This window comes from Triticum urartu, chromosome 6, assembly GCF_003073215.2.
Source record: "Triticum urartu cultivar G1812 chromosome 6, Tu2.1, whole genome shotgun sequence".
In the NCBI taxonomy this organism is placed as follows: domain Eukaryota; kingdom Viridiplantae; phylum Streptophyta; class Magnoliopsida; order Poales; family Poaceae; genus Triticum; species Triticum urartu.
In genome coordinates, this window is record NC_053027.1 from 105312971 (window position 1) to 105385059 (window position 72089).

General features: G+C 45.9%; 1 protein-coding gene and 1 long non-coding RNA gene across 5 annotated transcripts; both read right to left on the reverse strand.

Moving 5' to 3' along the window:
- Window positions 1-19573: 19573 nt before the first annotated feature.
- LOC125517356 lies at window positions 19574-22522 on the reverse strand. Its single transcript, XR_007287563.1, has 2 exons — window positions 21737-22522; window positions 19574-21628 (listed from the first exon to the last, which is right to left on the reverse strand). It is a non-coding gene; the product is annotated as an uncharacterized LOC125517356 (long non-coding RNA).
- Window positions 22523-35640: 13118 nt separating this feature from the next.
- On the reverse strand, window positions 35641-55643 carry LOC125516037 (zinc finger CCCH domain-containing protein 45-like). 4 transcript variants are annotated; one of them, XR_007287217.1, is made up of 5 exons: window positions 55173-55643; window positions 52787-53178; window positions 51792-51949; window positions 37645-37731; window positions 35641-36002 (listed from the first exon to the last, which is right to left on the reverse strand). XR_007287217.1 is itself a non-coding variant. In XM_048681524.1 (2 exons), exons 1-2 carry the CDS (start codon window positions 55562-55564, stop codon window positions 52773-52775), a joined length of 798 nt encoding a protein of 265 aa, XP_048537481.1. In that variant the 5' UTR covers window positions 55565-55643. The 4 variants fall into 4 exon arrangements, 1 of the variants encoding a protein (XP_048537481.1); XR_007287218.1 differs by lacking the exon at window positions 37645-37731; XR_007287219.1 differs by lacking the exons at window positions 35641-36002; window positions 37645-37731 and adding an exon at window positions 49033-51287.
- Window positions 55644-72089: the final 16446 nt, after the last annotated feature.

Here is a 72089-nt window from a genome sequence, read left to right on the forward strand (position 1 = left end):
AGCGCATGTGTGTCGACTTCACAAACCTCAACAAGGCTTGCCCTCAAGATCCATTCCCACTACCGCGCATCGACCAGATTGTCGACTCCACCATCGAGTGTGATCTGCTACGTTTCCTGGATGCGTTCTCAGGCTACCACCAGATCAAGATGGCGGTGGAAGATGAGGAGAAAATAGGTTTCCTGACCCCATGCGAGGTATACTGCTACACTTGCATGCCATTCGGACTGCGCAGCGCAGGAGCGACCTTCCAGCGACTGATGCACATCGCCTTGGGGCTGCAGCTCGGAAGAAACACTAAGGTCTACGTCGACGACATTGTGGTGAAGTCTTGGGAGGCAAGAACTCTAATTCAGGACCTGGAGGAGACCTTCGCGAGCCTACGTCAAGTGGACATGTGGCTCAACCCGAAGAAGTGCGTGTTTGGTGTACCTTCGGGCAAGCTGATGGGCTTCCTCATGTCTCATAGGGGGATCGAGGCCAACCCGGAGAAGGTCAAGGCAATCGAAGACATGAGCCAACCGCAAAACCTCAAGGAGATGCAGAAGCTTGCAGGCTGTGTGACTTCGTTGGGGCGCTTCATCTCCAAGTTAGGGGTGCGCGCATTGTCGTCCTTCAAGCTGATGAAGAAGAAGGGTTCATTCGAGTGGACCCCCGAGGCCGACCTGGCATTTCAAGACCTCGAGAGATACTTGACCAGCCCGCCGGTGATGGTGGCGCCTTGTCCTCGCGAGCCCTTGGTACTCTACCTGTCTGCCACACCCCACTCCGCCAGCGCGGCGCTGGTGGCCCTCAGGGAGGAGCCCGAGGTCGAGGACCCGCCAAGTGGATTCGCCAAGCCGGATGAGGTAGCTCAGCACCAAGGCGATGCTCCTGAGACAGTGGCTGCCCTGACAAGTCATCAAGCCCCAGGAGCTGGAAACCCGCAGGAAACACCTCAGTCCCTGGGAGCAAAAAACTCCATCAGCTCTCCCACCCTTGTCGAGCACCCAGTGTATTTCGTCAGCACGGTCCTGCGAGATGCGAGGGCGCGATACCCCATGCCTCAGAAGCTCTTGCTCGTGCTCCTGGTGGCCTCGCGCAAGCTGCGCCACTACTTCCAAGGTCACCCCATCAAGGTCGTTTCAGCTTACCCATTGGAGAGAGTGCTCAGAAGCCCCAATTCTGTGGGAAGGGTCGCCGAATGGAACATCGAGCTGCAAGCATTCGACCTGGAGTTTAGCACAACCAGAGTCATCAAGGGGGCTGCACTCGCCGACTTTGTGGCGGAATGGACCGACACCCTGGAGCTCTAAGCAGGCAAGAACCGATCCCTCTCACCAGGAAGTGAAGTGCCAGATGGTTGGATCATGTACTTCGATGGCGTGTTTGCACGACAGGCCGCAGGGGCTGGATTCGTGCTCATCTCGCCCACTCAGGACAAACTTTACTACGCCATGCAGCTCTGCTTCCAGTGGGGAGAGAAGGTCTCCAATAACATCGCAAAGTACGAGGGTCTCATCGCCGGCCTCAAAGCGGCGGTGGCCCTGGGGGTGAAACGCCTCACCGTCAAGGGAGACTCGCAGCTCCTCGTCAACTTCTCCAACAAGGTGTACGAGCCAAAGGATGAGCACATGGAGGCATACCTCGTGGAGGTGTGCAAAATGGAGAAGGAGTTCCTGGGCCTGGAGCTACAGCATGTGCCTCGTGGCACCAACAAAGAGGCCGTTGACATTGCCAGAAGAGCATCCAAGCGGCTACCCCAAGAGCCTAGCGTCTTCGAGGAGGCAGCACCTCCGCCTGCGAAGCCGATGCCATCTTAGGAGGAACTCCCCCAGCCTCCAGCCTCGGGAGCCCCTGCCTGCGGCCCGACCTCGGGAGCGCGCCTCCTCTTAGCGATCGAGCATCGGGAGGGATGCTGGATTGAGGAGTTCAAGGCGTACTTGACGCAAGGCACATTGCCGGAGAAGGAGGGAGACACGGAGTGTGTGGCCCGACAGGCTACGGCGTACTGCATTCAGGACGGTGAGCTATACAGGAAGCGGCCAAATGATGTTTCTCTATGATGCATTTCCAGGGAACAGGGGAACGAGCTGCTGGCCGACATACATGGCGGAGACTGCGGGCACCACTCATCGTCGCGCACCCTGGTCGAAAAGGCTTTCTGCAGCGGGTTCTACTGGCCCACGACACTCAACGACGCGGCCGAGCTAGTAAAATCCTGTTAGGCCTGCCAGTTCCAGCCAAGCAGATCCACCAGCCTGCTCAGGACCTCCAGACTATCCCGCTCTCATGGCCGTTCACGGTCTGGGGGCTAGATATCCTGGGCCCATTCCCTCGAGCGCCTGGAGGCTACCGCTACCTCTACGTCTCCATTGACAAATTTACCAAGTGGGCGGAAGTGGAAGCTGTCCGCACCATCCCATCCGGGTCAGCAGTCAAGTTCATCAAGGGCCTCATAAGCCGATTTGGGGTCCCTAATCACATCATCACCGACAATGGCTCACAGTTCACTAGCAATCTCTTCAAAACGTATTGTGCTAACCTTGGAACGCAGATCTGCTACGCCTCCGTGGCGCACCCCAGGAGCAACGGCCAGGCCGAACGCGCCAACGCGGTGGTCCTGAGGGGTCTCAAGACAAGGACCTTCAAGAAGAAGCTCGAGGCCTGCGGCGGGGGCTTGCACGACGAGCTCCAGTCTATGTTGTGGTCCATCCGCACCACCGCCACCAGGCCGACAGGCAAGACCCCATTCTTCCTCGTCTATGGAGAAGAAGCGGTTCTCCCACACGAGGTCAGGCATCGCTCCACGCGGGTCCTAGCATTTGATGAAACGCAGCAGGACGCCATGCGGGGATGGATCTCATGCTGGGGGAGGAACGCCACCGAGAAGCCTCGCTCCGAGCTGCGGGGTATCAGCAGGCGCTGCAGTGGTACCACTGCTGCAGCGTCCGCTCCAGGACGCTCGAGGTGGGTGATCTTGTCCTGAGGCGGGTGCTCTCTATGGAAGGGCTGCACAAGCTCTCACCCATGTGGGAGGGCCCGTTTCGGGTTTCCCACGTCTCCAGGCCTGGCGCCGCGCGCCTGGAGACGCAGGACAGGATCCCCATCCAGAACACCTGGAACATCCAGCACCTCCGGAAGTTCTACCCATGAAGCAAGGCCCAGTGCATGTGAAGAATCTCCACTCGTGACACTCTCACGTAATAATGAGTGGGGTTGTACACGCCCCAGAGTCTCAGGGGTGCCGCCCTCGGGCCTCGGGGGCTCCCTCCCACGCCTAGTGGCAGCACTTAACTCCGCGTTGGTGAGAAGACAAGAAGACTAGACTAGGTGCCAGACGCTGCTTTTCATTTGCTTTCTGCAGTTGGTTGCCCCCCTCTTCTGGTGTTCCTTGCTGGCCTGGTTCCATTGTCCTTGTTGCCTCCTTTTCTGCCCTTGATTCCTTGTTTTTGACCCGTCCTCTCCCTTGCGTGCCTCACGAGGGGGCTGGACAGGCGCCCTCGTGAGCCTTTTCGTTTTCTTGTCTTTCGCAAGGCACCCTCGCTCGAGCTCACAAGCTAGCGCTCCCCTCTCAATCTGTGCCCCCCGGGTACCATGATGCGAAGCACTCGGTTACGGCCGGCTGTGCCTACAACCAAGGTCCGGAAGAATAAGGATTCCCTAACGAACTTTTGCAGCTCTCAGGCACCTTCCAAGCACAAGAGGCCTCGTCAGGCACTGGGGAACGCGCGTCTCGCGAGGCGGAACCTACTTCAGGCGCATCGAGCTAAGTCATTCTACGCGCATACATAAAACATGACACTGCAACACAACATAGGAATGATAAACATAGCACAGCCACTTAGAAATCATAATTGTTGCACACCCTAGCAGGGCCCCATACTTGTCTCTCTCTAATGCAGGAAGGAAAGGAAGAACGAAACAAAAGCGAAACGTGCTCCCGCGGCAGGTCACGAGGACGGGCCTGTGGCGCTCTCCTGAGCTCAGCCAGACCCCTCCTCACGCTTCACCAGAGCGCGGCGACGGGACGACCCGCTGCCACCTTCGAAGCGGGCGCGGCGGCTGGTCATAGCTGCCACTGCTGGAGCTGTTGTCGGAAGAGGAGCCGCCGTAGCTAGACGAGCCATGGCCAGCACCGAGGACGAATCCGCCCTCCCTCTCGTCACGACCATCGCCAAGGCCGAGCACCTCGTCGTCGTTGTCCTCGGGACAGCACTCGACGCGGCGACCATCTTCCCCAAATACCCTCACGAAGAGGGTCGTGTCGCCGTCGTACTTGAAGTGGAGGGTACACCGCCTGCCCAGTCCGCACGCGCGGGCGAACGTCTGCCAGCCGCGGGCCAGGAACGCGTTGCCTATGGAGGAGACCTCGACCGCAACCCAAGAAGCATTGCTGCAGCAGCCATCCGCCTCCAGCCAAAGACCGCCTGCAATAGTGGCAGGCAGCTCGCCGACAAAGAATCGCGGGAGCTGAAGCCAAGTGCCGGCCGGGTTCTCCGACCACACGACGAACTCTAGCATCACCTCCGCCGATGGAAGCGCGGCCGAGGGGGCCACGCAACCACGACACACCTCACCTCATCAACATGACTGCCATGACCTGGGCGGCTGCCGCCATGAGAAGAGGCGCCGCCGAGGCCGGCCGCAGCGGGGGTCGCAGTGTGCTTGCGGGGACGGCCGCGCCCACTCTTGGGCGGCGGTGAGCCAAGCCCCTCCTGGCGAGCCTTCCCCTTCTCTGCAACAGAGAGCCTCTTCGCGGGAGCCATGGGTGTCACTGCCGGCAGTGGAGCAAGGAAGAAGAAGAAGCGGGAGAAGCAAGGAAGAGACGGGTGACGGGGGCTCCGCCCCCCGCTTCCCATTTATAGCCAAGGGGAGGCTGACCGCCAGCCTCCACGATCTAAGGTAATGATGATCTTTTTCTGCATGCAGCAAGGACCCGTCAAGTCGGGCAGTTGCTGAGGTAGCATGGGGAAGTGGAGAAGCTGATACGTCTCCAACGTATCTATAATTTATGAAGTATTCATGCTATTATATTATCAACCTTGGATGTTTTATATGCATTTATACGCTATTTTATATGATTTTTTGGGACTAACCTATTAACCTAGTGCCCAGTGCTAGTTTCTGTTTTTCCTTGTTTTTGAGTTTTACAGAAAAGGAATATCAAACGGAGTCCAATTGACGTGCCAATTTTTGATGATTTTTTATGGACCAAAACAAGACCCCGGAGTAAAAGAGTTGGGCCAGGAGAGTCCCAGGGCGTCCACGAGGGTGGGGTTGCGCCCACCCACCCACCCCCCCCAAGGCGTGTGGTCCTGCCTCGTGGACGCCTCGGGCACCTCCTTGATGTGAGACTGACGCCAAAAATTCCTATAAATACAGAAACCTCGAAAAATTAACCTAGATCGGAAGTTCCACCGCCAAAAGCCTCCGTAGCCACTGAAAACCAATCTAGGCCCTCTCTGGCACCTTCTCGGAGGGGGCCATCATCACCGGAGGGCATGGAGGAGGATCCCGGAGGGGCCATCATCACCATGAAGTCCAAGGACCAGAGGGAGAACCTCTCCCCATCTACGGGGGAGGCCATGGAGGAGGAAGCACAAGGGGGAGAACCTCTCCTCCTCTCTCTCGGTGGCACCGGAGTGCCATCAGGAGGAGAATCATCGCAGCGGTGATCGTCTTCATCATCATCACCATCCTCATCTACTTTACGCGGTCCACTCTCCCGCACCCCGCTGTAATCCCTACTTGAACATGGTGCTTTATGCCACATATTATGATCCAATGATGTGTTGCCATCCTATGATGTTTTGAGTAGATATCCTTTGTCTTTGGGTTGATTGATGATCTAGATTGGTATGAGTTGTATGTTTTACTTTGGTGCTGTCCTATGGTGCCCTCCGTGTCACGCAAGCGTGAGGGGTTCCCGCTGTAGGGTGTTGCAATACGTTCATGATTCGCTTATAGTGGGTTGGTGAGTGACTGAAACACAAACCCGAGTAAGGAGGTTGTTGCCTATGGGATTAAAGAGGACTTGATGCTTTAATGCTATGGTTGGGTTTTACCTTAATGATCTTTAGTAGTTGCGGATGCTTGCTAGAGTTCCAATCATAAGTCCATATGATCCAAGTAGATAAAGTATGTTAGCTTCTGCCTCTCCCTCATATGAAACTGCAATAGTGATTACCGGTCTTGTTAACGATTGCCTAGGACAATTCCGCACACCGATCCACCATTATTCCACACTCGCTATTTATAATATTTAGTAATATATTCTAACTTCTTGATAACAGCACCTACTTTTATATTTTAGCTCTCCGATATCATACAAAGATATCCTCTTCATACCCACAACATAGTCTTATTTCTCGTTGCTAGTTGGAAGCAAGCATTTGGTGTACGTAGAGTCGTATCAGTGGAAGATAGGGCTTGAGAGAATATTGATCTTACCTTTAGCTCCTTGTGGGTTCGACACTCCATACTTATCACTTCCACCTTTGGAAATTGCTACGATGATTCCTTGCACTTGGGGATTATCGAGCTCTTTTCTGGCGCCGTTGCCGGGGAGCAATAGCGTGGGGTTGATATTCTCGTGTGTGCTTGTTTGCTTTCTTCACTAAGTAGATTTTGTTTTTCCTTTTTGTTTCTATTTAGTTGTGGGTGAAACATACAAAAAATTAAAAGAATGAAAATACCAAAAAAAATACTTGCCTCTCATGCCTAAAAAGTTTTTCAAAAAGAGAAGTGATTGGGAAGTTATGCATTGAAGACGTGAGGGTCGAACCTTGAGCACTCGTGTTCATGCTCACGGAAACAATGTAGAATTTTTCATGGAAGTTTATCTGTAAATAATTATCCCCTTATATAGATCCATCGTATTATAAAAATAATGTGCCAAGCTTTGGTTTTAGGATGATTAGATTGCTTGTTTACTATGTGCAGAACAAAAACACAAACTTTGGCTGTAGCGCGTGATTTTACATTTTTTTACTGGAAAGTCAAATGGGTCTGAAACTTTTTGAACATTACTTCTGTATAAATCTTTAAAATTTTCAAATTTATTTTATAATTTTTGGAGATACAGAAGTTTACTAAACCTTCATATTACTACAGACTGTCCTGTTTTAGACAGATTCTGTTTTTCGTGTGTTGTTTGCTTATTTTGATGAATCTATGGGTAGTATCGGGGGGTATGAACCATGGTGAAGTTGGAATACAGTAGATATAGTTCTAATATGAAATTGGAATGAGTTTGAAACAGTACCTAAAGGTAGTGATTTTCTTTATTATACTAACGGATCTCACAAAGTTTTTGTTACGTTTTTTGTGGATGAAGTGTTCGAAGAACGAGGAGTTACCGATGTGAGAAGAATAAAGAGAGGCAAGATCTCAAGCTTGGGGATGCCCAAGGCACCCCAAGTAAATATTATAAGGATACTCAAGCATCTAATCTTGGGGATGCCCCGGTTGGCATCCCATCTTTCTTCTTCAACAATTATCGTTATACCTTGGTTTTTGTTTCGTTCACATGATTTGTGTCCTTTGTTTTTTTTGTTCTTCCTTTATGAACCATGCTAGTATGAGATAGACCTTCATTTATTTATAAAATGCTTCATGTGCTTCACTTATATCTTTTAAGTATGATCTTATAGAATTGCTCTTTGTGCTTCGCTTAAATCTTTTGAGTATGGTTTTATAGAATGCTTTGTGTGCTTCAGTTATACATTTTGAGCTTGGACATTGGTTAGTTTATATTAATTGTAGAAATCTCCATGAACTTCACTTATATATTTTGGAGTATGAATAATACTATCATCTAAAGCGGGTTTGGAAGAGTGTCAACTCTAGGAACTAGTGATCCCGCTATTCCGAATGAGAAGAATTTTGTTATGTGGAGAGTAGAAAAATTTCTATCCTTGTAGATCATGAAAAGAATGCTTTATGTGATGGTTATATTGTTGAAATCATTCATTATGTACTGAAAATTATTATTAGGGAGGAATATATGCTTGTAGGAGTTGCAATAATATCAAGTTTCCTCTCTATGTGCTTAAAGTTGTGAAGTTATACTTGTTTTGCCTTCCTATGCTAGTTGATTCTTGTTCCTATAAATTGTGTGCTCACAAAATCCCTAGGCATAGGAAGTGGGTTAGGTTTGAATGTGCTAGTCATATTCTTCATGATGCTCTCTTTATGTTTCAATTCTTATCTTTTATGTGAGCATCATTGAAATCATCATGCCTAGCTAAAAGGCATTAAAGAAAAGCGCTTGTTGGGAGACAACCCAATATTTAACCTTACTGTTTTGTGTGTTCTCATGATTAAGCTACTGTATTAATCATGTATTATATCTTTTGTTTCAATAAAGTGCCAACTAAGACCTTTGGGAAGGCTTGGGTGAAAGTTAATGTGATCTTGCTGTAAAAAACAGAAACTTTGCGCTGACGAGATTTGCTGCCATTTTTTATTGAAGAGTACGATTAGGTTGATTCTTTTTTCAGAAGATTAATAGACAAATTCCTCACGTCCACTAATTTATTTCATAATTTTGTGAGTAGCATAAGTATGGTTAGTGTTCAGATCATTACAGACTGTTCTGTTTCTTACAGATTCTGTTTTCATTGCATAGTTTGCTTGTTTTCTAGTTTCTATGACTTATATTTCTCAATATAAATTGTAGAAATGATATGGTACAGTAGGCATTGTGTGAGAACAATTATGAAACTTGTTTTTGACAGTACCAAAGTGAATGGTTTACTCTTTATCATACTAACCTATCTCACGAAGTTCCGTTAAGTTTTGTGTGATTGAAGTTTTCAAGCTTTGGGTGAGATATCGATATGAGGAGAATAAGGAGTGGAAAGAACCTAAGCTTGGGGATGCCCGAGGCACCCCAAGGTAATATTCAAGGAAGACTCAAGCGCCTAAGCTTGGGGATGCCCCGGAAGGCATCCCCTCTTTCGTCTTCAAAACTATCGGTATACCTTAATCGGAGCTATATTTTTATTCGTCACATGATATGTGTTTTGCTTGGAGCGTATTTTCAATTCTACTTGATGTTTGAATAAAATCATTGGATCTGAATTATTAAATGAAAAAGAATCCTCCCATGTCTAGTTAATTATTTGACTACTCGGTGTCCTTCACTATTATCTTTTGGAGTAGTTTGTCATTTACTCACGTGCTTCACGTATATGCTATGAGTAAATGGTTGAATAATTGAATATCATAAATCTGAATTTATGTATTTTTCATATGCTTATACCACGGGGAGTAATGACTTCACATAGAATAAGTATAGGTAGTAAACTTATTGAAAGTTAGCAAACGTAGAATTGGTCACTTGAACAATTCATGAAAGAATATTGAAGGAAGAGAGATTTCACATATAAATATACTATCTTGGACATCTTTTGTACTTGTGAGCACACATTAAAATATGACATGCTAAAAGGTTGATGTCGGACAAGGAAGACAACGTAATGGGTTATGTTTTCTTATATCCGAAATAAAGTATATTGTCTTGGATCATCCAACATGTTGAGCTTGATTTCCACCCTCATGCTAGCCAAATTCTTTGCACCAAGTAGAGATACTACTTGTGCTTCCAAACATTCCTTAAACCAGTTTTTCCATGAGAGTCCACCATACCTACCTATGGATTGAGTAAGATCCTTCAAGTAAGTTGTCATCGGTGCATGCAATAAAAATTGCCCTCTAAATATGTATGATCTATTAATGTGGAGAAAATAAGCTTTATACGATCTTGTGATGAGGAAGAAATAAAAGCGACGGACTGCATAATAAAGGTCCATATCACAAGTGGCAATATAAAGTGACGTTCTTTTGCATTAAGATTTTGTCCATCCAACCATAAAAGCGCATGACAACCTCTACTTCCCTCTGCGAAGGGCCTATCTTCTACTTTTATCTTCTACCCTTATGCAAGAGTCATGGTGATCTTCACCTTTCCTTTTTACATTTCATCCTTTAGAAAGCACATTGTGTTGGAAAGATCCTGATATATATATATCCAATTGTATGTAAGTTATCATGAACTATTATTGTTGACATTACCCTTGAGGTAAAAGGTTGGGAGGCGAATCTATAAGCCCCTATCTTTCTCTGTGTCCGATTAAAACTTTGAACCCATAAATATCACGTGAGTGTTAGCAATTGTGAAATATTAAATGATAGTTGAGTATGTGGAGTTTGCTAAACCAAAGCTCTGGCATAGACCCTTCCTGAAAATAAGATGAACTGCAATTGTTTGATGACTAAGAATATAGTTTGTTAGTTTCAAGAAAGTTTATGATCTATACTTTAACCTGTGAATAGCTTGTTACTTGATCAGGAAAAAAATTATGAATATGAGCTACTGTTATGATATATAATGATGTTATAAAAAGTGATTGAAACTATCATTGATGAAACATATGCACTCGGCCAGTGAATTGTAATACGACTCACTATAGGGCGAATTCGAGCTCGGTACCCGGGGATCCTCTAGAGTCGACCTGCAGGCATGCAAGCTTGGGGATGCTGATACGTCTCCAACATATCTATAATTTATGAAGTATTCATGCTATTATATTATCAACCTTGGATGTTTTATATGCATTTATATGCTATTCTATATGATTTTTTGGGACTAACCTATTAACCTAGTGCCCAGTGCCAGTTTATGTTTTTTCCTTGTTTTTGAGTTTTACAGAAAAGGAATATCAAACGGAGTCCAATTGACGTGCGAATTTTTGACAATTTTTTATGGACCAAAAGAAGACCCCGGATTAAAAGAGTTAGGCCAGGAGAGTCCCGAGGCATCCACGAGGGTGGGGGGCGCCCCCCCTAGGCGTGTGGTCCTGCCTCGTGGACGCCTCGGGCACCTCCTTGACGTGAGACCGATGCCTAAAATTCCTATAAATAGAGAAACCTAGGAAAATTAACCTAGATCGGGAGTTCCGCCACCAGAAGCCTCCGTAGCCACCGAAAACCAATCTGGGCCCTCTCTGGCACCCTGCCGAAGGGGGCCATCATCACCGGAGGGCATGGAGGAGGATCTCGGAGGGGCCATCATCACCATGAAGGCCACGAACCATAGGGAGAACCTCTCCCCATCTAGGGGGGAGGCCATGGAGGTGGAAGCACAAGGGGGAGAACCTCTCCTCCTCTCTCTCGGTGGCACCGGAGTGCCATCGGGAGGGGAATCATCCCCGCGGTGATCGTCTTCATCAACATCACCATCATCATCACCATCCTCATCTCTTTTACGCGGTCCACTCTCCCGCACCCCATTGTAATCCCTACTTGAACATGGTGCTTTATGGCACATATTATGATCCAATGATGTGTTGCCATCCTATGATGTTTTGAGTAGACATCCTTTGTCTTTGGGTTGATTGATGATCTAGATTGGTATGAGTTGTATGTTTTACTTTGGTGCTGTCCTATGGTGCCCTCCGTGTCATGCAAGCATGAGGGGTTCCCGCTGTAGGGTGTTGCAATACGTTCATGATTCGCTTATAGTGGGTTGGTGAGTGACTGAAACACAAACCCGAGTAAGGGGGTTGTTGCGTATGGGATTAAAGAGGACTTGATGCTTTAATGCTATGGTTGGGTTTTACCTTAATGATCTTTAGTAGTTGTGGATGCTTGCTAGAGTTCCAATCATAAGTGCATATGATCCAACTATAGAAAGTATGTTAGCTTATGCATCTCCCTCATATGAAACTGCAATAGTGATTACCGGTCTTGTTAACGATTGCCTAGGACAATTCCGCACACCGATCCACCATTATTCCACACTCGCTATTTATAATATTTAGTGATATATTCTAACTTCATGATAACAGCACCTACTTTTATATTTTAGCTCTCCGATATCTTACAAAGTTATCCTCTTCATACCCACAACATAGTCTTATTTCTCGTTGCTAGTTGGAAGCAAACGTTTGATGTACGTAGAGTCGTATCAATGGCAGATAGGGCTTGAGATAATATTGATGTTACCTTTAGCTTCTTGTGTGTTTGACACTCCATACTTATCACTTCCACCTTTGGAAATTGCTACGATGATTCCTTGCACTTGGGGATTATCGAGCTCTTTTCTGGCGCCGTTGCCGGGGAGCAATAGCGTGGGGTTGATATTCTCGTGTGTGCTTGTTTGCTTTCTTCACTAAGTAGATTTTGTTTTTCCTTTTTGTTTCTGTTTAGTTGTGGGTGAAACATACAAAAAAATTAAAAGAATGAAAATACCAAAAAAATACTTGCCTCTCATGCCTAAAAAGTTTTTCAAAAAGAGAAGTGATTGGAAAGTTATGCATTGAAGAAGTGAGGGTCAAACCTTGAGCACTCGTGTTCATGCTCACGGAAACAATGTAGAATTTTTCATGGAAGTTTATCTGTAAATTATTATCCTCTTATATATATCCATTGTATTATAAAAATAATGTGCTAAGCTTTGGTTTTAGGATGATTAGATTCCTTGTTTACTATGTGCAGAACAAAAATAGAAACTTTGGCTGTAGCGCATGATTTTACATTTTTTACTGGAAAGTCAAATAGGTCTGAAACTTTTTGCTCATTACTTATGTATAAATCTTTAAAATTTTCAAATTTATTTTATAATTTTTGGAGATACAGAAGTTTACTAAACCTTCATATTACTACAGACTGTCCTCTTTTAGACAGATTCTGTTTTTCGTCTGTTGTTTGCTTATTTTGATGAATCTATGGGTAGTATCGGGGGGTATGAACCATGGTGAAGTTGGAATACAGTAGATATAGTTCTAATATGAAATTGGAATGAGTTTGAAACAGTACCTAAAGGTAGTGATTTGCTTTATTATACTAACGGATCTCACAAAGTTTTTGTTAAGTTTTTTGTGGATGAAGTGTTCGAAGAACGAGGAGTTACCGATGTGAGAAGAATAAGGAGATGCAAGATCTCAAGATTGGGGATGCCCAAGGCACCCCAAGTAAATATTCTAAGGATACTCAAGCATATAATCTTGGGGATGCCCCGGTTGGCATCCCATCTTTCTTCTTCAACAATTATCGGTATACCTTGGTTTTTGTTTCGTTCACATGATTTGTGTCCTTTGTTTTTTTTGTTCTTCCTTTATGAACCATTCTAGTATGAGATAGACCTTCATTGATTTATAAAATGCTTCATGTGCTTCACTTATATATTTTAAGTATGATCTTATAGAATTGCTCTTTGTGCTTCGCTTAAATCTTTTGAGTATGGTTTTATAGAATGCTTCGTGTGCTTCAGTTATACATTTTGAGCTTGGACATTGGTTAGTTTATATTAATAGTAGAAAGCTCCATGAACTTAACTTATATATTTTGGAGTATGAATAATACTATCATCTAAAGCGGGTTTGGAAGAGTGTCAACTCTGGGAACTAGTGATCCCGCTATTCCGAATGAGAAGAATTTTTTTATGTGGAGAGTAGAAAAATTTCTATGCTTGTAGATCATGAAAAGAATGCTTTATGTGATGGTTATATTGTTGAAATCATTCATGATCTAATGAAAATTATTATTAGGGAGGAATATATGCTTGTAGGAGTTGCAATAATATCAAGTTTCCTCTCTATGTGCTTAAAGTTGTGAAGTTATACTTGTTTTGCCTTCCTATGCTAGTTGATTCTTGTTCCTATAAATTGTGTGCTCACAAAATCCCTAGGAATAGGAAGTGGGTTAGGTTTGAATGTGCTAGTCATATTCTTCATGATGATCTCTTTATGTTTCAATTCTTATCTTTTATGTGAGCATCATTGAAATCATCATGCCTAGCTAAAAGGCATTAAAGAAAAGCGCTTGTTGGGAGACAACCCAATATTTAACCTTACTGTTTTGTGTGTTCTCATGATTAAGCTAATGTATTAATCATGTATTATAGCTTTTGTTTCAATAAAGTGCCAAGTAAGACCTTTGGGAAGGCTTGGGTGAAAGTTAATGTGATCTTGCTGTAAAAAACAGAAACTTTGCGCTCACGAGATTTGCTGCCATTTTTTATTAGAGAGTACGATTAGGTTGATTCTTTTTGAAGAAGATTAATAGACAAATTCCTCAAGTCCACCAATTTATTTCATAATTTTGTGAGTAGCATAAGTATGGTTAGTGTTCAGATCATTACAGACTGTTCTGTTTCTTACAGATTCTGTTTTCATTGCATAGTTTGTTTGTTTTCTAGTTTCTATGACTTATATTTCTCAATATAAATTGTAGAAATGATATGGTACAGTAGGAATTGTGTGAGAACAATTATGAACCTTGTCTTTGACAGTACCAGAGTGAATGGTTTACTCTTTATCATACTAACCTATCTCACGAAGTTCCGTTAAGTTTTGTGTGATTGAAGTTTTCAAGCTTTGGGTGAGATATCGATATGAGGAGAATAAGGAGTGGAAAGAACCTAAGCTTGGGTATTCCCGAGGCACCCCAAGGTAATATTCAAGGAAGACTCAAGCGCCTAAGCTTGGGGATGCCCCGGAAGGCATCCCCTCTTTCGTCTTCAAAACTATCGGTATACCTTACTCGGAGCTATATTTTTATTCGTCACATGATATGTGTTTTGCTTGGAGCGTATTTTCAATTCTAATTGATGTTTGAATAAAATCATTGGATCTGAATTATTAAATGAAAAAGAATCCTCCCATGGCTAGTTAATTATTTGACTACTCGGTGTCCTTCACTATTATCTTTTGGAGTAGTTTGTCATTTACTCACGTGCTTCACGTATATCCTATGAGTAAATGGTTGAATAATTGAATATCATAAATCTGAATTTATGTATTTTTCATATGCTTATACCACGGGGAGTAATGACTTCACATAGAATAAGTATAGGTAGTAAACTTATTGAAAGTTAGCAAACGTAGAATTGGTCACTTGAACAATTCATGAAAGAATATTGAAGGAAGAGAGATTTCACATATAAATATACTATCTTGGACATCTTTTGTACTTGTGAGCACACATTAAAATATGACATGCTAAAAGGTTGATGTCGGACAAGGAAGACAACGTAATGGGTTATGTTTTCTTATATCCGAAATAAAGTATATTGTCTTGGATCATCCAACATGTTGAGCTTGATTTCCCCCCTCATGATAGCCAAATTCTTTGCACCAAGTAGAGATACTACTTGTGCTTCCAAACATTCCTTAAACCAGTTTTGCCATGAGAGTCCACCATACCTACCTATGGATTGAGTAAGATCCTTCAAGTAAGTTGTCATCGGTGCATGCAATAAAAATTGCCCTCTAAATATGTATGATCTATTAATGTGGAGAAAATAAGCTTTATACGATCTTGTGATGAGGAAGAAATAAAAGCGACAGACTGCATAATAAAGGTCCATATCACAAGTGGCAATATAAAGTGACATTCTTTTGCATTAATATTTTGTGCATCCAACCATAAAAGCGCATGACAACCTCTGCTTCCCTCTGCGAAGGGCCTATCTTCTACTTTTATCTTCTACCCTTATGCAAGAGTCATGGTGATCTTCAGCTTTCCTTTTTACATTTTATCCTTTGGCAAGCACATTGTGTTGGAAAGATCCTGATATATATATATATCCAATTGTATGTAAGTTATCATGAACTATTATTGTTGACATTACCCTTGAGGTAAAAGGTTGGGAGGCGAATCTATAAGCCCCTATCTTTCTCTGTGTCCGATTAAAACTTTGAACCCATAAATATCACGTGAGTGTTAGCAATTGCGAAAGATTAAATGATAGTTGAGTATGTGGAGTTTGCTAAACCAAAGCTCTGACATAGACCCTTCCTGAAAATAAGATGAATTGCAATTGTTTGATGACTGAGAATATAGTTTGTTAGTTTCAAGAAAGTTTATGATCTATACTTTAACATGTGAATAGCTTGTTACTTGATCATGCAAAGTTTTATGAATATGAGCTACTGTTATGATATATAATGATGTTATAAAAAGTGATTGAAACTATCAGTGATGAAACGTATGCACTTGCTAGCATTCACACTTCATAAATTATTTCTCTTATCATTTACCTACTCGATGACGAGCAGGAATTGAGCTTGGGGATGCTGATACGTCTCCAACGTATCTATAATTTATGAAGTATTCATGCTATTATATTATCAACCTTGGATGTTTTATATGCATTTATACGCTATTCTATATGATTTTTTGGGACTAACCTATTAACCTAGTGCCCAGTGCCAGTTTATGCTTTTTCCTTGTTTTTGAGTTTTACAGAAAAGGAATATCAAACGGAGTCCAATTGACGTGCGAATTTTTGATGATTTTTTATGGACCAAAAGAAGACCCCGGAGTAAAAGAGTTAGGCCAGGAGAGTCCCGAGGCGTCCACGAGGGTGGGCCCCCCCCCAGGCGTGTGGTCCTGCCTCGTGGATGCCTCAGGCACCTCCTTGACGTTAGACTGACGCCAAAAGTTCCTATAAATATAGAAACCTAGGAAAATTAACCTAGATCGGGAGTTCCGCCGCCAGAAGCCTCCGTAGCCACCGAAAACTAATCTAGGCCCTCTCTGGCACCCTGCCGGAGGGGGCCATCATCACCGGAGGGCATGGAGGAGGATCCCGAAGGGGCCATCATCACCATGAAGGCCAAGGACCAGAGGGAGAACCTCTCCCCATCTAGGGGGGAGGCCATGGAGGAGTTACAAGGGGGAGAACCTCTCCTCCTCTCTCTCGGTGGCACCGGAGTGTCATCGGGAGGGGAATCATCGTCGCGGTGATCTTCTTCATCAACATCATCATCATCATCGCCATCCTCATCTCTTTTACGCGGTCCACTCCCCCGCACCCTGCTGTAATCCCTACTTGAACATGGTGCTTTATGCCACATATGATGATCCAATGATGTGTTGCCATCCTATGATGTTTTGAGTAGATATCCTTTGTCTTTGGGTTGATTGATGATCTAGATTTGTATGAGTTGTATGTTTTACTTTTGTGGTGTCCTATGGTGCCCTCCGTGTGACGCAAGCGTGAGGGGTTTCCGCTGTAGGGTGTTGCAATACATTCATGATTCGCTTATAGTGGGTTGGTGAGTGACTGAAACACAAACCCGAGTAAGGGGGTTGTTGCGTATGGGATTAAAGAGCACTTGATGCTTTAATGCTATGGTTGGGTTTTACCTTAATGATCTTTAGTAGTTGTGGATGCTTGCTAGAGTTCCAATCATAAGTGCATATGATCCAAGTAGAGAAAGTATGTTAGCTTATGCCTCTCCCTCATATGAAACTGCAATAGTGATTACCGGTCTTGTTAACGATTGCCTAGGACAATTCCGCACACCGATCCACCATTATTCCACACTCGCTATTTATAATATTTAGTGATATATTCTAACTTCATGATAACAGCACCTACTTTTATATTTTAGCTCTCCGATATCATACAAAGTTATCCTCTTCATACCCTGGTGTACGTAGAGTCGTATCAGTGGCAGATAGGGCTTGAGAGAATATTGATCTTACCTTTAGCTCCTTGTGGGGTCGACACTCCATACTTATCACTTCCACCTTTGGAAATTGCTACGATGATTCCTTGCACTTGGGGATTATCAGACGCCCACGTCCAATCAGTCGCCACGCGCCGACCGTGGCCGCGGGCTGATGGGGCCCGTGGCGCTCCGCGCTTGACCTTTGGCTTCGCCTCGAAGCCAAGCCTGGGCGCGCCTTGGGCTCGGGGGCTACTGTCGGCATTCTGGGAATGGGGGTCCCCAGACTTGCCTGTGTGCGGCCCGCAGCGTGGCTCCACCAGCGGCCCTGTACGGCCCATATTCACCAGCAAACATTCAAGACCCTCGCGAGGCGAATGACGCAAGACCTCCTCAGGGACGGCCTCACCAGGCTGGCTCGTGAGGGGCGAAGAGATCAAGGCAAGGGGCACCTCATGAGGTTTCTGTGATGCAAGCCATGATGACTGGAGCCAGGCGGGCGCCAGCGCGCGTAGTGTCCTTGTTTCCTCTTTGGTGCTAAAGGGGCAAGCGCGGACGAGGAGTCCCGAGGCATCAGGTAAAGGTTTCCATATCGGTGCAACAAGACCAAGACCAGCAGGACGGTAGGACGGAGGTCACCGTGGAGCCCAAGACGGCGTCACCACCAGAGCCTTTGGTAGGCAAAGACTACTTTTGTCAGGATAGCTTGTACTAGTTGTGTCCCTTCGAATTTGGCCGTTGTGGGATCCCTTCCCGCTCAATATTTGGGAAGAGGACCAGGGCCTCTATAAATAGGACTAGCCACCACCATAGGGAGGCATCTGATTCGGACCAAGAGCGGATCCATATCATCCCCAACCACTCAAGTTCACTAAGCACAAGAACACCTCTCCTCACGAGGCTGTTCTTCCCTTGTAACTGTTCATCCTCATCCCAAGAGGCAATCCACCACACCACACTAGAGTAGGGTATTACACCACAACGGTGGCCCGAACCAGTATAAATCTTGTGTCTCATGTTCTTTCGGTTCATCGAGCTAGGCCATCAGATCGTAGAGTGTGCGAGCTAGAGAGGGGGAGAGATCTTTGTGCACACCCCAATGTTCGAACCTCAAGGGTTTTGCCGGAACCTGAAATCCGACACTCTCTGACGAACTCGCTACTGCTGGTAAACCCCTCATAGAGGGTGAGCTCATCTCGCTCATCATTGCGGGTCTGGACATGGACTACCAGCCCCTGATTTATGCTCTTGATGTTCGCACCATGCCCCTATCTGTAGATGACCTCTTCTGCATTGTGGCCAATTTTGATCAGCCCATCGAGATGTTTCAGGGCATAGGAGCAGGCGCCTTCAAATCATCTGCCAACACTGCTACCCGAGGTCATGGGGGTTCCTTCAAAGGCTACCGCAAGAATGGTGGCGGTGGCGGCAGGGGAGGTTGATCTCATGGTGGCAATGGTGGCGTCAACAACTATGACAACAACTACTACAATAAGTCCGGCGGCTGTGGTGATGGCGGCCTGCACTACCAATCTGGTCGACAGAACAGTGGCACAACAACAACTTTGGTAAAATAATAGGCATCCCTTCTACAACAACAATAGGGGGCACCCCTTCCAAGGTTATGAGGAATATGAAAACAAGTGTCAGATTTGTAAGAAAAATAATCATATCACGAAAGATTGTGATTGGCGCTATGCTGAAAACAATTCTCAGCGAAAAAAAGTTGTAGTAGGTGCAGACATGTCATATGGAGTTGACACAAATTGGTATGTCGACTTCGGCGCCACCGAACAGATCACCAATGAGCTCGAGAAGGTGACCATGAGCGAGAAGTATCGTGGCGACGATCAAGTCCATAATGCAAACGGTGAAGGTATGAAGATAAATCATATGCAATTATCACCACCCCTCATCGTGATATTCACCTTAAAAATGTCTTGCATGTTCCAGAAACCTCAAAGAACCTTCTTTCTATTCATCGTATTGCCATAGATAAGAAAGTTTTTCTAGAGTTTCACCCATATTATTTTTGATTCATGTGGCACCCCGGCTCAGAGAAAACCGGAACGCCCCATATTCCAGCCCAGAGATCGAGGAGAAGTCTTCTGGAATATGGCACTGCTTAGTATAGAACAAACTAGCTCTCTATTACAACACGAATATGAATACAAGGGTTCCGATATTACAATGACTAACATCGGCATGGCGACACTATGCCAACCACGGTTGCTCTATACAAGCAGCAGAACAACTCAAAGCAGCGGAATAACTCTAGCAGCGGAACAACGACGGTGGTGAACTCCATTTCACAGGGACTCTGGCTGGAACGCTTATCCTAGATCGCAAACAAAGAATTCACAGCAAACAAGCATTCAAATCCGGCATGACCTGCAAACTGGCATGACACGCCAGGTCAGTACATTGAATGTACTTGCAAGCCCACAATAACCAGAAGCATTTAAGACAACAACAGCATGGCAATTACAGGTTAAGCAGGAATTATCATGAGATCATCAGAATAACATGGCATGAACAACATGAACATGATACAGATAGAACAACATGAGCATGGCATGAACATATAGATCTGATGCTACTAGCATGCAACATGATGACACTACATGCACCATTTATTCTGTTCGGGTTGCCTCGTAACCATCACATGCATCACTTACCAACCTCGGACATTACACGATCATCTCAGGATCAAATCAAGCTTGGTATAAACAATACCGTAGTAATTATTAAATGACCACAAGGAGCTTGATCTTTACCCACGATTCTCGCACAACATCACGAATATCCAACCACTCAGTATCCTTGATACAACGGTGATCATTCCGGCGATCACAACCATGACCAACACTTGGTCTCAAACTGTGATCCTTCCGGCGATCACAACCAACTTATCATAAACAGTGATCCTTCCGGCGATCACAACCAACTTATCTCAAACCGTGATCCTTCCGGCGATCACCACCAACTTATCGAACCGGGGTTGTCATTAATCAAGTTATTATTAATACTATTGACTCACGGTGGGACCGACACGAACTGGGCCCTTATCCGCCGGCGCGGCTATCGATAGATTTAATATACACTCTGCAGAGGTAGCACACTGTACCCACACCACGAAACCCATGGCCTCGCACTCCCATTAGGGTGGACCAACGGCGTTCCGACAGAACCGGTCTACTTCCATGACACTCTCTCGGCCACTCTGACCCAATCACCAATGGGCTAGTCCTGGGTGGCCCCGTGTCTACCAAAGACACACCGACCACCGTCATGGCAAAAACGATCCCACTTGGGGACAAAAGCGCTTATCATCCAAACTACGGGCACACAAGGTTATGTCCGCCTACCTGATCAGGGTAAGCACGCCCATAACCTTCCCTAGTTGGAGGCACCGGCGGGAGGCACGACAATAGACCCAGTTAGGACCTTCCCATATCGGCAAGTGCGGTTGCACTGGTCAGTTTCGATATGGTGGCACCATGACTCAGCCAACAGTTGTTCAAGTTCAATTTAATCCGGTTAAACTTGAATGCAAAATGCTGAGCCATGATAAAATAACATGATGCAATTACAATGCATGAGCATGATATCAACATAATCATGAGAGAACCACATAACTATCCACCATATCAACAATGAATTATATCCAACGAAACATGGCATACGGACTAGCATGAACATCATAAGTACATACTTCTATGAAACATAGCATGACCATTAGCATCAACAATAAATATCATGCAAGAACATATCAACAATGCCACCATGCAAGCATTTAACCAACTAGATACAATGGGACATGCATAACAACGGTACTCGGGACCGACGGCAGTCATGCACTGAAGACCATTACCAACATCAATATGTACTACTAGCAAGCATAAGCATATGAGAGGAATACTAACAACTAGTAGGGCATGACAAATCCGGTGCATAACAACATAGCAAGAAAGTAAGCATTTATCCATAAGCATTACCGAGACAACTATAACCATATTTTAAACAAGCAATCATTTAATAAATGTTCAAGTTGAAAACCATGGCTACTACATGAACATCATGCAAGTGGGTATTGTGGCTTTCCTGGGGATGAAGAAGGCACCGGGGAGAAGTGTGGTGAAGCCGCGGAAAGATTTGCCGGAAACAGTTCTCTCTCGGAGGGGCTGTTTACGTGCAAGGGCAAAAAGGTCATTTTCACAGTGTCAAACCATAGTGAAAATGAAACCAACAGAACGGGCTCGACGAGACGAATAAATGGGCTTTGGAATCACCTCATTTGGAGTTGTGAGCAAAAAATTATAAGGGTTTTTCTTCCAGGGACTTATCTGTAATAAAATCATCACAAACAGGCCCTCAGCAGGAAAAACAGAATGCGCCTTTTCTGAAAATACGTTTTCCAGAAGGGAAAACGCATTCTCGCACGACGAAGAAGTTGATTACGCTTTTGTTAAGCGAAAACGTACTCCACAGAGTACGCCTCCACTCAACCACGTTAGCAGGCCGGCCCGGTCAGCGCAGAGAGGCCGACAGGCGGGGCCCAGGGACGGGGTCAACGTCGTCTTCGCCTCGCCCGCAGTCCAGAAGGAGGTCGCCGGCGCGGGGGCTCGTCCGGCCGGCTCCGGCCATCCCCCGCCTCGCTCGACCTATGGGCGAGCTCAGCAGGAGTGGCTGCACCCGTCTGCGGAGAGCACGGGCTCCGGGGAGGACCGAGGCGAGAGGGAGCGAGGACATGGCGGACGGTGGCGACGGGCACCGACGGGGCTCACGGCCAACAGCCACCAGAGGAGGAGGGAGGGGGCTCGGGCGGCTCCGGGGTGTGGATGGGGGCCTCTGGAGGTGGAATCAGGAGGGGAGGAGATCAGGGCTGCTCGGATTCGAGCGGAGCACCGCGGCGGCTACGGTGGCCATGGGCAGCGAAGAGAGCTCTTTAAGCTCGGGAGAGTGATTGGGGAGGGAGCTGGGAGTGAGGGAAGGCTTCTGGTGTGCTCAAGGCTCGAGGAAGGCCTATATATAGCCGGGCAAGGGAGTATCGCGCTGGCGTCGCTGCGGACGCGTGGCCGGCGCGCGCTCGAGCTTGGGGGAAGGCGACGGGGAGACGTAGGGAGGAGCCCACAGGGCAGAGGGAGCCCACGGAGCACAGGGGGAAGAAGACAGCGACGAACAGAGCCAAATGGCCACTGTTCTCTTGTGGTCACGCGGCGGTGAGCGTCGGTGAGCAAGCGGACGGAGGGGGAGAGGGGTCCAGTAAGTGGGCGACGAGGAGGGCTACCTCCTGGACACGCTCACGCGCGCGAAGCCGACGAGAGGGGGAGGGGCCCGAGCAAGAAATCATCCAGCTCGCGTTCATGGCATGTCAAAGAGGTGGTCACCGCGCGCACTGGTGCACACAGCACACAGCCGGCCAAACAATGTCTGGGAGTTTGTCCTTCCTGAGGAGGTTGCAACTGCGGTGGTAGTTTGGCTAAAAGTGACATGGTTAAATGGTAGTTAACACCTTAAGTTTACTGCAGTAAACTTGACTAGGCACTGCTGATCAACAGGAAGGGGTTTGGAAGCAAAGGAGTTGTCTGGTAGTTTTAAGGTAAGAAGGACTTTCACCCTGGTAGCTTTGAGGGGATTAGGATCAAGATTTAATATAGTTGCTTTGCAACTGCCAAATATGGTCAGAAATGAGATTTGGATGATGCACTCACATGGAGTGTCAAATTGATCTCAAATTTGGCAAGGCTTAATGATTTGGTCATAGTAAGATGCTGTAAAAATTTCATACCAAATGGATAAGCCAAAGTGGTACTTGCTTCACAAACATCTTTACTGAACAGAATCTTGCAAGAATTTTGGAGAATTATTGGCTAGGTGAAATGGTGCCAAATTTGGTGGAGAGCTGTTATTTGGGTAGGAGAATAATCTGGTATTTTCTCAGAATTAATGAAGCAATATAAACTGCACTTGCTTCACAACCTGAAAATATTGCCAGAATCAAAGATTTGGTCCTGTGCTCAAATAGATCAAAGGATGGAGCTGAAATTTGGAGAAGGCTAATTATATGAACACATGAAGATTCATGCCAAATTTCAACTCATTTGAATGCTCCTAGCTAGTACTTCCTTCACGGGGGCTTCTGTTTGATAGAAACTTTGAAAAATCACTGAGGAAGATTGGCTTGGAAAATAAAGTTGAATTTTGGCATGTGGCAATGAAGGTCTCCAAGGAGTTTGGGGTCAATTGGGAAAAGGAAAATAGCACTTGCTTCACAATGTGCCATTTAGGGCAGAATAGGAAATGAATTATTTGAGCATGATGATAAACATGAAAAATGAAATATTTTCCATATTTGAGAAATATATGACCCAAAAAATTTATGAGAATTATTTGGGGATTTTAAGAGTGATGAACTAAAGGTTGCTTCACAACCTAGGGCAATTTGAGTTATTCCTTTAATAAAAAAGGAATATTCCCAATGAAAAGAATATTGGGATTTTGGCTAGGATGAAAAATGATAGGGTCTAGGAAAAGATTTGGGTATGACAAGCCACTCTGGAAGCAAACAAGAGGGCATCTTCTTCAGTTTCCAGACCACATAGCCACAGAAAAAGGAAACTCAAGCAAAAACCTTAGAAAAACAAAAGAAAAAGAAAGGGCCAAAAATCAGGCTGTCACAATTCGTGATCAGGCCACGGGGAAAATTCTCTACCGAGGTAGATGTGTGCATGGTCTTTACCCGTTGATTCCCCAATTTAGAAGATTCAATAAACAAGTCTGTGGTGTCATCAAAATCTCTTCGGAACAGTGGCATACACATTGAGGCATCCTTCTTTTTTTATTGTTCAAGAAGTTCTTAGAAATAATAACCTCCCATGTGTTGGTGAGCGTAGTGTTGAAACTATTTGTGATTCTTGTCAACAAGCTAACTCTCATCAGTTGCCATATCCTGTGTCTACTAGTATTTCTACCCGGCCTTTACAACTTATTTTTTCTGATGTATGGGGCCATGCTCCTACTTATGTTGGTAGATATACTTACTATGTTAGCTTCATCGACGATTACAGTAAATTCACTTGGATATATCTTCTCAAAAAATGTTCCGATGTGTTCCAAGTTTTTCAACACTTTCAAGCACTTGTTGAACGTAAATTTACTAGCAAGATCATCTTTGTCCAATCTGATTGGGTGGCGAATGTGAGAAATTAAACTCTTTCTTTCAAGGCTTGGGGAACTCTCATCATGTTTCTTGCCCTCATGCACATCAACAAAATGGATGGCTGAACTTAAACATAGGCATATTGTTGAAATTTTCCTAGCTCTTCTTACCGGAGCTTCTATGCCCCTTAAATTTTGGGATGAAGAATTCCTCACCATCGTTCATCTCATAAATATGCTTCCTAGTCGTGTTATTGATAATGACAGTCCTATGCATAGGCTTCTTAATACTCGACCAGATTATCAATCCCTTCGTGTCTTTGGTTGTGCGTGTTGGCCCCAGGGGCGGAGACAGGGGTGAACAGGGGCTAGACCCCCCCCCCAACGATCGGACCCCCTCAATGTCTCACGGGCTATCCTAGTAGTATTATGCTAATATTTGTGCTAATTGGCCGGAGATAATGACAACTTATTTAGCAATTGAGCCCAAACATAGCGCTAATGTATTGACCATGCAAACCGAAGCAAACCGAAGCCCAAATAGTAGCCCATCCGTAGAGGCAGGAGGCCTACAAGTCTATCTTTCTGTAAGTCTGTGCGTCTAATCCAAGATCGATCTCCCAATCGCTAATCGCTAGGGTTTCTTGCCGCCGATATGGCTCGTTGCACCCCCAATCCCGATCGCCAACCGGCAGGCGCTTCTCCCGTCACCGGCGTTAGGAGACTACTAAGGCAAAGACGCAAAGGTGCTCTCATGGCGTTAGCCGCCCTGTTGATTCCGCCATCGATCCAACGCCCTATGTGTCACTGAGTCCGTCGAGTTACTTGAGTATATTTGCATGATCCAAGGCAGCAAGGCTCTGTTGGAAAGGTACCCACATATACTATCCCTAGTAGCTGGTTCATTCTTCTCTTATGGATTACGACCTATCAGTCTATTAATCAAGCATGCAAGACGGTATGTTAAGATACTAATTAGACATTTCATTTTAAAAACCAATAAATAATGCTGCTAATTGATATCCTTCCCCTAATTATATAAAAGAAACAGTTGTATGTTTGATCTATCTCCAATGTAGTAATTTATGAGCTAAGTTTTAGATTCTATACGTAAGATAATTGGTAAGGAGGACGTTTATAATCGGTTGTGGGATGCTAAAATTTATATCTTTAATCCGTCCCCCTATGTTCAAATCCTGGCTCCGCCCATGGTTGGCCCAACCTTCATCCCTACAACAATCACAAACTCATGTTCCGCTCAAAACAATGTGTCATTCTCAGTTATAGTGCCAACCACAAAGGTGTCAAGTGCCTAGATGTTGCTACTGGTCGAGTCTATATATCCCGGGATGTTGTGTTTGATGAAACAATTTTCCCTTTTGCTCATTGATACGTCTCCAATGTATCTATAATTTTTTATTGTTCATGCTATTATATTATCAATCTTGGATGTTTTATATGCATTTATATGCTATTTTATATGATTTCCGGGACTAACCTATTAACCTAGAGCCTAGTGCCAGTTTCTGTTTTTCGTTGTTTTTGAGTTTCACAAAAAAGGAATATCAAACTGAGTCCAATTGAGCTAAAAAATTTATGGTGATTTTTTATGGACCAGAAGAAGCCCCTGAAGCAAAAGAGTTGGGCCAGAAGAGCCACGAGGCCTCCGCAAGGGTGGAGGGTGCGCCCTCCGAGCTTGTGGTTGACTCGTGGACCCCCCCTAACTTTTTCTCGACGCAAAAATTCCTATAAAAATAGAAACCCCCAGAAATAAACCTAGATCGGGAGTCCCGCCGCCGCAAGCCTCTGTAGCCACCAAAAACCAATCGGGACCCTTTTCCAGCACCCTGCCGGAACGGGGAATCATCACCGGTGGCCATCTTCATCATCCCGATGCTCTCCACGACGAGGAGGGAGTAGTTCACCCTCGGGGCTGAGGGTATGTACCAGTAGCTATGTGTTTGATCTCTCTCTCTCGTGTTCTTGATGTACCATGAGCTTTGCTATTATAGTTGGATCTTATGATGTTTCTCCCCCTCTACCTTTTTGTAATGAATTGAGTTTTCCCTTTGAAGTTATCTTATCGGATTGAGTCTTTAAGGATTTGAGAACACTTGATGTATGCCTTGCATGAGCTTATCTGTGGTGACAATGGGATATTCACATGATCTACTTGATGTATATTTTGGTGATCAACATGCGGGTTCTATGACCATGTGAGCTTATGCATAGGGGTTGGCACACGTTTTCGTCTTGACTCTCCGGTAGAAACTTTGGGGCACTCTTTGAAGTTGTTTGTGTTGGTTTGAATAGATGAATCTGAGATTGTGTGATGCATATCGTATAATCAAACCCATGGATACTTGTGGTGACATTGGAGTATCTATGTGACATTAGGGTTTTGGTTGATGTGTGTCTTAAGGTGTTATTTTAGGACGAACTCTAGGGCTGTTTGTGACACTTATAGGAATAGCCCAATAGATCGATCACAAAGAATAACTTTGAGGTGGTTTCGTACCCTACAATAATCTCTTCGTTTGTTCTCCTCTATTAGTGACTTTGGAGTGACTCTTTGTTGCATGTTGAGGGGTTGTTATATGATCTAATTATGTTATCATTGTTGAGAGAACTTGCACTAGTGAAAGTATGAACCCTAGGCCTTGTTTCGAAGCATTGCAATACCATTTTCGCTCACTTTTATCATTAGTTACCTTGCTATTTTTATATTTTCAGATTACAAAAACCTATACCTACAATCCATATTGCACTTGTATCACCACCTCTTCACCGAACTAGTGCACCTATACAATTTACCATTGTATTGGGTGTGTTGGGGACACAAGAGACTCTCTGTTATTTGGTTGTAGGGTTGTTTGAGAGAGACCGTCTTCATCCTACGCGTCCCACGGATTGATAAACCTTAGGTCATCCACTTGAGGGAAATTTGCTACTGTCCTACAAAACCCTGCACTTGGAGGCCCAACAACGTCTACAAGGATAAAGTTGCATAGTACACATCACTCATCTTCATCCTAATGCCGGTGCCCTTCTTCGCAAGGAAATTCTCCTTCTTCCTTCTCATTTGTCCAGTTTTGATCACGGGGACGATAATTGTACTGATCATATGACTAACTCTTCTAACCGTGAACATGAGCTTTGTGGTGTTGCAGGAACAAATGCCAAAGCAGCCGAAAAAAATGAGGCCAAACAATGGGGAAAATGCTCAAAACAGACATTATTTCATGTGTCCACTGGTGCATGGCAGCTCTTTCATGGAATCACCCCCTTGGGATCAACGCTACAAGAGCAGACGCAATTGCCTCCGGGATTGGTTGCATCTGCTCTGGCAGTGCTGATTCTGAGGGGGATTCTGTGACAGAGCTGCCATGCCCCAATCAACAATGGACACAGGTCTGGATGAGGGCTAGCCAGCCCATGTGTGTGCGACCATGCCAAGGGACACACTGACTGGCCGGTTCGGCATAGTCCCACGAGTCTACTTAGGCGGGGCAGCTCCAATCAACGGTGCTGCACATGCCTCTCTATCAGCACACGGGATCCCACCCGGATTCGGTGGCTGTCTCTTGCATGGCCATATCTTCTGCGCCGTCCTTCGTGGCTATGGCCACAGACTCAACTGCACTGGATCCTGTTGATGTGGTAAGTGATTCCACCTTGGGATCACCAGGACATTCTGCTGCAGGATCTTATGTGCCCAGCCCCGCCACTGCAGTTCAACATACAACTCCACCACGCATGAGGCTACGAGCAGGGGTAATGCAGCCTATGAATTACAAAGTTAAATATGGTCTAACTTGTTCCACAAGAGAACCCAACACATAGTAGGAAGCATGCAAAGATCCTAAGTGGAGGAAAGCTATGGAAGAAGAATTTCAAGCACTCCAGAAAAACAACACGTGGCACCTGGTTCCTTCCCATCAAGGTAAACATTTGATTGATTGTAAAGGGGTGTACAAGATAAATAAAAAGTCAGATGGCACTATAGATCTTTACAAGGCTAGGCTAGTTGCTAAAGGATTCAAATAGATATATGGCATAGATTATGAGGACACATTTAGTCCAGTTGTTAAAGCTTTCACCATCTGTCTTGTTTTTTCTGTTGTTGTATCTAGATCATGGTGTCTCAAATAGCTAGATGTGCAGAATGTGTTTCTTCATGGTGTTCTGGAAGAGGAAATGTACATGAAATAATCTCCTGGTTTTGAGAACAAAATAAAGCCTTTCATGTGTGCAAGCTTGAAAAATCCCTTTATGGACTGAAGCAAGCTCCTAGGGCATAGTACTTTTGTTTGAGCTCAAAGTTACAATCACTTGATTTTGTTCCTTAAAAATCTGATACTTCACTATTCATTTATAATAAGTCTTGTACATCCATGTTTGTGCTCATATATGTTGATGACATCATTGTTACAAGTTCATCCAATGAAGCAGTGATAGCTCTTTGTCGGGTACACAAATAGGGGTGTATGGTTCCCCTGACTTCACTACAAAAAAATACACTTCCGTGATGATACGTGTTTGTCACAGTAGATCACATTTTGTCATCCATGACAAATTTATGACAGAATCAAGATAGTCATACATGTGCTGTCATAGAAGTGTTCCATGACATTACCAAAATTATCATCACGGAAGTGTCCACTTCCATGACGATAAATCACGCATCACAGAAGTGCTTTCGTCAAGGGTGACCGACACGTGGCATCCATTGTAACGGAACGTCGTTAAGCTATCGGGTCCGGTTTTGGATCCGATAACCTGTTAACAGCCCTGACCAATGGGGATTTTCCACATGTAAAATCATCATTAGCTGGAGGAAACACATGTCGGCTCACCATTGGGACAGATGTCATCCACTCATTGGACCCAAAGCGCCTATGATACGTCGACACGTGGCACGGCCCAACAGAGGCCCAATCTTGTGAAAAGGCCGGCCCGTTTGACTTGGTCAAAAGGTGGCGGGCCGGCCCACGGCAAGCTTGTTAACGACATGTTCGCATATAGCCCATTTACAGCCCGCTAACCTAGGGCCCGTTTACGGCCTATCCGAGTTAGGCCCAGTAGCGTCATCTGGGCCGCCCAATATAATTCCATCCCGTTTTAACTTCCGGCCCATGTATGGCCCATGACGTCTTTCGGCCCATATGAGGCCCTTAGTAACCCTCGGCCCATTAATGGCCCGTGGTAAAACTGGCTCGTAATGAATAGTGTATCACTTTATACCCATTAACGGCTCATTATTCTGTTGGGCCGTTTCCAGCCCATGTTATCTTTCGGCCTTCTCAGGGCCTTTATTCTTGGGTTCATTTCCAGCATTCGTTTACTTTTGGCCCGTTATTGTCATTTTCTGCTTGTGGGCCAAATTCAGCCTGTGGTTACAGTCAGCCCATTTGTGGCCCGTTAATACGTTGGGCCATTTTCATAGTGCCATCAAATATGGCCGATTAACGACAGCCCGTTATGGTCGGCCCATGAACGGACGATTTCAACTCTAGCCCATTTTACGGTCATAATGTGGTCTGTTATTGGCCCATGTTTGGCCAACCGATCATACGGCCCGTAGAAGGCCGATTGATGATACAGCCCGTAGAAGGCTCATTGTGTCTACGGACCGTATAAGGCCCATTGTTTCTACACCCACTAGAAGGCCCATTGTTTCTACGGCCCTTAGAAGGCCCATTGTTTCTACGACCCGTAGGAGGCCCATGTTAACTACAGTAAATATGTAGCCCATGGTTAATGTGGCCTAGTTTTAAAAAATAGGTTATTATGGCCACTAGCAAACCGCGGAAAGAGAAATGCACTGACTACAAGAAAACAAATAAATAAGACAATAAGGAAATAAATAAGCAAGCAACTTACGCTAGGCTATCACGGCTATTACACATATTACATCCACTGGGCATCAAAATTCGCCACCAGTGCAAATATAGGGAACACCCTACACTATACAAAAATGGCTTGCTATTTTCTTCAGCCGGTGGCTGCACGTTAAGAACAAATTTTGTATCGCACCAAAACAAATTACAACTATAAAACAAAAGGAAGGTTGGCATAAAAGTTAACAGTCTAGCAGATAAATGCACCACCATAAGTTCAGAAGCTCAGTTCATTTGACCTGACTGTTACGTTTTCATGTTGTATTGTCCGATGGAGCACCATAACCTTCGCCTCAGTTCTCCTAGGCTCCTGAACAATATAGAAAATGTCTGATAGTCTGATTTCAAAACCATGCATATCTTGGCAACATCGAACAATGTCTCTCCTTGTTTCACAAAGGGTCTTTGTTAGGGAATGGACTTGTGTCTGGAGCGCAGATACAACATTGTTTTGAGCTTGCATATCTTGATCATGAGGCAGTTTGGACGAGATTGCCTTAACAATGCAACCCAGTATTACGCGGGAACGTGCTTTTGGCACTGTTAGTGGACAGGTACTAACCCACTGCAGCAAGAGCTGACATTGCGGTTATAGTTGCCTTGCCACCTTCAGAAGGTGGCGGTTCCACCATTTTTTCATAGCTCGCTGAAAAGTTGAGGTTTTACATTAGTAGTACCAGAACAGAAGATATTAAGGAGGCAGCAAAACCAAACAAAATAGCTTTGGTCTATATAGAGAACTTATTCTGGTGAATCCATGTAAAATATTAGTTGTATTTTATTGCAAAGTACATAATAAAACCAGGTTCCAAACATATGACCATGTACCATCACTAATGTATTGTCTATTGCTTCACATTTTATTGAGGGCTAAGGATAAAGAGACGAAGTTTATAATACGATAAGCATAGTATGACATCATTCATATCACAAAACAACTAAGAACAGACAAACGGGCAATTGTAACGTTGTGTGGGCAAGTCCAACACGAAACTAGATTACAGGTCAAGATCAAAGGAACAACACTCCTCTCTTTTAAACCATGTAAGGTGCAATGATACGCTAAGACAATTGTGTATAAAATTGAAAAGAGTAATATACATTGGTTGCAAACCATGCAGTTCAAGGCACAAGTCAGAGTAAGTAGTAGTTAAAAGACATGAGGATTAAGGACTTACAACAGCGGCTTTGACTGGTGTAGTCATGCCATTCTTCTTGCTGGTGTGACAGTCCTTGAAGATTTCCGCAGCATTTGGTTCAGGTACTTTTTGGTCCTTGCAGGCTTTCCTCTTCATTTGGAACAAGTCAATATAGATCTGATAATATGGTACGGCGAAAAGAGTGAAATGGCAACTAATTACAAGAGCCTCGCAGTGTGCAATATAGCTACGAGATCCTGTCGTTTGTTGGAATTTCAATTTCTACGGTTGGACTTGTTCTTTGAACATTTCACCTACAAGAAGATAGATTTGTGTGGCACATGTGTAAATAGGACATCAACATGTGATCTGATCACATATATATAATGTACCAGACACTTCGGATCAGACCAGTGTTTAACGAGGCCCCTCCAGTCTTCATCCGATATATTTTCCACTAGAGATGTTTGGGAAAGTTCACTGTTAGCCTTGCCTTCAAAGTGAGTTTTCCTCAAGTTATACCGATACTGTCGTAGAGCAGACTTGAAAACATGGGTGCAAACTTGTCTGGTTGCATCATCTTGGCTATCCAACTTGAACCTCATCTGATAACCTTTCGTCTCTGTCACGTGACCTTTTTAAACCTGCCTCAAAACTTGAACCTCAGCAGAGCAGACTCAAGGAAGGTGTTGAAATGGGTTTCGTCTATGTCATTCCTGTACTGAATCCATGTTGGGAGGATACGTACATGACACCTAACGGCAACCGCTGCCTCTGATACTAACTTGGCTGACTTTGTAGCATCACGTGGCCTTTTTAAACCTGCCTCAAAACGGATCTCCATTCTTCCTCCTCTAGATTTAGTTAACCTATCAAGCATTATCCCTGATGTTTGTTTCTTCTTGCGCCTAAGTGCTAGTCCAACAACGAACATAGGAAATGTTAGTATACATCAAACTATGAGACTACATATAAAGAAGCATGCAACTGTAACTTGACTTCGGCAACTATCTTCTTGCTGTTGAAGCTCACAAGGTTCATCTGATCTTGCCAACTCGTCTTGTGTCAAGAGTGCTTGGGAAATAGTGTCAGGTGGCAAAGGAGCTTGGGAACGTGCTGCTAGCTCAGTTGGCGCACGAGTAACTCGTGCAGCTGGTAGTACTGTGGAAGATACTTCCGCAGCAGGACGTACAACATGGCGTTGACCTCTCAAGCTCAGCTCCTGCGAGGAGGCTCGGCAATAGTTGTGATTTTTTTTTTGAAAAGGAGGAAGACCCCCTGCCTGCATCTAGACGATGCATGCAGCAATTTTATTAATTATTCACACAAGACCTTACAGAGAAATACATCATTAAGTCTGAAGTCGCCATCTAGGCAACATCTGTCGCTACTCCTATCCAATTACTGAAGGGATACTGATAGTTCGGACCTAATATCACACACCTCGCAGCCAAGCTAACATCTAAGACCTGAGGCCGCAACCAAGCCACTTGCCGGGTATGGGCACACACCGGTCCGGTGCGCTCTCAGAGGCTGCCGCCACCAACTACCACCACTCCATCTTCAAAGCTCTACTGACGCAACATCCTTGCCCGATCTAGCTACCGTCGACGCCATCACCTCCCTGCGCGTGAACTGTTGAGCACATCGCGGTCGCCGCCGGTACACCTCAGCACCATACCGCCAAGTACCACCAGCCGACACAACATGAAATCTCTGCTGTCGTGCGTAGCACCTGCCGACCAGACATGACAAAGTGTAGCACGTGTCGGCCAGGCATGACTTGACATCTCCACTGAACTCCGTGCAAGACGAAGCCGCTCCACCTCCTACCTCTGACTTCCAACGCTGCTTCACAAAAGATGCTCCCAAAAGAGGAACGACACCGCAGTGCCGCCATCGTCTGATCTGGAGAACCAGATCCTAGGGTTTCCTCCGGAGCAGCACGAGTGGGTCGACAACAGTTACACAACGAAGCCTTCATCAAGGTAACGATCGCAGAACACCGCCATCGCCTGCCGTCGGCTCGGTTTTCACCGGCAACTCTGACTCTCCAACTCGCAGCCGGGACTAGATGACGGATCTCGAGATCCGACCACCCAGCCTCTGGCCGGCCACCTGTGACGGAGAAGATGACCACCATCGCCGGTTGCACCGGCCAGATTAGATCTGGCCGGAGGTGCCACCAAGCAGTCCACCAGGCCCTCGACACCGCCGCCGATCCATAGTCGGATGACGCGACACCGCCGCCGATCCATAGCCGGATGACGCGCCAACGCAGCATAGACCGCCTGCCGCGAGGCAGGAGTGGCCTCCGCCGTCGTTGCCGAGGCGGGAGGGAGGAAGGAAGGTGGGCCGGCCCCGACAACGGCTAGGGTTGGAGTACCACCCTTGTCGCCCGAGCGGGGTGCGACGCGGGGGTCAGGCGCTCTCCGCAACCAAGATAGATGGCCTCTCTAAAAGAAACATAAGCACTGGAATCGCATCGGTGGATTCTGTAGAGTTCTGAAGATATGGAGCCCACCAGCCCTCGGCTCTAGGCTGGCCAGTTAATTCCGCACGGAGGTAGTATGTTTCTGCAGCTCATCCTAGTTCTGTGAACTGGAACCAAAGCACATAGATCAAGTTTAGCTCAAAGTTGTCAGCGTTCTGATAACCTTTTTAATAGTAACTAGACATATTTGGTATGCACGCCTACACTTTGTTTTGCAGAATACCAATGCTGTTGGTGTAGGGCCTCTAATATAACTCATTTACCCGTGCTGCCTAATGCCTGTTTTGGTCGTATTCTATGTAAGGATGTAAACCGGGGCCGTTTAATCCACCACTTATATTCTAACAGTTCAATAAAGTTGATTTTTCCAGGGAAAATGAACAATCGAGCTAGCTAAAACTAACTAAACAAGACTCGCGGGCGCCGTTTATTTGCCATTCACAACCCTATTTCTATGTAGGTTATACATTGATACTATTGGCAAATGGCAACAGAGGATAAGCCTTTATGCAGTGGTAAAACTCTACATTTTAGTAGATCATTACATGATATTATGTTAGACTGTGTTAGCGAACCAACTACATCCCTCTTGCAAATTTATTGCATTCCCAATGTTAAGCAACTATAGCATTTACCCGTGCCGTTCTCAGTAAGAACAGGTAGCACGACAAGTATTGCCTATGTTTCAAAATATAAGACGTTCACATGAGGCCTACCAAAACGTAATATCTTATATTTTGAAACGGAGGTGGTAGCAATTTGCAATGTTGTTCTCAGTAGAAAGAGGTTTGATATGGGCCAGCCTCATCTGCCTTTTGGGTCCCCATCTGACTGACCATTTTGAGTGCCCACTCAATGAATTAATAGCTGAAATAAAGATGATCTCCTTTTCCTGAGGTCAGCGATCTAGAGGGTGAATGTGACGCCTCAACCGATCACATATCAGTTTCTTCAGGCCCTCGTGCCTGTTGTGATCCTAGTGCTTGCCCCAGCGTTTCAACATCATGTCTACAACAGGTTTGGTTTGGTTTTGGGTTTGTTTGGTTGTGGATTGCGACAAATTTGAAGTTGGATCACAAAGGCGCACATGCACACCACCACCACTTTTCAAAGATACGTGCATTTTCCTTAGCCCCATTATGATTTCTGTCTAGTGATTCCCATCTCTTTCAGATCTTCAGTTCAGACCCGGATTTGGACCCAGATCACCCCTTGCAACCTGGCCTGGTTTTCTCCACAATGGGGAACTGAAATCTGTGCTTCTTCCAGATGTTTGCCAACAGTTGTACTGTGTCAGTTTACCAACTTCTTCTCGGCCGATAATCTGTGGCTGAATAGTGCTTTCTGCTGGAGATGCAGATGGACCATGAAATTGCTGTCAATTCTGCGCCTTTTGTCATACATACTAGCATGAATTATGAACCCACTGCATGCATTTATTTGTGGACGAGTACAATCTGGGGACTTGCCCAAAAAAAAGAACAGCAGTACAATCCACTGTGTGTGCAAACCAAAACGGAAATTCATTCATTGCAGGAGTAGCCTAGTTTGGTTCAAAACTGAAACATACTATTTGTCTGAAGCTGGTCCCAAGTTGCTTGCTATGACAAGACAGTACATGCAAGATATACTCAGGAATACATATATGCCTCAATGGGAAGAGGCCCCATATCCTCTTGAGGAATCGGCAGGAAGAAAACAATCACCGTAGAAATAAACTATCACGTACAGCTTCCTTCAGTAGATCAGCCACAGTCCTCACCATTCTCTTCGCTTCCCTTGTACTGACAAATAGCATGATGCCCTTGCCTTCGTTGTCAGCGACGTCATCAGCACCCTGTGCCTTAGCAGCGATCAGTGCAGCCTGCAACAAGATCCAGGATTTCAATTTCGTAGCCGCAAATTGGGGTAAACTAAGTACTAAATGGTTACAAACCATCAGTTAGCTTCATTCAGTTCTGAGGTACTCATTGGTCAGCTACCAACAAATTAAAGTACATGTAGTGGTATACAATACTTAATTCAATTAGCTAACCTGGATGGTAAGCGCCAAGTTATCCTAATCTAGTACTCCCTCCGTTCCGGAATATAGTGCGCGTAGATTCAGACTCTAATACCAACGCATGTGCTGGAGGCTAGCTTTGGACGAGAATAACCCTGCTTTCTCTGTCCCTCGCACACACAACTAGTACTAGTACTAGCTAGCAAACACCGGCGTGGGCGACGCCGGCGGAAGGGAAGAGGCCAGCCGCGGGCGTGGTGACGCCGGCCGACGCTGGCGGAAGGGAAGAAGCCAGCCGCGGGCTTGGTGACGCCGGCCGCCGGCGGCGGAAGGGAAGAAGCTGGCCGCAGGCGGTGCCGCTGGCCGTCGGCAGTATACGCGTCGATGCTGACCATGGACACGGAGAAAGCAGAGCGGGGACACCAGCCACCGTCACGGACGCGGTGTTGCTGCCCGCTTGCGGTGGACGCCGGCCGCCAGTGGAGAACGCGGAGAAGGCGGCCAAGGACGCGGTGACACCGGCCGCCTCGCCACCACAATCTCTTGGATCCGGCCGACACAGAGGAAAGGAGGCCAACCCCGAGCTCACAGGAGGTCTTCGGCGGCACCTGACCGCCTCACCACAACAATTTCCTGGATCCGGCCGGGCGGAGAGGCATGCGCAGGCGGCAAGGAAGGCAGGCGACCCCGCGGCCTCGCGCCACTACCGGCACACGCACCGGAGACTGAAGAAGCCAGGACGCGCTCAAGCATGTCCTCGTGGAGCTGCCCAGCTTAGGTGTCGCCGCTATGTCCGCTCCAAGATCCAGCCGCCGTGCTCCTCGGTCGTTGCTCCTTGTCGCCGGAGCAGGGGAACGGGAGGCATTGGCGTGGTCCACGTCGCTGCTGGTCCAATCCCGACTCCCGGCCACCTGCGATGCATGTTGTGTGCGGGAGGAAGGGGATAAAGGCCATGGGTGCCTCCATGCAGTTCCGGGGTTACTTTTGTCCAGAAGAGCACAAAGTTGCTTATACGCACTACATAGTGGAATAACTCTAAAAAACTTATGCGCACTATAAACTGGAACGGAGGGAGTAGTATTGTATACTGTTGTCTCATTTTTGACGCCTGGTCAAGATGACCACATAAAGGAAAGGAGGGAGATGATACGTAAAAATAGGCCCAAGATAATAGCAACCATGTATTCAGACTGCAATGATAAGATTCCTGAATTGGCTTACTCTCTAGTCTCTACACATCTCCCGTAACTACCTCACACACACCCTAAAGACCATGATTGAAATATTTTCTTAATTGGCTTGCTCTCCTTAACTGACTTGCTACAAAAAGATAAGATCCATTTGGAATGTGAGTTCAATTGAGTTAATTCAAGTTCAAGGCCAAGGAAATATAAATAAGTGGGAATGTCTTTAGCATAAGATCTGTAAGAAACTTATAACAATTTCTTAGGCAATTAATAAGTTTTAGGATGCAGTGCACAATAGCGTGAATATACAAACTTACTTTTACGAGGGAAATATCCTGATCTATTCCCAAGGCCTCCAACTGAAGCTCCGAAGGCACATACCGAAGAGCAACCTGATCTTGTACCTATTATCTCATATAAGCGTCAATACCAATATGTTTGTTGAGCTATTGCTTTTACCAAATCTCAAGAAATACCAATAGCACATGAGTTGTTAGACAAAAGAGGAGTCGATGTAGTAACAGAAAGACAAAAATCCTCAAGTGACCACCGTAATCAAGTCACCTCTGTCACAAGAGCCATAGCTTGCAACCTCGGCCTCTGCTCAAACAGGAAATTGCAATATGTCTCTTTGTCTTGCTGGCAATGAGAAACTAAGAAAAGACACATTAAGCAGAAAGTGGCTAGAGATGCGAACGATATGTAGAACCCGAAGGAGGTGACCCAGAACGCGAACTGGATAGGAGATGCTAGTTAGACAAGGCAGCTAACAAGATGACATTAGTGAGTCAGACCATAAAGAGGCTCACCATCAGAAGCTCGGAGGTGAACATTAAGATAACTGAATCTGTTTACCAAGTTTACAACCCTAACACTTTAGAGCATCTACAACCAGAATGTACTCCCTCCATTCCAAATTATAAGATCTTATAAAAAAAATGAGAATCAGATGTATATAGACGCGTTTTAGTGTGTTTGTTCACTCATTTCAGTCTATGTAGACCATATTGAAATATCCAAAACATCTTATAATTTGGAAGGGAGGTAGTACTAATTTGAACCCCTATATATCCTCGGACGTGTCCAATCACCCCTCAAACCTCAAATGTCCGCGTCCACAGCCGTCCCCCTCATATGCAAACCCCCAAATCCATGCAATGCATGCAACATGAAAATAGCAAGACGTAGATCAACATATAAACAGGACAGGACATACCAAGTTCGACATAGCAAGACATAGATTGTTCGGTAGCATCTTCAACATAGCTACATAGCAAAATATGATAGCAAACTACTAGTAGATGCTAGTAGATACGGAGGGGATGCCAGACTTATCACTAGTTTGGTTACTGTCCTCAGCTTCATGCCTGGAGAAAATCCTCAGCCTGAGATGTTGATGATTTTTTGCCTGGTCAGGCAGTCCTGAACTCCTGATGGACAGATGTTTGGTTGGTGTCCTGAGCCTGTATATGTGTTAGTCTGGTATATGTATTATTAAGAGTGTATAAACACCATCAGCAGACCATTACGCCAACCAAGCCCATAACGCACCAGTCCACCGAGCATTTCCTTAGGAAATAAACCGAGCAGAACAAAAATAGGAAAAGAAAAAACAGTTGCTTTGTCTAGATCACCTGATCCCCTCAACACCAGAACTTGCGTCGCTCCATTAACGCGGGTCTCTCCTTGAATACCCCCTCCACCTCACATCAATGGGGCAATACAAGCTCATGGCGGCCATGGCAGATGTGCAGAATCTTGTTCCCATGGCTATGGCTGCCGAATATTCATGGTTGTTGACAAGCCAAAGCTCACGCCTCGTCGGCAGGGACGGCAGAGCTTCTGCTCAACCATGCGGATGTGCGGAACGGACCCAGCCAGACGCCTAGCGGCGTGGGCCTGCTCCTTAGTGAGTCGGGCGGCTTTTGCCACGGCCGCCGCCTTCTGCTTCACGAGGCGCTCGGACTTCTCGATGCCAATACGGAGCACCTTCGCATTTTTGCGACAGCGGCGGCGGCGAGTGTCCGTCTCCACCGATGTGAAGGACCGGCAGATGCGTCGCGGAGGAGATCGGTGGGGAGGGGGAGGGGGGGCTCGAGCATGGATCTGCACGACCCACAATCGGGCCGGCTGAAGGCCTGCACGGCCCTCTGCCTTGCATGACGATCGACCCGCGCCTTCAACTCAGGCAGCCATGGCAGCAGGCTCTGCAGTGCGAGCACGAGCACCCAGCGCCGCTCGGGAGAAGCAACGGCTAGATGTGCCAAGCACCACTAGTCGCCCCGCCACATGACAGGGGAGGGCGCGGACAACGATGTGTGGCTTCAGGCCAATGCGGAGCTTCCCCTTCGGGCCACCGAGGCCGCGGAGCTTGAGTTCCCGCCCCTATCCATCCACGAACGGCGAAGGGCAATGCGGAGGATGTGCTCCTCGTCGTCCGAGGCGGAGGAGTTAGATACCTCCTTGAGCGCCCCCTAGACAATGAAGTCTGACTCGTTGATGGATCCGTTGCTGGAGTTGGACATGGTGTGGCAAGGGGAGGGGCTGCAGAGTGGACGAAACTACGAAAGGAGACAGGCAATGGAGCGGTGCAGTCAAGAGTGGACTCTGAGGTTTTGTCCAGGGTGGGGTATTTGTGGGGTCAGACTAGGCCAGCCCGACGTGGGGGCCGCGTTCGGACCGCCCCACATTTGGACTAGGTATGAGGGTGCCGGTCGGCTCGATCGTTTGGGCAGGGTATAGGCGAGCGGTTGGGTGGCGAATTCGTGACCAGGCAGTGGCCAGGTTGTCCCCTCGAACGTTTAGCGAGGGTTTGAGGAGCCCGGTTGTAGATGCTCTAGGAGGTGCAAGCGATATTGCGGAGTTGGTACGTTCTCCTCACCTCCTCCCTCGCCCCCTTACATTGGTGTTTCCTCTTCATGCCCTCCTTAGTTTGGAATAATCAAAACCACAACGATACTTTCCTTTCCTTTTCCTATTGGAAACCATATCATGCATTAACTCAATCAAATCTTACCGTAACCATGTCCCGCATCAACTCAATCAAATCAAATCTTATCAAAACCTGAACTAAATCAAAACTTACCTTGCCTTCCCTTGCCCATATCCAACTAAAATCAAATCTTAACAAGACCTCGACTAAATCAAATCTTTCCTTACCATCCCCTACCCATACTCAAATCAAATCAAATCTTACAAAATCTAGAATATGATGGGCGTAAGGTATATGTCGGACATGATTGTTATTGAACCAATAGAACATGTATGCCCCGTTGCAACACATGGGCAGGTAGCTAGTAGTATTCAGTGTAGCACTAGAGGAAGCTCTATTAAACCAGCACCATGCAGATGAGTCTCCTCTACGTGTATCTATGTGAGTGCCTTCAGAAGAGACATGGAGCACATTCACAAAGAGTTGGGCATGTCATGGCTCAAACTCCTTACAGAGCCACATCAAGAACTTAGGAATTCGTTGGAACTACAGGTCAACACAAACAACCACGCAACAAAAGCATGTGTGACAACCAGCAATGCAAAGATAATCCAGCTGACGTTGAATAGCAGAACTCTTAAGCGTAGAACTCATCAACAGCGGCATCTTCCTGCTGAAGTTTTACCCCTGCGGATTGGTAAATGGCATCACCAGACTGTTGGTATTGCTGACAAAGGTGAGTCCATATGATGAAGGCTGAAAGAGTCCCACAATTTCATAAGAAAGCTGAGGCAGGACATTCGCGATGAGGACGGACACAACACGAGCCAGAGCATCACCATCAAGCCACAGAGTGTAGGCAGTTAGCTGGTCGCGGTAAGAGTCCACGGCCTCCACTAAGACTAGGCAATCAATTGATCACTAATCACCGCAAGAGTGCGAATCTTTTTTCATAGTTGGGAAAATCTAACAAGGGGCGTGTGCATCCTCACCCTCCCGTGCGGCGGGGCGCTGAGATCCATGCCTGCACATCGCGCAGTTCAGCGAAACGAAAGTAGCGCACACATCAAGCCCAAGGGATTCTTAGTATGTAGCATTTTCTTCTCCGCCGCTCCCCCCCCCCTCTATCCCTTTATTTCTTCAGCAAGATCGCTCCTCCATACCGGAGGTAGCTCGTGTCGCTCCTTGTTGCGGGCCTGCTCCGACGCTAGAGCGCCTCGGCTTCTAGTTGTTAGGAAAGCAACTTGTATTCCCATGAGGCCATAGGCCGATATATATACATGTACAGATGTGAAACATATGCAGGAAACCCCTTATACAACGGGATAAATACAAAGGGGTACATGACTTATAGTATAACTCTAACACCCCCCCTCAAACTCATGGTGGATGAACAACACTGAGTTTGGAGAGATAAAAGCCATGTTGTGCTCTAGTCTGGGCCTTCGTCAGGAAATCCGTCAACTGTAACTCGGAAGGCACATACTAAGAGCAATAACCTAATCCTGCACACCAGCGCGTACATAGAAAGCATCAACACCAATATGCTTGGTGAGCTCATGCTTCACAGGATCGCGCGCAATGCTAATAGCACCTGTACTGTCAGATAAGAGCGGAGTCGGTGTAGTGACAGAAACACCAAAATCCTGAAGTAACCACCGTAACCAAGTCACCTCTGCCGTCAAAAGAGCCATTGCTCGCAACTCAGCCTCGGCACTCGAACGGGAAACTGCAATCTGTTTCTTCGTCTTCCAGGCAATGAGAGAACCACCAAGAAAAACACAGTAAGCAGAAAGTGAACGGCGATCTGAAGGATCACTAGCCCACGTAGCATCCGAATAAGCCTAAAGTTGTAAAGAACTGGAGCAAGGAAAGAATAGACGGTGAGAGATTGTGCCCCGAAGATATCGGAGAACACGAAGGAGATGACTATAGTGGACCGATGTGGGAGCGGAGACGAACTGACTCGGAATATGAACCGGATAAGAGATATCCGGACGAGTGACAGCTAGATAGACAAGACTGCCAACAAGATGACGATAACGCGTCGGGTCAGGGAGGGGATCACCATCAGTAGCACGGAGGTGAACATTGAGCTCCATAGGAGTCTCAACAATGCATTCGTCAGTAAGAGCAGCACGAGCAAGAAGATCCTGGATATACTTTTCCTGGGATATAAAAAAGCCATCAGAGGTAGAAGAGACTTCAATCCCAAGAAAGTAGCGAAGAGGGCCAAGATCAAACATAAGAAACTGCTCACTAAGACGGGCCTTTACAAAGGCAATATACTCGGGGTCATCCCCAGTGATGACCATGTCATCAACATAGAGAAGAAGAAGAGTCCGACCACGAGGAGAAAGGTGAATAAACAATGCTGGATCATGAGCACTTGCTGAAAAACCAGCAGCAGTGACCACAGAGGCAAAACGCTCAAACCAGGCACGGGGGGCTTGCTTAAGGCCATAGAGAGAGCGACGAAGACGACAGACCATGCCATCAGGAACAGAATACCCAGGTGGTGGCTGCATGTACACCTCCTCACGCAGCTCACCATTAAGAAAAGCATTCTTAACATCAAGCTGAGATATAGAGCAGTGGCGTGCAGAGGCAACGGCAAGAAGTGTACGAACAGTGGTCATATGGGCCACAGGATCAAAAGTCTTGTCATAATCACGACCATGCTCCTGCTGAAAACCACGAGCCACAAGACGAGCTTTGTGACGCTCAAGAGAATCATCGGAGTGAGTCTTAACCTTGTAGACCCACTTACAAGTGATGGGACGGACTCCGGGAGGAAGGGAAACAAGATCCCAGGTACCAGTGCGTTCAAGAGCAGCAATCTCCTCTGCCATCGCAAACTGCCATTCAGGATGAACAACAGCCTGACGATAAGAAGTCGGCTCAAGAACAGCAGCACCAACGGTGGGAAATCCAAAGCGATCAACAGGCGGACGAGGACGAGAACGCAAGCCATAAGTAGGCTGAGAGGAAGATGACGACACATCCACGGAGGCATCCACAGGACGTGAACGACGAGTGTAATACTGAGGAAAAGATGGAACAATAGAAGGAGGAATCGCCAAGGTAGAATCATGGGGTGGCGACGAAGAAGTCATCGGAGATGAAGGTGTAGAATCCGGTGACATGCTAGACGAGGAGACCGTGGAAGATGGTGGCAGCAAATCGACTAGAGGTGGGGAAGCAGAGGGAGCGGAACAAATAGGCACAGGCTCGACGGGGGTGATAGGTGAGTCAGGAAAAGTGAGGAAAGAGATATCCTCCACTGAAAAGGTCGAGGAAGATGGGCGTGGGTAGAAGGGACGAGACTCATCAAAAGTCACGTCTCGAGAGATACGCATCCGACGACCGATAGGATCCCAACAACGATAGCCTTTATGCTCATCACTGTAGCCTAAGAAGACACACTCAACAGACTGAGCGGTCAGTTTGGTGCGTTCGCGAGGAGCAAGAAGAACATAGCAAACACAACCAAACAAGCGAAGCATCGAATAATCAGGAGAACGATCAAAAAGACGCTCGAAAGGAACACCACCCTGTAGAGCAGCGGAAGGCTGGAGATTGATAAGATAGGTGGAGGTGGAGACGGCCTCAGCCAAAAATGAGGCGGGAGAGAGGCAGCAATCAGCAATGCACGAGCCGTCTCAAGAAGATGACGATGCTTTCGCTCAGCCACACCATTCTGAGCATGAGCACCAGGACAAGAGAATTGAGAGAGAGTGCCTTCCTCAGCAAGAACACCACACAACATCTTAGAGATATACTCGCCAGCAGAGTCAGCACGAAAAACACGAATGGGTGAAGAGAACTGAGTATGAACCATGGCAGCAAAACGCTTATAAATAGACAACACCTCACTACGAGAAGTCATGAAATAAAGCCATGTGTAACGAGAGAAGTCATCTATGAAAATAATGTAGTATTTATGACCACCTTTCGAAGCGAAAGGAGCCGGACCCCATACATCAGAATGGACTAAATCAAAAGGACGCTTAGACACTGACTCACTATGTGAATATGGTAACTGAATCTGCTTGCCAAGACGACAACCCTGACACTCTAAAGAGACATCTCTTGAGACAGACCCCAGAAGGCCTCGACGAACTAAAGACGACAACCGAGAGCCACACAGATGACCAAGTCAATGATGCCACTGCTTGAAGGAACCAATAACAAAGGCGACTGAAGCGGAGGAACTGGCGATAGTGGTGGCAGCAGAAGGAACATGAAGCTAGTCCAACTCCCAAAGACCCTGAGAATCACGACGGCGAGGGCCAGCCCCAACCAGAGTGTGCGTGCGACGGTCCTGGACAGAACAAGAGTCAACGTCAAGGATGACGCGACAACCAGAATCAGTAAGTTGACCAGCAGAAAATAGATTCATGGTAAGTCGAGGAACATGAGCAACATCAGGAACAGAGTAAGGAGTGGTAAGAGTGCCTCTACTAACAACAGAAAGTGGAGTACCATCAGCAGTGAGGACATGAACAGGAGAATCCAGCGAGCGAAGAGAGGACAAAATGGAAGGAAGTATGAGAAGACATATGAAAAGAAGCTCCAGAGTCCAGAACCCATGGAGATGTACCTGACTGTGTAGAGGGTGATTGCTCAGTGCGGGAAGCATCAGTCACAGAACCAGCAGTACCCGTCGAGGAAGAACCTGAAGCCACGAGCAGACACTTAAGTCTCAGAATATCCTGCTCAGTCAAAGCAATGGCTGAAGCTGTCGAGGTGGATGACGAAGTCCCTGAAGATGATGATCGCGCCTTGCGCAGGTGTTTCTTCTTCGTGTAGCACTGAGACTCAAGATGACCATCATTGTTGCAGTAGTCGCAATGTGGACGGGGGCGACCTGAGCCTCCAGAAGGAGTGGGCAAAAGCGGCGATGCACTCGAGCGAGAAGGGGTCGGTGCAGTAGGTGGCGTAGGAGCCCGAGTAGCGAGCACAGAGGGAACCTCCAGCAAACCAGCACCACGTAAGCGAGTCACCTTAGCACGAATCTCAGAAAGCGCCTTCATGAGAGAAATACAGCCACGAGCAAACAACTGAGCACGCCGGGGCTCAAACTCCTTACGAAGCCGAGACAGGAACTCATAGACGCGATGAAACTCCAAATTGGCCTGGACAGCCTGGCAACAGGGGCAGGTACGACAACCAGCACTGCGGAGAGAATCAAGCTGGCGCCAGATAGCAAAACTCTGTGCATAGAAGTCATCAACAGTAGAGTCACCCTGCTGAAGAACATGCTCCTGACGGACCACAGAAAGGTATAAGGCATCACCAGAGGGCTGATAGCGCTGACGAAGACGGGTCCACATCTCAAAGACAGTAGGAAGACCCAGAAACTCAGAAGCAAACTGAGGCAGAACACTAGCAGTGAGAACAGCTGCAGCACGAGCATCATCATCAAGCCACTGGGTGTAAGCAGACAGAGCACCATGATAAATCTGAAGAGCCTCCTCATAAGCCAAAATCTTCTCATCATAAGCACGATCAGCAGCCTCATCAACAAGCTTAGCCGCATCCTTGGCGGCCTGATTAGCATCCGGAGCAAGAACCAATGGAGTCGGCGGAGTAGGGGCCACCGGAGGAACCGGACGTGGCGGACAGCAGACCTCGCCAGAAAGAACACCCGAGACGGATGCCACGCATGTGAATGCGCATAAAGCCAGTGAACTCGGTGTAGTTAGTACCATCGAAAATCATCGGACAGCGAGGGACAGCAACATAGCCAGATGCAGCAGACATTTTTTTAGGAAACAAGTACGAGACGATCCCGACGAGAACCGCAGACAGCCGTCGCCAGCAGCAGGGGACGGCTGCAGGAAAATCAGCGCTGGCACCCAGGCTGCCGCTGGGAGTGCTGGATCGCAGGAGAGGCAGGCGCGGCTGGATCCAGAGAAAGGCTAGGCGCGGCTTGGACTCTGGCGACTGGATCAGGCTCTGGCGACTGGATCAGGCAGCCCTGGCGACTGGAGGAATCGGGAGAAGGCGAGCGCCCCTGGCGACTAGAGGAATCGGGAGCCCTAGGGATTGGGCGCCCCTGGCGAGCTGGAGGACCTAGCGATGGGGGGAACCGGGCACCCCTGGCGGCTGGAGAAGTTCGAGCGCGCTGGAGCAGGAGGGAGATCGACGAGGGCGTGGATCGATAGGAGCACGAGTTGCGCGTGCGAAAAAAAACCCTAAAGCTCTAATACCATGTTAGGAAAGCAACTTGTATTCCCATGAGGCCATAGGCCGATATATATACATGTACAGATGTGAAACATATGCAGGAAACCCCTTATACAATGGGATAAATACAAAGGGGTACATGACTTATAATATAACTCTAACACTAGTGAGCGCACCCCCATCCACGCTCCTCTCCCTCTGTTTTGCATCACTGTTTTTTGCAGTGTTTTTTTCAGACTTCATGGGGTGATCTGAATCGCCAGCGAGCTAGACGACGATGGGATAGAATGGGGCCTAGGACTCTAGGAGGTGCCACGGGATCTCTCAGTCAGTCACATGTATACGAGCGCTAGGGATTTTCGACAAGGGAGGGGGGGGGGCACAGGCACGAGAATGGCAAGGTCGGCAACCAGTATGGCAACTGATACACCAAATCTGGAAAGTAGAGACAACTAATCTAGAAATTACGTGTACAACAAAATTCATTTTTGGTAACTTGATACAATTAATTTGGATATTAGTACAACCAATCTGCCAATTAGAGATAACTAATCTGGAAACTAGGTGCAGGTGAGTACATCAAATCCATCTTCGACAACTTGAGACAATTAATTCGGAAACCAATATAGCGAATCTAGCAATTAGAGATAACTAATCTGTAAATTAGGTGTTGGTGAAAATAGCAAATCCATCTTTGGCAACTTGAGGCAATTAATTTGGAAACATATGAAGCTATTATGGTAACCAAGGGAAATAGGCATGTACAGCAGATCGCATCCGTAATTTTTGGCACAATTAATGTGACAAATTAATACTACTAATCTGGCAAGAGCAACAACAACAAAGCCTTTAGTCCCAAACAAGTTGGGGTAGGCTAGAGGTGAAACTCATAAGATCTTGCGAGCAACTCATGGCTCTGGCACATGAATAGCAAGCTTCCACGCACCCGTCCATAGCTAGTTCTTTGGTGATACTCCAATCCTTCAAGTCTCTTAACAGACTCCTCCCATGTCAAATTCGGTCTACCCCGACCTCTCTTGACATTCTCCGCCCGCTTTAGCCGTCCGCTATGCACTGGAGCTTCTGGAGGCCTGCGCTGAATATGCCCAAACCATCTCAGACGATGTTGGACAAGCTTCTCTTCAATTCCAACTCTATCTCTTATATCATCATTCCAGACTCGATCCATTCCTCGTGTGGCCACACATCCATCTCAACATACGCACCTCCGCCACACCTAATTGTTGAACATGTCGCCTTTTAGTTGGCCAAAACTCAGCACCATACAACATTGCGGGTCGAAGCGACGTCCCGTAGAACTTGCCTTTTAGCTTTTGTGGCACTCGTCACAGAGAATGCCAGAAGCTTGGCGCCACTTCATCCATCCGGCTTTGATTCGATGGTTCACATCTTCATCAATACCCCCATCCTCCTGCAGCATTGACCTCAAATATCGAAAGGTGTCCTTCTGAGGCACCACCTGCCCATCAAGGCTAACCTCCTCCTCACACCTAGTAGTACTGAAACCGCACATCATGTACTCAGTTTTAGTTCTACTAAGCCAAAACCCTTTCGATTCCAAGGTTTGTCTCCATAACTCTAACTTCCTATTTACCCCCATCCGACTATCATCAACTAGCACCACATCATCCGCAAAGAGCATACACCATTGGATATCTCCTTGTATATCCCTTGTGCCAGAAGCTTGGCGCCACTTCATCCATCCGGCTTTGATTCGATGGTTCACATCTTCATCAATACCCCCATCCTCCTGCAGCATTGACCTCAAATATCGAAAGGTGTCCTTCTGAGGCACCACCTGCCCATCAAGGCTAACCTCCTCCTCACACCTAGTAGTACTGAAACCGCACATCATGTACTCAGTTTTAGTTCTACTAAGCCAAAACCCTTTCGATTCCAAGGTTTGTCTCCATAACTCTAACTTCCTATTTACCCCCATCCGACTATCATCAACTAGCACCACATCATCCGCAAAGAGCATACACCATTGGATATCTCCTTGTATATCCCTTGTGCCAGAAGCTTGGCGCCACTTCATCCATCCGGCTTTGATTCGATGGTTCACATCTTCATCAATACCCCCATCCTCCTGCAGCATTGACCTCAAATATCGAAAGGTGTCCTTCTGAGGCACCACCTGCCCATCAAGGCTAACCTCCTCCTCACACCTAGTAGTACTGAAACCGCACATCATGTACTCAGTTTTAGTTCTACTAAGCCAAAACCCTTTCGATTCCAAGGTTTGTCTCCATAACTCTAACTTCCTATTTACCCCCATCCGACTATCATCAACTAGCACCACATCATCCGCAAAGAGCATACACCATTGGATATCTCCTTGTATATCCCTTGTGACCTCATCCATCACCAAGGCAAAAAGATAAGGGCTCAAAGCTGACCCCTGATGCAGTCCTATCTTCATCCGGAAGTCATCAGTGTCGACATCACTTGTTCGAACACTTGTCACAACATTATCGTACATGTCCTTGGTGAGGGTAATGTACTTTGCTGGGACTTTGTGTTTCTCCAAGACCCACCACATGACATTCCGCGGTATCTTATCATAGGCCTTCTCCAAGTCAATGAACACCATATGCAAGTCCTTCTTTTGCTCCTTGTATCTCTCCATAAGTTGTCGTACCAAGAAAATGGCTTCCATGGTCGACCTCCCAGGCATGAAACCAAACTAGCAACTAGACTTAATACATCCACTGCTGAATCATGCATTGCCTGAATATTAGATCTTGTTTTACTCGACCAAAGACTTCTCTGTGTCCTTTTTTTGTCTCTCCTTGGAGTTTTCTGGGGGCAGTTGTACAGTTGTAACTATATCTGGTGTGGATTTCACGACTTGTGCTTTTTTGGGAGAAGAATCACATGATAGGGATGAAAGCAGCAAGAGAGGTGGGGTAGTCGTGACCCATTAGTGTTTGGGATCGGAATCGGGATGCATGTGCGCACCAGCCTACGGCCCTACCGGCTATTGCTCTCTTCTGTCTTTCGCCATGTGCTCGCATTTACGGGTCGTGGTTGCTGCGTGTAGTAGCCACCGCATGGTAGGACCTACGTGCAGCACCGCTGCCTGGTCAAGCCCTTGATAGTTTACGTTTTGATCTTAGGCATCATGTGACATCATCAGCAACCTTAGCAGCATGAGCGACAGCCTTATCAACAACAGTCATAGGGAGTGGTGAAGATTCCACAGGGGCAACAGGGCACAACAGATAAGAAACCTCGCCAGAGAGTATGCCCAGAGACGCAGACCACGCAAGTGAATGCCCATGTGGGAAATGAAGTCAGTGCAATCAACATCGTCAAAAATCTACGGGTAGCAAGGGATGGAAACGAAGCCCGGTGACAAAGAAATTGCCTTCTTTTTACAATGCTCAAAGGGAACCAAGCAAAATCAAATGATGTCGATGAGCATGGAACAGAGAAAGGACCGACCCACCAAGCAGCGACAGAGGCGCTGAAAATCAGCAAGCAGGGGCACTAGCAGCCAACACCTGACAACAACATCAGGATCATCGCAAAGACCGCAATGGAGGCCAGCAGCTAGTGAGGACGACAGGTGGCGGGGCGCGGATGCTTCGCTCTGGGACGGTGGCGGCTAGGGTGGGTCGGCGGCTGACGAGCGAGACACGTGGCGGGGCAGGCATGCTTCGATGTGGGGCCGCGGCAGCCAGTTCCTAGTACTCGGGCGGGCGGATTTCCATAATTTGTTGTACCTTGAGCCAATGGAGAGAAATTCTAACCATAATGAACTTCTGTAAGTAAATTTCCAAATCCAACCACGAGTGTAGCCACCAAACTTAGAAGTAACCTTTCAAGAGCCCTTGAAAAAGGTGAATTTAACAATAATTTAGTATCCAACTGAATAGCATAATTTTACTTTTAGACTACTGTATTACAAAACAAATTATATTATTACCAAATTACAACCATCAAAGCAGAATATATGTTGTGTTACATACTTGTTTGTTACTCTAGTTTTGGCGGCAATATTTTCTACTAAATGCTCCTATTAACATTCTTTGGGTGCTGATGTGAGTTGGGCATACAATTGAGTCAATCTCTTTTTAAAAACTAAGTCATTAAATGCTTCTTGTCCCATAGCTTGGAGCTAAATGACAAAAATGTACCAAACTGGAGGTACAATAGAAGATAAAAAAAACATGTTAATGAATGGTTCATTTAGTCATGATACCATTAAAAATTAAAAAAGAGAAAAATGACTCATGATTACCAGAGCATCTCTACCATCAACCAACTTCCTTATAAATAACTAAACTAAGAAGCTATTTACATGCTCTACTATCAACAACAACAACAAAGCCTTTAGTCCCCTTAGAAGACATAAATATTTCCCCTTTAAGCATAAATTAGTGGAAATGTCTATAGCATAAGATCTGTTGTTAAATACGAAGTATTATGCGAGGAGAAACTCGGTGTAGTTCTTTCACAGTTAACAGAATCAATAAATATTAGCATGCAATGCAGTATGGTGTGAATACACAAGCTTATGTCATCTAATCTGCTATGAGATGCTATATTCCATCAGTGAGAAAGAGTAGTACTATCCACCACTGGAAAGATATAATGTGGAATGATGACAAATTAAAATAAGTATGGATAAACCATAAAGAAAGTATGGATAAGCCACTGGAGAGAAGTTCTGACCACAATGGGCTTCTGTGAGCATATTTCTAAATTCCGCCACTAATTCTAGAAGTTTTGCACAGACACTGAAGAAAGTGTGTTCAGCTATAATTTGATGTATCCAACAGAATAGCACTATTTTACTTTTCAACTACTCTGTTCCAAAACAAATGATATTATACTAGATTGCCACCTTCGTCCAAAATACATGTAGGTTAGAAGTTTGTCTTGTCTGTATATAAATACTTGTCACTTGTTTTGGAGGCAATATTTTCTTCCACTTAATGTCCTTTTTTTTAGAACTGACGTTTGAGTTTGGAAGCTAGGCCATTAAATCCGTGTTCCGTGTGCTTAGAGCTAAATGACAAAGAAAAATACCAAAAGGTATAAATGAGATGAAGTCATGATTACGTCAAAAAAAAACTCATGATTACCGATCCACCTGTACCATTAATTAACTCCCTTAATAACTAGACTAAGTTAATTTCGTGCTCTATTCTCAACAGCAATAAATACTACAATTAATCTACAACCATATATAGAAGACACATAAATAGTTTCCCCTAAAAGTAAATTATAGCATATATTGTGTAACAGAGGTGTATGTGTAATTGTATTAGCTATTGCTAGCTGAGAGCCTAAGAGGAATGTATGATTTACCTGGAAATGATGAGTTCTAGAGATGGGGAATATTGAAATGACACTCTCCATGGACATGCTTCGTCAAGTTCACCTCATTAATCCTTTTTGAGGGGCACAAACACCCCACTGAACCAAAATCCAGATTCTCCTGGTTGCAACATTTAATAACCAAGTACCTAGTTTTTTAACATGTTAACATAAAATCTGTTAGAACTTAGAACCACTTCAACATTGATTTTTTTATTCTGTAAAAGGAAGCATGTGCATGGAACAGAAATAATGAAATTTTGGAATGCAAGAGAGATCATTAAAATTGTCTTGACAAGTCAACAAGGCAGATCATCTCAGCCCTCTGTCCTCTAGATTATTACTAAGGACAAAGACTACAACAACACTTTTGGCTTCAGATTATGCCATAAAATAACATGGAAATCACTTCCTATGTGGTCCCTAGAAGATACAAATGTCACAAGTATCTAGGCAATAAATTTGTGTATTAATGTGCTCAAACAATGCTATGAGCATAATTCCAAAACTCATATATTGCTTTAATGTGCTCACAAGATTCCATTGGCATAGTTCCAAATTACATAAAGAGGTAAACAGCCAAGTGACTCAATTTCATGTTCTCCTCGCCAAACCATTTTATGCAAGGAACACGTACATCTAATCAATATGCAAGGAACACGTACATCTAATCAATAATGTTAGTTTAATAGGAATCATCTTGATTGCTTAGCCATAGATTAATTTGTCTAATTATTCAGAGAAAATTAGTTTTTTCTAGCATAATACAATAGCGAATTATGACTCTTGCTAAAGGACAGTTAAGAACACTGCATAACAAGTTTTGAAAAGTAAGCCCATCATTCTATCAAGAAGACGGGAAGCATAAGGAACAACAAGTCAGGGAACTCATTATCCCTGAAGACAGGTACAGGTAATACAGCTATGTTTATAGTTTTCATATAATATCTGTTGAAAGCTTCACAAAACTTTCTAGAAGCTCCCACCTTGATTGCCCTTGTGGAAGTGGGCTTGCAGTTGCGGTAGTTTTTGGATAGATGACCCATTATGGACACCTTGAACCTGAGCATTTTGCTGCTGCTGTAGGTGTGGTGGTGGATTTGCTGTCTGCACATGCTGAGCAGCAGGTTGTTGTGGTACAAGAGTAGCATTTACAGCCAAATTTTGGTTCTTCAGCACCGACTCATGCTGGACTTGAGGTTTCGCCTTCTGCTTACAGTTATTATCTCTAGGCTGATAAGTTGTGCTTGATGAACCATAGTTATAGGCATTCGTCTGTTGAAACTTCTGGAGGACTTCTTGAACAGGAGGCGACCCAGGTAGCTTAACATGCATGCACTTGCAATTAGATCCATTAAGGCAAAAGCCCACGCTAAACCTGCAATTCAGATTGGAAGGAAGACAGTTTATGTTAAAGTTTTGACAGCACTCTTTACAACAGCTACACTGAAGATTGAAATGGGCTTAAATGCCAAGTCAAACAGTAGATTATATGATCTAGTGGGTAGCACAGGAGACAGAACTTTGAGTAACAATATGAATCGTCACAGAAGTTAAAGATTCCATCAATCACTAATTAAACAATACGAAAACCAGTTTAATTGAAGGCGCCAAAAATTAACAAACTGAATCAGCTAAATTAAAACCTACCAATTATGTTCTATTATGTGATAATTGTTAAATCCATCATAGTTGGTTACTCCAGAAATTCATACAGCATGGGCACCTAGAATGCACAGACACTGATACGCGTATCAGCATCGGACCGATGCAGATACGTGAATTCGCCATTTTGGAAAAGTTTTAATTTTCTTTTTAATTCACCAAAATACTGAGCTGGTAGGTCGAAGTCCATAGGAGAGGATCAGAAGAGTACTAACACTGTAACATGGCTCCACAATGGTGCCCTTAGGTTGGTAGGTTCAGCAAGAGGAGCCATCTGGAGGAGAGTATCAGAGGAGATGAGATCATAAGAAGACTAGAAGAGAAAGGAGAAGAGGAGCAGCTCGTTGTCTGCTCGCCGCCAGTCTGCCGCCGCTGGGCGAGCAGACGCCGCTTGCTGTGGAGCTCGGGAGGAAAGCAGCAGGGACGGAAAATATGAGGCGTCGGGGGACTAGGGTTGTATCGCTACTTACCCCTTAACTGGGCTGGACCATATCCGAAACACACCGGCCGAGTATCCAGTATCCATGAAGTATCAGCATTGTTTTAAATCATCTAGGGTTAGTTTGGTTCATGTCCTCGCCGTGCCATGCCTGGCCTGGAACCTGCCAGGATTTTCAGAGAAGCTGTTTGCTTGCTGTCCTGGGACTGAGGAAGCCAGCCTGGCCTGGATACTTGAGCACTTTTGTTAGCCTGGTCCAGGCAGACCGAGGCGACCCCAGGCGTCCAGTTTCGAGCGCCTGGGCAGCCGGCCTGGATGCTAATTGCTGCCTGGGAATTACTAATCACAAAACGACGGCACTCCTCCAGCTATAGTAGGTCAGCAGTACAGTCCAAGATTCCTTTTCAAATCCATTTAACTATTCACCAGGCCAGGCTTCATCCAAACACATTTCCTTCAGGCCAGCCTGGCCAGGCAGCAATTGCTAGCTTCTTGTGTCCACACCAGGCAACATTTTTTACCAGGCATCAACTTGTGGGCACAAACCAAACTAGCTCCTATTCCCTGATACTCAGGGGATACATATCCAGGACATATTGGAGCAGTATCCGTATCGGATACGGTATCCGTTGCGGATTCGCTGCAAATACATAAACACCAATGTTTTATGGCGTAATGCATTTTATGGCAACCGACCCCCTTCATAACATTATAACGCTTATTACGTATGGTGTGACAACATCATAGACACAACCTAACTTTGTATTTGATTGCTAATTAAATCACAACTTCATAGACATAACTAGGGATGCAAGTCTGGCATAAGCCCGCAAAAGCATGAGGTTAGTTCGCTAAACCTGTACGGAGGAATTACAACTAACTTGAATCTTTTTGACATGGAAGCGGGGCGGATCGGGCGCTGCTCTGCATCCCTAGACATAACCTAACTCTGTAGCAGATCTGGAGGGGAAAGGGGGTGGAAGGAGGAGGGGGAAGGGGGTGGCGCGAGGAGTGGAAAGCGGGGTAGCGGGAGAAAGGGAAAAGGGGTCGCAGGGGGAGGGGATCGTGGCAGGGGTGGAGGGGAGGTAGTGCGGAGGCTGGAGCTCCCTCCCTCCCTGCCTCTCTCTCTCTCTCTCTCTCTCTCTCTCTCTCTCTCTCTCTCTGTTTCCCTCCCTCTCTCTCAGCCTCTGTAAACTTCGCAGGAGTCTGTCAAAAAAAAACTTCGCAGGACTAAAATAGAAGTGATTTGAGATGGAGGTGTTCCTCACATTCTGCACTCCGGGATCTCCTCGTCGGAGCCGGATCCAGCGGCGACGGAGTCGAGGTAGTCCTCGATGTCGAAGCGGAGGCTGCCCTCGTCGCCGTCCATTTGGATGCTGCGGCTGCCAGGGCCATGGGACGGCCCTCCAGCGGAGGGGATGGGGGCTTCGAAGGGCCAGGCCGAGGATTCGGTGCCAGCGCCGGCCGCGTCGAGGCCGTCCTCGAAGTCGAAGCGGAGGCTGTCCTCGTCGCCGTCCATTTCGATGCTTCCGTGGCCGCGGCCACGGGACGGCCCTCCCACGGCGAGGATGGGGGCTTCCGAGGACGCGGAGCCGGATCCAGCGCTCGAAGCGTCGACGTCGTCCTCGAAGTCGAAGCGGAGGCTGCCGTCGCCGTCCATTTGGATTGAGGGAGTGACGGTGGGAGGGGCTAGCTAGGGTTTGGGCGCTGAGATTTTTGTGTCTGATCGGAAAACGTTTCGACCCAGATCTAGCCGACTGATTGTAGCGCCGTGTCGGCCGCGCTGCGAGCCGTCGGATCGTGCACTCACTGATCGTGCGTTAGGAAAACTCCAACGCACAACCCCAAACAAACGCGCGTTTTGTCTGGATTTCTCCCATTTGGCATTTGGGATAACAAACGGACACGCATATCCGCTTGTGGTCGCGCGGTCGTCGGTGTGTCCAATCGATCCGCCGCATTTCAAATTATCCTATTATTTAAACTTTAAAATTTAACACAAAAAATACCTACATAAACATTGCCATTAATATAAACATTAAAACGTCCACGGTAGTCAGGTTCACCACATCAATATAAACATAAACTTAATAAAGACATTAAAAAAACTAGATAGGGGTCGTCGTCGCCAATGTCGCCATCGTCTTCCGTAGCCGTCGTCATCACCGGTGAGGTCGACGTATGGAGGTGGCTGCTAGAGGTAGGCTGGCGGCCCCTGCCGGGCGGGAGGCGTCTGTTGTGGCGGATGCGGTGGCGCGTGCACAACCTCTTCACATGGCGCGGAAGGTGACCACGGGTCGGCGTTCACCTCAGGCATGCACGGCACGGTCTCCGTCCATGTTCAGGACTGCCAGACCAAGGCTGGGTTCCATCCTGTCGGCTCCTCCTCCCTCGGCGCCTCTGCCCGGACGTCCTCCATGACCTCCTCCTTGACGTAGGCGTCGAGCTCTGGGAAAGCGGCGACACCGGCCGCTGACAGGGCCATCATCTCCTCGAGGCCCTGCCATTGGCACTCGTGGTGGGTGTGGAGGGAGTCCTCCATCGCCTGCCTCATGTGGTCCTCCTCCTCAACCGTCAATGTCGCAGGCAGTGGCGGGGACCGCGACGGCGTAGGAGTAAGGCCACGAACCAGCCTGTGCCCGCGGGGCTGGGGCGGGCTGGGAGCGCGCGCAACGATGAGAGCGCGGTCGTGGCGGGCTCGGAGGATGGCGGGCAAAGAAAGATTGGCGGCGGATGTCGTGCTCGTTGGGGAGCCACGTATCCTAGAGAGGGGAGTCGGTGGCATACCTCCGGTCGTCAATGAGGTCCGGCAGCAGGTGGGCACGGTGTCGATTAATCTCCTCCCGACAGGCGCTGCCGCTCACCGGGATCGGGGGAATGGGCACCCGATCCGCGGAGAGGTGCCAATTGTTGGGAAGGTGCACGCTGCTCCATGGTAGCGACGTGCGCATCTCCCAGTACCACTTGCAGATCTCCGCTACGGCCGCTGACGAGGTGCGGCGCCGTGCAACGAGATATGGAATGCGGGTGGAGGTAGAGGAGGAGTGGTGGAGCGGCGACGGCGACCGGACGACGACCCAGACTCGTGGTCGTGCTTCATCTTGCGGCCGAGGAACCAACAGCCAACCATTGTCGCCGGCAGGAAGGTGGAGGAGCAACAAGCTAGGGTTTGGTTGTCGGGGCTTGAGGAGGCACGCGTCCCGGAAGTGGAAATATGGATTCCCACCGGTCCACGACTTCCACATTAAAAAGGACGATGACCGCTCAGTCGGGGTGGCTGCCAGGTGGGTCCGCCCGCGCGTGCGCCGTAAATATGGACGGTGGGAGGTAGGTGGGCGGCTGCCACGCGGGCCAGAGGCGGACACGGGGCGGGCGTCTATTTGTCGTTCGTGTGGAGGCAAGCTAGGCACATGTTTGCATCGAAAATGGGGCGGGCCGGACACCAAACAGACAGAAAATGCGGAGCGGTCACGGTCGCACATTGAGCCGTGTTGTCTGTTCAATTGAGCCCAAACAGACATACACGGACCGAATGAGGTTGCGTGTTGGAGTCGCCCTTGTAACACGTTTTTTCTTTAGAAGCTGGTTTGAGGGTAGTTTTCTTTCCTGCAAAAATAACTTCGCGAGTAGTTGAAATAGCTTCTCTAAAATGCCTCACAGAAACTCCAGTGAAAATAATTATACAAAAATTGTATGTAAATGCTATCATGTTATCTTGTAGGAATGCTATGTAATTTTTCGATGTGTTTGGTGTACATGTGAGCAAGGAAGAAAAAATGTGAATATCACGAAATGCTAAGTGTTATAATAAAACGTTGTGACATTGACACTCGAGAACAAATGGAACAAAAGGAAGATCTTCAAGTTATTACAAGGTTCTCCCAACAAAAGCAGCCACAATAAAAATTAATCATCAAGAAAAAAAACACTTAAATCAGTGGCATCGTGTATTGCACCCATATTAGTTTCATCTACGAGTGCATTGACACGAGAAGTGCTCTACTCATGAACATAGGAGCCGCGCTCAGCCATGTTAAAGTGCTCATGACATAATTTACTATCATGAACATAGTTGTGAGACACGTGCGTGTAATAACTATCATCTTTTGCATCTCGACTTTGTATCATGTTATGCCAAAGGGGATTCATCATTTTATTAAGAACAGAAACAAATCTTTCGATGATATTCCATAGCGATGAATGTTGATGGTTAAAGGTCTTATTTCTCCCTTGCAGAGGTACTCATCGGAAATCGGGTACATAGTACCGTGGCCCTTGTATGGTGCTACACACCTGACTTTATTTGATATACATAGTCTACAAGATAGTATTTTTCTATAGTGATAATTAAAAAATACAATGAAGATCAGTATGTATGTGCAAACACAAAACGCTACTAGTGTAAAAGAATGCATGTACAAATTATTACCATCCGGACTCCTTTGATACAATATCCAGAAAAAATGTATGAGGCATAGAATCACAAACTACTTTCCCCAATTTTGCTTTTTCCATCTATCATATGTGCCAAAAATGAATTTTTCAATTAGCATATAGAGCTACCACGTCTACAAGTATCACACCAAAATGCTCATCATCTAGTTTGTGTCACCAAACAATGTTCATTGTCTACTTTATATCACCAAACCAAAATATCAGTGTCTAATTTATATCCCTGAACAAAATGCTCGCCATCAAGTCACCATAAGATCAATTTATAACATACAACATACAAGTACTTTGTCACGGATCAAAGAAATGATCATTGTCTAATTAATCACGCGGCACACGGAGATACTTGAAAATAGAGTCAATTTATCACATACCACATAAACCATGGTCATGTAAATAATAGATTGACAGCCGATAGAAATCATACTATCCACTAGACAAAGGAGGTGTGCCCTCGTCGAAGTGGGGGGCGGCTGCAGGGGTGCGATAGAGTAGAGGCCTAGTGGAAGGGCCGAGCAGTAGAGTCGATGGTCAGCGTCGAGCTTGGAGATAGATGGAAGGGTGGTGCAACATATGCGGAGGTGGAAGTCGTCATCGGCTTTAAGCACATAACCCGGAGGTCGGGAAGCTTTGAGATCGGCGAGGATGAGCACCGGCGGTGCAGTCTTGAGTGGAGGATGAGTGGTGGCGAGAGGCAGGCACGAGTAGCAAGCGGTGGGATGTGTGGATGCTACGAGGAGAAAGGTGCCAGCCAGCGCGCGCTCGTGGGCGATTGGGCAATCAACTCAAGCGGGACAGGTACCGACGTCATGGTAGGGTGGGATCAGGGGGGAAATCCTAGCAAGCTCATTGGGGACACACATGTGTGATGCGTGCTTGTGGCTTCCTACTCATGCGGGAGAGGTTGGACCAGATAATTTTTTCCACTCGAGGGTTAAGTGGCAACTTGAATTTAATAATGTTCTATATGAGGAACAATATATGGGGAAACAATTGAATTCACTTGCTTTGGTAGCTCACAAAGTTGACTCTCGAGCTTCTTCCAACTCCGCAAAGAGTGTTTTCTTACTATTCACTGTAGGCCAAAACCTCTACAGGACTGCAACTTTATTGAAAAGAATCATATGTACAATATATGCAAAGAGTATGATGCTCACATAGATGCAAGAACCGCCCTAATACAACTTACCTTTTAAGGTGGGAGGTAAGAAACCCATCTAACAGGTCATATCTAAACCTAGGCTTAATCCCATAAGCCAATGAAGAAATGTCGTGTAGAAAACCACTTCTCCACATGGAGAAAGCGGGACTCTCATGCATGAAGATTGTAGAATTCCTTGGTACCCAAATATTCCAGCAGACCATAAACACAGCTTTCGGAAAGAAAGACTTGTCAAAGTCTTTCCTTGCTTGGACAACAATTTTGCTCATATCACCCCCAACGCCCAATTGATCTAGCAATAATTCCTAACTCTAGCACTTAAATTACACTATAAAGGATGTTGGAATACCCGCTTCCATGGCACCTCACTGGCGGAGAGAGCCTCCTCCAAGCCATCTGATCTGCACGGACGGCTTATATTCGATTGACCTGGCTGGAGGGTCCATGACGGGTGGACCGTGTGCCCTCTCGGGGTCACCGTCATTGGGCGCCGTCAGGCGCGCCCGCGAGGGCCCTATAGCGGACGACACGCGCCCGAATGACCCGCTGGTAGGTCAATTATGGGTGGACCGTGTGTGCGCACATGAGGCCACTACCATTGCGCGTCCGCGGCTGGCGACCGAGTCGTATGCTCTCTCGCCTGTGCGCGACCGCCTGGCCTCACCCGCTTGCCCGGACAATGACGGGCGAACCTTGGGTGGCCTCCTGGGGCCACCGTCATTGGGCGCATCCGCGAGCAACTCTTCTCACAGTGCCCCGCGCGCAACGGCTCAACAATCCATGTCTCGGCATGTACACCCAGTGGCGGGCTGGTCTGGTCTTACCAGCTCGGTACTGGGCAGGGTGGTCGCGCGACACAACTCAGTCGTGTGGCTGGCTGTCCAAGCGCATGGAGCCGGCAGGGGCCAGACGGGCCTGGTTGGCAGCGGTATTGGCCCCCGTTTGTGTCGGTTACTCGCCTGACCCAGCCAACGCCTAGGTTTTTTGTGAGGCATGAGCTAGCAACCCATACCCGACTGGCTTGCCCGTGAGGGTAGTTGACATGTGTTGCGTCAAGGGCGATTCAACCTTTTTCATAGGTCGGTTCCTGGGCAATTCTGTCATTTTCTGTTGTCGGTTTTTTTTCATATAAGTTTGTTGCTTTATGTTGCAGATTGTGTGTCGCGGGAACTGGATTCCCTCTCATTTCGATCTAGATCTCTTGCTTCGAAGGCCCCTCATCTGTTTCTATTGGTGGTTTGTAGCATCTTTAGGTGGACGCTGGCGAGCACGACGACAGGCAGACTAAGCGTCGCCCGTGCATCGAATGGTCCTCACCATGGAGGCCGTCAAGGGCGGTGATCACCAAGGTGTATAAGGGCGTGGGGTGGTGTCGTCGGCAGCCCGCTGGGGGTGTTTGATACGTTTTGAACGTCTCTATAATTTTTTATTGTTTCATGCTATTATAGTAAACCGTTCGAAATCAATGAAAACACACACATATACTAGTGGTTGGGACGCCACCATGTGGCGCCGCTTGAGAAAACTGTGCGCACATTTTCATTTAAAAAAATACATAGAGTCCTCGCCTCCGTCTAAAAAACATCTGATACGGCCAGGGCTAATGTGAGCGTTTCCAATGTTCTTGATACTTTTCCACAGGTCTATGGTTTAGAGGCCAGAGGTGTGTATGTAGCAAAATATGCTAGATTTGAGGAGAACCACGAGCAGGAGGTTGCAACTCTAGCTGAAGATACATCCACGCATGTTGATGCCTTGCATGTCTTAGGTACAAATCAAGCAAAGAAGGATCGGCTGGACGTATGCATGTTGGTTAGCTAGAGAAAAAAATCACAAGACTCCCACACGTACAAATACTATTTTGGAGGGTTCAGTTTGCATGATATATATGTACGTCAAGATTCCTATTTTTTAGTAGATGATCAAGAAGTTAAAGGAAAGGGTGCAGATATACTATTTCTATTCTTACCGTGCAAAGAGAAATTCAACGAAGGTGCATGCAGAACGTTGGACGCGTGGAGTCTATTTTCTTTGAAGGAAATTGGCTGGGGCCCACCAGCCATGCAGGCAGAAAATATGGCACACTTAATTCTACAGTCGGTTTGTTAGTTATAGATAGAAATAAATAACTTGCCGAGATGTAAAAGGAAAGTACTTTTCCGTTTTAGGAGAGTCCGGATTTTATTTGAGTTAGAGATAGAAGGTCGGTTTGCTTTTCAAGACAAGTTAGATGGTTGGCTAGTATATAAAGCCAAGATGCGTTCAATGTAACTCAGGTTATATTTTATGAATAAATACGATGTGTTTTTAGGGTAAATACCCGTATCGAGTTTTGTGGGAAGCTGTCTAAAAATCCCTAAGTTTTGAGGAAGTTTTAGAAAACCTCTTTGTTGCGATTTCTGCGAGAAAATTGTTTTGTGCGTGAGTACCATCGTCGAGACTGGTTTTCTCGTGCTGGACCGTAAGGTTCAATCCCCCTACTTCACGTACATCGCGTGCGCGGGCAAGAGATTACTGCCGATGAAGGAGGAGTGTCGTGAAAGGTCGGGCCGCAACAACGGATCGGATCTCGCCACGAGGTTCGGTCTACATCAGGTGGTATTCAGAGCATCAGGTTGTTCACGACACTATGGAGAAAATGGCGAGCGCACCGTTATTCAGTAAGTTAAGCTATGGATTTCAGTTGGAGGAGGAAGGTCGGTGGGCTGGGCTTTTTCATACTCGTGTTGTGGTACAGGGGAGATCATGTGCCATGACAATTGACCACATGAGTCTGATCAATGCTGCAAGCATCAAGATGGTGGAGAAGCTAGATCTACCAATGACACCGCGAGTGCAACCATACTTGTTTCGTTGGGGTCATGAAGAGCTCAGTGTCACACATCAAACAAAGATACCGTTTTTGCTGGGAAAATATTTTTGCACGGTTTTGTGTGACGTGATTCCGGCACCCATGGTTTCATGTCACTTATTGTTGGGAAAGCCATGGTACAAAGAGCACGATATTGCGTACGATTGCCAAACACAGACATATACCGTCAAGATGGGTAAGAAGTATGTCCTCGTGCCCATGGGTAAGGATCGTTTTACTGCTTGGAGGAGAGACCATCAGAAGAAGTTGAAAGAAGAGAAAGATGCAGAAGAGAATATGATCGAGACTACAAAAAATTCTATGGTTAACGTTCAATCCGTACATCAAAATATTAGTGCGGAGATTGAGCCAAAACCGAGGACGGTTCGTTTCAAGAGGGAGAAGATGATACGGCCAGGGCTAATATGAGCGTTTCCAATGTTCTTGATACTTTTCCCCACAGGTCTATGGTTTAGAGGCCAGAGGTGTGTACATAGCAAAAAACATTAGATCTGAGGAGAACCACGAGCAGGAGGTTGCAACTCTAGCTGAAGATAGATGCACGTATGTTGATGCCTTGCATGTCTTAGGTACAAATCAAGCAAAGAAGGATCGGGTGGACGTATGCATGTTGGTTAGCCAGAGAAACAAATCACAAGACTCCCACACGTACAAATACTATTTTGGAGGGTTCAGTTTGCATGATATTGGTGTATTTCAAGATTCCTATTTTTTAGTAGGTGATCAAGAAGTTAAGGGAAAATGTGCAGATATACTATTTTTATTCTTGCCGTGCAAAAAGAAATTCAACGAAGGTGCATGCAGAACGTGGGACGCGTGGAGTCTATTTTTTTGAAGAAAATTGGCTGAGGCCCACCAGCCATGCAGGCAGAAAATATGGCACACTTAATTCTACAATCGGTTTGTTAGTTATAGATAGAAATAAATAACTTGCTGAGATGTAAAAGGAAAGTACTTTTCCGTTTTAGGAGAGTCCGGATTTTATTTGAGTTAGAGATAGAAGGTCGGTTTGCTTTTCAAGACAAGTTAGATGGTCGGCTAGTATATAAAGCCAAAATGCATTGAAAGCAGGTTATATTTTATGAATAAACACGATGTGTCTTTAGGGTAAATACCCGTATCGAGTTTTGGGGGAAGCTGTCTAAAAATCCCTAAGTTTTGAGAAAGCTTTAGAAAACCTCTTTGTTGCGATTTCTGCAAGGAAATTATTTTGTGCGTGAGTACCATCATCGAGAATGGTTTTCTCGTGCTGGACCGTAAGGTTCAACCCCCCTACTTCACCTACATCGCGTGCGTGGGCGAGAGGTTACTACCGCTGAAGGAGGAGTGTCGTGAAAAGTCGGGCCGCAACAATGGATGGGATCTCGCCACGAGGTTCGGTCTACATCAACATCTCAGAAAAAAAAATCCTCACCTTCATCTAAAAGGAAAGAAAAAAAGAACAAAAAAAACACCGCAGCCTACCAGCGAGCGCCACTTTGCATAGCCCTCCATTTAAAAAATATCATAGGGCCTCAACTCCATCTAAAAAGAAAAAATATATTTAAAAAATAATCCTCACCTTCATCTAAAAAATCAAAAAGATTTCTCACCACGGCCAACCAGCTTGCGCCACATGGGATAGCTGGTTGGCCACCCTTCATGCGACGCTTAATGGGTTTAATATAAAAAGAATGACTATTCTGATCACAACGCCCTATATAGGAGGCGCGGAGGTTCTTCCAAAATCTGAAAACCTGAACCGAGCACCCAATTAAAAGAAAAGGAAAACGCACCCAACCCGACTCTTCCCCAACCTCCCCACTCCTCGCGTCTCAACCCTACAACAGTCGTGCTGCCCACTCCTTGGACCTCCCCGCCGCCACGTGCCCTCCCCGGACCTCCCCGCCGCCACGCGCCCTCCCCAGGAATCCCCACCATCGCGCGCCCTCCCCACGCCCTGCCCCTACCCTACCCCTCGCCCCGCCTCCCGCTTCCCCTCCCCGCCTTCCTCCTCTTCCCCTGCCTTCTTTCCCGGGGTCGTCCCAGGCCTCCGCGCGAAGCAGCCGTCGCATACGGATCGACCCGCCGGCGACGCCCGCACCCTCCCGCTGCCTAGCCCCCGCTGTTTTGGACCACCCCTCACTGGACCTGCCGCACGCCACCCGGACGCCTGAACCGGACCCCGCGCCAGGAGTCGGCATCATCCTAGTACAGCCGCTCCACCGCGGCCTGGATCCGGCTGGCACCGCCCGTGCTTGACCTGGACCTGGCGACGACTCCTCTCTCCTGCCTCGGGCTCCTCTTTCTCCATCGAGCCTTTCCTCCCTGCGAGCAGACAACTCTCCTCCCAGCGCTCCTCCTTCGACACCCCACCCAGCCCGGCGCTCCACTAGCAATGCCCTCACCCCTCCCGGTCCTCAATCGACGCCGCCCCTATGAAGGACAACCATGGCATTCCACTCAAGCCACGCGGCTCCTCTTCAGTGTGAAGTATTGCCCCTCCATCTCTACACTGAACTCTTCCCCCATGAGGATTTGAACTTCTTCAAATTTGCCCAAAAATTGGTTCTGTATATTTGGCTTCTGAAAAAAAGTATTCTGAAGAGATGTTTTCCCCACATGTTACAAGAGGAACTCCTTCATTATCTTTGCTTCTCTTGATTTTCTTGGGTCATCGAGATTTTACTCATCGACAAGTTAAGCAGAGTTCTCATGGCAGGTCAAACAAAAGATGCCCATGGCGCTGTTTCTGTCGCCATCCCCAGCTGCGAGACCTTTTGTTCCCGTTGTCACCACAAAAATAGAGCACACAAAAGACTTGGGTGCTAGTCACCATTCACCTCCTCAAGAACCTCTCCGCTTCTTGAGAGTTACTTGCGGCTTTTCATGACCATATCCACGCAATTTGTTATTTTGCCCAACCACATATATATGTGTGCATGTTTCCATTTTTGCCAAATTGTATTCTCTTGAGCTTTTGTTTTGAAAAACAAATGTGCATGTGAACGTGAGAAAAAAGTCTGTACAAAGAAGTTCATGTATTACTTCTCATAAGGTTCATGTATTACTAAGTGTGTGCACATATAATTTCCCTCTCCACATATGTGTGTATGTCTGTTTGTGTGTTCTGCCAATTCCACTTTAGCTTTGACCAAGGTTCACCAGCCAGGTAAACAAAATAGTTTGGCACATAGAAGTTCAATAGTACCAGTGGGGGCAAAAAACTGGGGTTTTGATATGTTGGTTTCAGTTTCAAAAATCCTCTAGAAAAAATGCAAAAGAAAAATGGAGCAGGGGTTGCAGACCTCAAGCCCTGTCTCCACTTCGTGGCTTCTTGTTCTCAAAGCACAAGCTATTGCTACTACTAGTAAACTGTTGATGCTCGCTATAACAGGCAGAGGGGCATTGCCCCACTGCATGGATGCTTGCCTGCTCATTGAGCGTCGCAACAGTCCACCCCGAAGCTGAGTTTACAAAATAAGAAGGAAAGCCATTTCACTGAGGAAAATCCAGAAGTTCAACTTAAAAAAGGAGCAGTACTATGTGTGTAAACGAAGAAGAAAGTCAGTCCTTATCCAGAAAAATCTTCAACTCTAGAAGTTAAAAATTAATAAAATGGAGAGGTCAAAGAAAATGAGAATCCAAAAAAGTTCAAACAATTCCCATGGATTTTTCCAACTTATAACAAACTAGAAGTTCAAATTAAAATAGAGGAGTTGTTCTATGTTTACTACAGAACTAGGATTTTTTCTGTTACTAAGAAATAAAACTAAGAAGTCCAAGTTGAAAAGATGGAGCAGTCCTATGATTATATAAAATCATATTTTACTCATTATTAAAGAATGGAAACAAAAATTTGAAAATAAAATAACACGGTAGTTCGATGAATAAAAATTGGAAAATCCAAATTTGCTGGCGAGGAGATCATAAGAAGTTCAAGCAAAAATAACACGAAAGTTTAAAAATAACATAACACTTTGAAGTGTATATTTTCACCATTTCTAAATAAAAAAACTCTAGAAGTTCAAATTTCAATAACAAACGTTTCAATATTTATTACCTTGAAGTTCAAATTTAAATAATAGGGCGGTTCAATGTTTATTACAAACCTGTGATTTTTCCCATTACTATAAAATAAACCAAGAAGTACAAAAATAAAAAATGGGGCAGTTTGAAAAGTTTATCAAAAATGGTGTTTCTACATTTTACTAAAAAAATGTAGAAGTTCAAATTTAAATAACATAGAAGTTCGAAGGGTTTATTCCAAAACCAAGAAGGTCAAATAAAAAACTGAGCAGTTCACAAAGTTTGTAAACGTGGATTTACCTTGTTTTTTTAAGATCTGGAAGTTCAAATTTAAAGAAGTGAGCAGTTCGATGTTTACTACATAACTAGGACTTTTCCATTTACTAATGAATAACACAAGAAGTCCTAATTAAAAATGAAGCCGTTTGATGTTTATAAAAAATCTTAGATTTTCCCTGATACTGAAGATTAAAACCAAGAAGTTCAATTTTTAAAAACAGAGCAGTTCAATGCATATTAAAAACTCAGTTTTTCTCGTTACTGAATAATAAAGCCAAAAAGTTCAATTTTAAAAGGAGAGCACTTTGATATTTATTTGAAAACTCGGTTCTTTTCCTGGTTACTAAATAATAAGACCAATAAGATCTATTTGAAATAATGAAGAAGTTCGATGTTTCTAACAAAACTCCAATTTTCACATTTATAAAAAACACACAAAGAAGTTCAAATAAAAAAGTTAGAGCGGTTCGATATTTATAAAAACTTAGATTTATTCCGTTACTAAAGTGAAACAGAGAGAAGTTCAAAGTGATAACAGCCAGAAGTTCACATACTGCATGGTGTGTGTTTCGTACGAGAAAATAAGTAAAAAAGGCAATGTTAAAAAAATTTGTTGCTAGAAGTTCAGGTGCTCTTCCTTCGGAAGTAAAAAATTCTTGTTAGAGAGGTTCATCATGTGTTTACATGTTCAAAAAGCACAAAAAAGATGTTGTGTGCCATGTTTTAATTCTTTCAATCCATTACGAATTTGGAACAAAAATACTCAACATGAAAAAAGCTGTTCTCTATTCAACAACTTTCCAAGGGTATATTGTATGCTCTATTTGAAAAATAAATGGTTAAAATAAATTGGTGTATGTTGTTCGAAAAGAAAAGTTTAACCGTATTAATTTTTTGTACGTATTTTCAACAAGTTTATAATGATTTATCATTTGTGGAACTCCGAGGAATGGGTGAGGAATTACAAACAAAAAATATGTGTCCGAAGTTCAATATGAAAATAGCGAGCAGTTCAACTACTATACAGAATGCGTTTTAGATGAGAATAAAAGAATAGAAAACTAAAAGACTAAAATGTGGCCGGGCTAGATGACCATGGTCTTTGAAGGGATACCTTGCTCAATAAATGATTGCAAGATTGACTTTGTCAGATATTTCAAAATGACGATGCTGAGGGCTAAACCCACTCTAAAAGAGGGCATGTCTTCATGGGTAGACAATATTTATTTTTTCAATAATTTCCTTACTTTCCTCCCCCTAGATTGTATCTTCTTGGTTGCCCCCCAACAACCAATTGATTATGTAATTTGGATACTCTCTTTATAAATGAAAATGACTCACAGTAGGGAATTTACCCTACTGTTCTTTGGTCAAAAAAAATAAAAGACTAAAATGTTAGTTGCAAGAAGTTCACGTGCTCCACCCTGCATGGTTCAAAAATTATATTATGTGACTTCGACCTTCAGTTACATGTTAAAAAGGAGTGGCAAAAACAACATCGTGTTTGCCATTTTTAAAACTGCTCTTAAACGGCAACAAATTTGTAACACCTGTCTACATAAAAAAATTGCTCCCATTCATAAGCTTTCCAACCGTATATTATATGCTACATTTCGATGAACGGTTAAAAATTTTCATGTATACCTGTATTAAAAAAATTCTTTTGAACCGTTGTTAGCATGAAAAACTGATCAACACGGAAAAGTTGCGTGTTTTCAACAACTTTGCGTTGGTATATCATTTGCCTAATTCCGGTAAGTGGTTTTGAAGTTACGGTCAAAAAACAACATGTCAAAAATAGAGTGAAGTTCAAACAGACTTGCCCCAGAAGTTCAACTACTTCACGCACTGCATGTCTATTCGTGATGAAGGCAGAAAACATGATTTTGCCACTTTCTAAATTACTTAAAAACCCGAGGGAATTAGAGAAAACCTTATATACTAAAATGTTTCGGATTTTCAATAGCTTTCCAACGATATATTATTTGCCCATTCTGACAAAGTTTGCAAAAATTACGTCCAGAAATGTTTTTAACCATTTTCAAAATATACTTAAAACCGTAAAGAATTGGGAGAAACATTATATATGAAAACATTTAGCATTTCTGCAAGCTTTCCCACGCCATATCATTTGCTGCATTCCCACTGACGGTTGAAAAATTAACTCGAAAATACTAACTCAGTGCAACTTTGACCCTTTTCTAAATTACTCTTAAACTGTTCAAAAAATTTAAAAAACTTTGTACATGAAAAAGAAGCACATTTTCATAAGCTTTCCAACGTTATATCATTTGCCTTAATTGTATTAGCCGTTTAGAAATGGCCTCGAAAATACGCACTCGGCTGTTCGATTTGTGAAATTCTATGATTTTTGAAATTACTCTTTAACCATATGGAATTAAAGAAAACTTTCTACATGTGGAAGGAGCGGATTTGAAGTAGCTGTCCAACGTCGTATTATTTGCCTCATTCCAATAAACGGTTTAGAAATAGCATCAAAAATACGATTCATGTTTTTTGTATGAAGAAAAAATAGTTTTCAAAACTGCTCTTAAATCGCTTAGATTTTGCCAAAAATTTAACTTAGATCTACTTGTGTCCACAGATTTCCAACGGTATATCACAAGACCCATTTGGACAATGTTTGTGGAAGTTCAACCTAGCACCAGGGAGGTTCAACTAGTACTGCTAGTACAGGTTAGGTAGTTATCAGAATATTATTCTCATCTCCTGATCAGAATAGTGTTTATGCGTGTGTGTGTGTGTGTGCGAAAGCAATGAATTCAAGCAACCAAGGGCAGTAGTGTGTAGATGGTCGAGGAGCTATTGGTGCGGGCGGAGGCGCGCCGGCGGATGTGTATGTGGAGATGGCTGACGCGGTCGTCCGTTGGTGCGAGCGGAGGCGCACCGGCAGAGGGGTCCGTGGAGAGAGGGTCGAGGAGCAGGGGCAGCCGATGGCGCGTGGGGCACCGTTGGGTGGAGAAGGAAGAGGGATAGGGGGAGTGGCGGAGCGTGCGAGGGGCCACGGCGGTTGCGTGCGTTGCCGGTGCTTGCGGGGGGCTGGTGGAGCCCGATGGCGTTGGGGGGGGGGGCGCTCACTGTGAATTTGGTAGGCATGGGTAGCTTTTGCGGCCGACCACGCAGACGTAATTTTTGTCTAGTCCCGCGCTGATATTTGAAAAAATTAGTTGAAGTGGCGGGTGCTACCCACGCCCGCCACAAGTTCTTTAACCTACCACTGGCGAGCACCGAGCAGGACCTGCCACCGCTACGTTCTGCCAAAACTGGACATCTGGCAAGGATAACTGATGTCTACTAGACTACGTCGGTATTTCCCCAAAGAGGAAGGGGTGATGCAGCACAACGACGGTAGGTATTTCCCTAAGTGATGACACCAAGGTTATCGAGCCAGTAGGAGAACCAAGAAACACTACGTAAACAACACATGCACACAAATAACAAATACTCGCAACCCAACGTGTAAAAGTGGCTGTCAATCCCTTTCGAGTAACGGCGCCAAAAATTGGCAAACGGACGTGATAAAAATATGATAGATATGATAAATAGATATCGTATCAAATAAATTGCAGCAAGATATTTTGTTATTTTTGGTTTAATAGATTTGAAAATAAAAGCAAAGGGAAATAGATCACAAAGGCAAATATATTAAAGAAGAGACCTAGGGGCCATAGTTTTCACTAGTGGCTTCTCTCGAGGAAAATAGCAAACGGTGGGTAAACGAATTACTGTTGGGCAATTGATAGAACTTCAAATAATCATGATGATATCCAGGCAATGATCATTATATAGGCATCACGTCCAAGATTAGTAGACCGACTCCTGCCTGCATCTACTACTATTACTCCACACATCGACCGCTATCCAGCATGCATCTAATGTATTAAGTTCATGGGGAAATGGAGTATGCAATAAGAACGATGACATGATGTAGACATGTTGGGAACGCAGTAATTTCAAAAAAAATTCCTACACACACGCAAGATCATGGTGATGCATAGCAACGAGAGGGGAGAGTATCGTCTACGTACCCTCATAGACCGTAAGCGGAAGCGTTATGACAACGCGGTTGATGTAGTCGTACGTCTTCACGATCGACCGATCTAGCACCGAAGGTACGGCACCTCCGTGATCTGCACACGTTCGGCTCAGTGACACCCCACGAACTCACGATCCAGTAGAGCTTTGAGGGAGAGTTTTATCAGCACGACGGCGTGATGACGGTGATGATGTTGCTACCGGAACAGGGCTTCACCTAAGCACCGCTACGATATAACCGAGGTGGATTATGGTGGAGGGGGGCACCGCACACGGCTAAAAGATCAATGATCAACTTGTGTGTCTATGGGGTGCCCCACTCCCCCGTATATAAAGGAGTGGAGGAGGGGAGGGCTGGCCCTCTCTATGGCGCGCCCTAGGGGAGTCCTACTCCCTCCGGGAGTAGGATTCGCCCCCTTCCAAGTAGGAGTAGGAGAGGAAGGAAGGAGGAGAGAGGGAGGAAGGAAAGGGGGGCCGGCCCCCCTCCCAATTTGGATTGGGCTTGGGGGGCGCGCCTCCCTCTTTTCCCTTCCCTCTCCTCTATTCCACTAAGGCCCAATAAGGCCCATATACTCCCCGGGGGGTTCCGATAACCTCCCGGTACTCCAGAAAAATGCCCGAACCACTCGGAACTATTCTGATGTCCAAATATAGGCTTCTAATATGTCGATCTTTACGTCTCAACCATTCCGAGACTCCTAGTCATGTCCGTGATCAAATCCGGGACTCCTAACTACCTTCGGTACATCAAAACACATAAACTCATAATACTGATCATCACCGAACGTTAAGCGTGTGGACCCTACGGGTTCGAGAACTATGTAGACATAACCGAGACATGTCTCCGGTCAATAACCAACAGCGGAACCTGGATGCTCATATTGGCTCCTACATATTCTACGAAGATCTTTATCGGTCAAACCGCATAACGGTAGACACTGTTCCCTTTGTCATCGGTATGTTACTTGCCTGAGATTTGATCGTCGGTATCTCAATACCTAGTTCAATATCGTTACTAGCAAGTCTCTTTACTCGTTATGTAATGCTACATCCCCTAACTAAGTCATTAGCTACATTGCTTGCAAGGCTTATTGTGATGTACATTACCGAGAGGGCCCAGAGATACCTCTCCGACAATCGAAGTGACAAATCCTAATCTTGATCCATGCCAACTCAACAAACACCATCGAAGACACCTTTAGAGCACCTTTATAATCACTTAGTTACGTTGTGATGTTTGGTAGCACTGAAAGTGTTCCTCCGGTATTCGGGAGTTGCATGATCTCATAGTTATAGGAACATGTATAGTTATGGAGAAAGCAATAGCAACAAACTAAACGATCATCGTGCTAAGCT

Bases quoted from the DNA above. Each gene is read 5' to 3' on its own strand.
- LOC125516037 (XM_048681524.1), bottom strand. From the start codon at position 55,564: ATGGACGGCGACGGCAGCCTCCGCTTCGACTTCGAGGACGACGTCGAC. The intron at 53,179-55,172 runs GTGAGGAACACC...TCTGAATTGCAG, and splicing joins GAGATCCCGGAGTGCAGAAT to GTTTAGCGTGGGCTTTTGCC.